At 34.8% G+C, this 72,089-nt stretch overlaps 1 protein-coding gene and 7 long non-coding RNA genes across 8 annotated transcripts; 3 read left to right on the top strand and 5 right to left on the bottom strand.

The window, feature by feature from the left end:
• Positions 1–30,349: 30,349 nt before the first annotated feature.
• LOC116169528 lies at positions 30,350–33,037 on the bottom strand. Its single transcript, XR_004144984.1, has 2 exons — positions 32,799–33,037; positions 30,350–30,481 (listed from the first exon to the last, which is right to left on the bottom strand). It is a non-coding gene; the product is annotated as an uncharacterized LOC116169528 (long non-coding RNA).
• Positions 33,038–33,145: 108 nt separating this feature from the next.
• Positions 33,146–37,334, top strand: LOC116169526. Its single transcript, XR_004144982.1, has 4 exons — positions 33,146–33,419; positions 33,478–33,775; positions 33,829–35,814; positions 35,864–37,334. It is a non-coding gene; the product is annotated as an uncharacterized LOC116169526 (long non-coding RNA).
• A 2,360-nt stretch (positions 37,335–39,694) lies between these two features.
• LOC116169527 lies at positions 39,695–41,384 on the bottom strand. Its single transcript, XR_004144983.1, has 2 exons — positions 39,923–41,384; positions 39,695–39,830 (listed from the first exon to the last, which is right to left on the bottom strand). It is a non-coding gene; the product is annotated as an uncharacterized LOC116169527 (long non-coding RNA).
• A 10,567-nt stretch (positions 41,385–51,951) lies between these two features.
• On the top strand, positions 51,952–52,408 carry LOC116169523. Its single transcript, XR_004144980.1, has 2 exons — positions 51,952–52,243; positions 52,292–52,408. It is a non-coding gene; the product is annotated as an uncharacterized LOC116169523 (long non-coding RNA).
• Positions 52,409–55,428: 3,020 nt separating this feature from the next.
• LOC116169525 lies at positions 55,429–60,442 on the bottom strand. The gene is made up of 2 exons (XR_004144981.1): positions 60,152–60,442; positions 55,429–55,706 (listed from the first exon to the last, which is right to left on the bottom strand). It is a non-coding gene; the product is annotated as an uncharacterized LOC116169525 (long non-coding RNA).
• A 947-nt stretch (positions 60,443–61,389) lies between these two features.
• Positions 61,390–63,476, bottom strand: LOC116169530. Its single transcript, XR_004144986.1, has 3 exons — positions 63,086–63,476; positions 62,716–63,029; positions 61,390–62,224 (listed from the first exon to the last, which is right to left on the bottom strand). It is a non-coding gene; the product is annotated as an uncharacterized LOC116169530 (long non-coding RNA).
• A 3,245-nt stretch (positions 63,477–66,721) lies between these two features.
• On the bottom strand, positions 66,722–67,733 carry LOC116169521 (velvet complex subunit B-like). Its single transcript, XM_031485634.1, has 2 exons — positions 67,011–67,733; positions 66,722–66,920 (listed from the first exon to the last, which is right to left on the bottom strand). The coding sequence occupies exons 1-2, from the start codon at positions 67,512–67,514 to the stop codon at positions 66,798–66,800; spliced, it is 627 nt and encodes a 208-aa protein (XP_031341494.1). The 5' UTR covers positions 67,515–67,733; the 3' UTR covers positions 66,722–66,797.
• A 1,818-nt stretch (positions 67,734–69,551) lies between these two features.
• Positions 69,552–70,244, top strand: LOC116169531. The gene is made up of 3 exons (XR_004144987.1): positions 69,552–69,629; positions 69,686–69,794; positions 69,901–70,244. It is a non-coding gene; the product is annotated as an uncharacterized LOC116169531 (long non-coding RNA).
• Positions 70,245–72,089: the final 1,845 nt, after the last annotated feature.

Below are 72,089 nucleotides of genomic sequence, written 5' to 3'. Positions count from 1 at the left end.
ATAACCTAAAATCCTCGCTAAAAGCATACTATTTACTGCGGTTTTGATTAAAATCTAGAAATGCAAAATGCGTGCGCATGTTATTTTGGCCGCATAAAATTATGCGTCTTTCAGAAGAGTTTTTGTCATTTAAAAGTAGACACGGGAAATCCCTATGTCTACTTCTAAATTAATAACACTGTATATTAATGGACAGTAACCTAAGCACACTTGCGCCCGGTCTAGGTCTATGCAATTTCTCAGAAAAGCATTGTTTACGGGGCTGTACGGTGTACCTTGAAAGAAATTGTAGGAACTTCTTTGTTGTTTTTAAAGCAAGTTAACTATACTTTGAATTCGCAAATATGGACAAAGAAAACCTACTATTACTAATTTCTTTTAGTTAAATTTGCAATTTGTAATTAAGTGTATATAACTAAGGCGCGAGCCTCGGGGGCCCCTACCTAAAGATACCACTGTGTTTACCAGGTTTTGCACGGCATTTCGACAAAAGCTCTCAGCGAGAAATCGAATTACCTGCAAGTAACCTGTAGCTTCATATGAGATATGGGGAAGGTGTCGTTGGTGATGGATATGTATAAACAAGTTGGAGAAGAAGCACAAAGTTACCTACAATTATTATTCTGCGTATCAGAAGTGCTACTTTATTGAATCGCATTATTCATGATAATCATGATTATTTATAAAGATAAAAACCACTTGTTGACTATTTGTTTGTGACAAAAATTACATTTTTCTTAAATTTACGTTCATTGTACGTCTCGTTTTTTTTCGGCTAGTCGCAAAACCATTACCTATCAGTTTAAATATGAATTTCATTGTTTAATAATGCATAATGAAGCAAATACTTGGATTTTTCACACATTAACACGATTTCAAAATCTATTAACTTCCGAAATTTACATAAATCACCATATTTCAATTAAATTACCATTGAAAAGTAAATATTTGACATTTAATTACATTTAGCTTTGTCCTTTTTTGCCTTTTATTAAACAGGAAATGTGTAGGTAAATGCCACTATTTACTTTTTCAGGACAGTACGATACATCAATTCGAATATTACCCTTGGACCAACATATCGCGGTTAATTGCAATAGGTGCAATAAAATAGTAGGCATAACGAATTGGTATGAAAGTTTCATATGTATGTACTGTTTAAAGTAAATTTGATGCTCTATTCAAACAGTCTTTGATATAGTCTATGAAACTGTTCTATGAAAGTGTTCCGACGCAGTTTTGACAAGGACGGCCAATAAGAACTTAGAGACCACCATTACAAAAAAAACTTAAATGGTTTTTGCGATTCGACCACCGCACTGTGGGGTATTTGAATTAATTAGCTGGCCAAAATTCAAAATATTGACTGATTTCAATAAAAGTCGCAGAATATCTTTTTCATACAATGAAAATAACAAAAAAAAATTTTAACTCCAAGATGGTGGCCGGAAATAGCAAAATTGTATATCTTGCTTGTATATGTACCAAATTCAGCCCGTGCTAAGGTATGAATGAGAAGTATGACAAAAAAATAAGATATGGGATAATAGGAAATTCATGGGGAAAATGTTGTAGGTTACGATCAGTGGTTCTCAACCAGTGGGTCGCAACGGGATCGCAGAATGTGTCCGAGGGGAAAAATTAAAAACAATTATTCTTTTTATAAAACAATTGACTGTAAAATTCACTGAATTTATTACTTGTCTTATCTAATGTGGTCTGTAATAAAGTTTATTAATAAGTTAAACTTTGCGATTTAAAAAATTACAAATCGGCAAAATACTCAACCTAAAAAGTCGTGGTGTCTAAAAGGTTGGGAACCACTGGACTACTTTGCTAAAATACATGCACTGTCTTAGACTACCATGATAATAATTATTCAGATGAATATTGTGATTCATATGAGGAACTGCTGCAGCTGCTACTGTGTTCCTCTACTTTAAGATCAAAAATACACATGTTAAGGCTTTTGTTGCTTTTTTGTTGATAAAAGGTCCTAAAGTTAGAAACTATTTTCACCTTTAGATATTGTTATGCGAAAATATAACATTTTTACCGAGTAAAATGTTCATTCTGATGTGCAAACCAGGGCTGAAGTATACCACATGCATTTAAAAGTATGACAATGTGAATAATCCACACCATTATCACATGAAAGTTTGGGTGCCGATTTCTTAAAAAGGCGCAAAAACGCGCAAAGTTTTTTTTTAAATACTAAAAGAGCATAGTGTTAGCTTGCTTAAAACATGTTTCAATCAACCGGATCGAGATCGGAACCTCCACTTTAGTTCCAACAATTCCCTTTTTTAAGAAACAATAGGCAACTTTGATTGATGACATAAGAAAAAAATATCGGAATTTTGATCGATGTAACTTCAGAAATGATGACGACTTACCTGGCACATTATTGCCCATAGCACACAACATCAGAAAACTTGTAATAAAATTAGTAATAAAAAATTGAAATTCTCTTGACGCGTGCTCTTGGAATGCTGAAAAAATGTTCATTCAAAGGCCAACTTTGGAATGGCACTGGCAAAAAACCGGTCGCACCCTTAGCGACAAAACTATATATTACAGTTCGTGGACACCTTGGCTTTGCATCGGAACTAATTTTGCGTGAATTTTTTAACTTTGGCAAATTGACATTTTGGCCAGCTAATTAATTCAAATACCCCACTGTGCACCGGAGCTTTACTTCTAAGACTCGTATTTATCAGTTTGCTGAGATATAGTGTTTCGGGGTTGTTTTAAAGCACTACCTCCCAGATTGCTATTCTGAGTACACTTTACCCTTCCGTTCTTCCATTACGTACTCGATCTAATTTCTACTGGAAAAGTGTAAAGTAATAGTAAGAGATACTCCGTACCACTATATCTCCTTCGCCTAGCTTTGACTGCAAGTATTTGGTAACGAATACTTTACGGTATTTTATTTATTTATTTATTGTCCCTCTCTTGTTCTGAGCCCTCAACAGGCCTGTGCCCAATTGCAGAGTGCCCTGCATAATGCTTTTTAGAGGTATCCCTGATGCAAAAGGTCTTAAGTTGTTTTAAACTACTCCGGTATTTATCTTACGAATTAGGAAAACTGCAGGAAAATCTAATCGGGAGTAGCGGGAAGAATGCTCGAAACTTAGCTAAGGAAATTCCCATCTCTGCCACAGATGAAAAATTCTTACCTCAGCCCAGGTTCGAACACCCGACCTTCCGGTTATGTAGCCCAACGCTCTACCACTGAGACATAGCCTTAGCCGGGTGTCTAAATCGGCAGGGTCAGATGGCATCACTATAAAAATGCTAAACTTGTGCTGTCCATATATTTTACCATACCTAACGTACTTAATAAATGTTTGCTTAAAGACTGGTACTTATCCTGATGACTGGAAACTTGCATATGTTACCCCACTACCAAAGATCAGTAAACCAAGCACCGTCAATGATTTGAGACCAATAAGTATTTTGCCGGTTTTGTCAAAAGTTTTGGAGAAAGTAATGTCTGAACAAATAAATGAGTTTTTAAAAGTTGAATCCATTTTACCAAATACCCAATCAGCTTTCAGGGTTGGATATAGTTGCACTACAGCATATATGTCACTAATGATATCATTTGTTCCGTCGATCAAGGCGCACTTTCAGCTTTAGTTTTGCTTGATGTTTCCAAAGCTTTCGACACGATAAACCACAAAATACTTATAAGCATCCTTAATATTACATTGGCTTCAATCCCAATGCGACTCGATTGGTCGAAAATTATCTCGAAGGTAGATTGCAACAGGTTGTACTAAGGGAGCATATCTAATCGGCTATTAGAATAACGTCGGGAGTACCTCAGGGATCAGTGTTGGAACCACTTTTGTTCTCTATATATACCAGTAATTTTCATCACAGTGGTCATCATGTCAAATTTCATCAATATACTGATGATGTTCAATTACAATTCAGTTTCTCTGCATCAGATTCTGTCAAGGCAATAAGCCATATAAACTCAGATATTAAACGTATAGTTCATACGTCTGAACTACATGGACTACGAATTAAACCCTTAAAATCGCCCTTCATTATTTTTGGTCCACGTAGAACCAGAACTGATCATATTAATAATTTAGCAATTAAAATAAAAGACATGGTTCTAGTACCAAAGCAGTGTGTAAAAAACTTGGGTTTGTGGATGGACTACGATTTACGCTTTAAACAGCACATAACCGCCATTAGTCCTAGGGCGTTTGGTAATTTAAAGTTAATTTTTAACAATCGGCAGTCTTTAAGCTATCATCTAAAGGTGCTATTGTGCGAGTCCTTTTTTATCTAATTTTAATTACTGCGACTCTGTGTATGGTCCTTGCCTTGACAGGAGTGATACTAATAGAATCCAAAAAATTCAAAATTCGTGCCTACGTTTAATTTTTGGTGTAAGAAAATATGAACGCATATCTCACAAGATAAACGAAGTCGGCTGGCTAAATATGGCAAACAGGAGATACCTGCACTCTGCCACTCTATTTCATAGTATCATTACCAATTGTACGCCTAGGTATCTGTACGAGAAGATTCAATTTAGCTCTAACATTAGATTACATAAACTAATTACTCCACCTCTCCATCGAACCAAGTTTTTCGAACGATCGTATGCTTATAACGTTGCAAAAATATACAATCATTTGCCTACTGATGTTAAAATGCTTGGAATGGTTTCATTTAAAACTAAATTATTTAAAATTACACTGGTTAGACAAAACATGAGTCTTTAATGCATTTTTTTTTATATTAATGTCATCCTCTTTGATATAAATTGTACGTCATCACATCTCCTGTTTGATTTCTCTTTGTACACATCCATCATTTATATCTGATTTCCTTATATTGATTTTTGGTTCATTTAGCGTAAGACATAATGTTTTTATTTTTTATTTCAATTTTAATTTTTTGTTTATTCGTCAACCTACTATAACTATAATTTTCCACTATCGTTATCTTTAAGTAATGTAATCTAAAGGGGTTAAGTGGAAGAGCAGATGCGCGGTTTCTTTGTACCAAAGCATCTGAACCTCGCCTCATTAGATTAACGAGTAAACTTGTTAATTACATGTTTATAATAATACCTAAATGCCACTCGTTATTCTAATAAAGACACATTATTATTATTATTATTAACTAGGTACTGGAAACAAATGTTTCCTTCCTCTCGTTTTTGAATACTGCTTACCTTTTCTTGTTGCGCTCGTAATGTTTCATGTAGGTCATTCTAATACTTTATTATTTATGACGAAAAAAAGACATAGACATACTCCACTTTGGGGGTTGCATACTGCCTATACAACCCGTCAAATGTATTGTCAACACTACAGTTAGGCTTCACTGTTTCGGTATTGTGTATCCAATCTAACATGTTGAGAGTTCAATGCTCACAGTAGAGGATCTTGGATTATAATTGAGTGTCTGATCTATTTCAACCTTTTATTGACGATTGTGACCGATTTGTGAATTTCCTCTAACGTTTTGTGCGTTATTATTTATGGAGATAAGTATTTTGGCCTTACAATTTAGCTAAGAATTAAGGATCATATCTCCACGCTGAATTTGTACAATATTTGTGCCCTTACGTTTTACCGTTTCGTACGTCAGTGTTAATGGAAACGTAATTTAAAACTTAAAAAATTGGCAATACCACCTAAGCAGATTCAAATTTCAATCTTAATTTCGTTTTATTTTTAAATTTGTCTCAGAGAACGACTGGGTTCTGACACTAACAAAAAATCCTAACTTAAATCCATCAAATTCCATAAATTCCAATGAAATCACTATACTCAAAGTTTCAATTCAAATTAACCTTCGGATAAAAATAAATTAGAAAAATCTGACACAGAAAATTACAAATTTACCTGGATATCAAATTCGGATTCAAATTAACACATAACTGATTAATAAAAAGAAATTTTAAGAATTTATTCTAACGCACATTTAAGAAAAAAAAACTTATACAATAACAAAAGCTGTAAGAAAAATTTTAAGGCTGACAGTGCCATTTTAAACAGTACACCACCCCATTTGCAAAACGGACAAATCGAAAAAACAATTCAAGAGATGTCAAGAAAAATAATTTCTGACCGTTCAGTTAAATAATATCCTATATCTCTAACGGTTTGAGCGTGAGAGCTTTGGCTCCATCTTTTATAGCGACCCAGTATAGTGAATAACAATAGCCCCGGATTGAAACAACTAGCGACGTTTTACGGAATAAAGTGGACTTAAGTGTAGCCCGGTTAGAACTTGAAACATACGATTTCAGGGGGGTAATCTGGCAAACACAACGTTGCTAAAGACGCTTGTTGGCGGGTCCGAGGATCGAACACGGAACCTTCGCGTTGTAGGCTAATGTTCTTACCACCCCGCTATCCTCTCTTCACGAACTTTCTATAATAAATGTCAGCATTTCTTCAAAATGTTCTTCAAATACATCCACGATTGTCCTCGTGGTAGTTACCCGTATTTTTTGTATTCAAAACGAGCAATCCTTCTTTAAGAAAGCCCTCAGATCTTCCTATGTGGTAAGCCTTCTGCATTTTGTAGACCCCCTTTAGTACCTCTAGACTACCCCTCTGTGCAATACCAAAATCTATGTGACTAATTTAGCTAGTAGCCTTAAGGCCTAATGCCCTCACCACCCAATAGGTTGAATATACAAAAATTGTTCATTTTTGCGTTTAACAACATGGGCACCCGCGACTTAGTAATGAACATTTCTGAAAACTTCTGAATTAGGCAACAACGTATCTTGTTTATTTCAGTGATTATTAGCCGACAAAAGGCCAGAAATGTTCGTATCACAAATCATGAATTTGGAATAGGTACTCGTCAAGGGGACAGTTTTGGTGGTCATCTCACCCGCTGTCTGTTTTTAAACAAAAACGTCTTCATTGGGCTCAATGTTATATGCAGTATAAAAGTAGCTTTTTTTTGTTATATATATACTAATCTGAAATTCGGGGCCTTACACTTTCTACATGTTTGAGCCATAAATTTAATTGCACAGTCACATCTCGACTTACCAACATACCCAATAAACATTGATCTCAGTCGCATCTGGTTCTAAGGATTAAATAGTATATAGTAGAGCTATAGATTCGTACATCACAAAAATATGTGCAATATTTAGTATCCGTGATATAATGCAAGGCTCATTATGACAGGGAAATTATTATGTTTCAAATCAAAACTATGATACAAAGCAATCTAAAGGTGACCTATGACAATTTTTGAAACAACTGAATTGTTTCTGACCTGCTACTTGTTTTAACAAACCGAAAGTAATTTTGCCGTTTTCATTTTATTTTCAGTTCATAATAATGAAATTCTTGAAAAAAAGTTTTCTACATTTTCCACGGATATTGCCACTTTAAAAGATTTCGATATCCCAAAGCACAGTAAACAAGCCAACCTATATGTTGATCTCATGTGGCGCTCCCATTGAAAACGACAATAGATGTTTATTTCCCACATGACGAAATTTCACTGACAAGCCTGAGTGTTAGTATTACATAGAAAGTAAGGTTTTTGCTGGTTTAATTGACGGATATGCCGATTTCAAGGATAACGGAATTAATAGGACAAAATTTCTAGTAGGTAAAGAAAGATATTCAAATTTTATTATCTCGAGTTACGAGATATAAACCGAAGTTTTTAAAAAGACAGCCGACACAGTGTATACGGATTATAAGGAAGATGTTCCGGACAAAAGCAATTATCTGGTACCAGATTTGTTATACTTCCCATAAATTTAATTGTGTGCTATGAAATTTACTGTGTAGTTGTGTTTCTGCTTATTAGTAAACTCGTATAAGTATTCGTCTTGAAACCAATATCAAAACAGATCGAAGGAAGGTTTCCTTTAGCAGTTCTATTATCTGCATAATGTACCTATCTCTTTGATTCCATTGTTCTCCGAAATCAGAAATGAGATTCTATAAATTTCTGATGAGAAATAGTTAATGCGTATATTACGGGTGAATGTCCCCCTTAAAATTATAAATACCTTTTTTCTCGTGACATTATTTCCTGTTCTTCAATTATTAAGGAATACAAACGATTTTGACTCGTTCAGTTGGTTCTAGATCGTAGCACAACCCTTTGATTTCCATTTCACAAATGGAAATAAGCGTAATACATTGTAATGAATTCCTTTTCGTAATGTTTAAACAAGTCGTTTTCGTCTTCGCATTTTTTTAGATTGAATATCAAGTAAAAAATAAATGACAAAGCAGCTTAAATGATACTTATAAATTCATGGCTTTCTCCCCAATTTGGGGAGAAAACAAAAATGGTCTGAAGCACAGCAATTAAATCTAACGAAAATTGCACCAACTGAAATCCATTGCACCGCATCCTTCATACCGTTAAAAGAAATCTTATTACTATTAATTAGGGCTAAATTCTTGACTCGCCTTTTTTGCTAAGAAAATGTGATAGAAAGCGCCTTATGCCAGCGTCTTCCATGTAATTATCAGTTTTTGTTTTAATTTAGCCCTACCCACCTACGTATCATATTACGCGTTAATTAAAATTAACTTTTACTCGCCCACGACCAACGTCAGACGCCATTCCAGAATTGACAAAGTTATTTTTTTAAAATATGCTAATCTCCAAATTATTATAATTAATATGTGAATCAAAGAGGTGTTAATGTAATATTTCCTTTTAAGCTAAAGCGTATCATTTCATCTGGCATGTATATTAACAATAAATTTAGTTATAAACTTTATTATGTCGTGGACCGGCCGATTAGACATTCTTATGCCGATTAAACTTCCTTGCGTCTTCTGCATTTAAGCTCATAAAGACTGAAATACAAGTACATATGTACCGTTCGTGATTTAAAAGACCGCCGTAATAAACTTGAGGATTACTTTCAACTACCACAAAGCTGTTTAGCTTGAAAGCTGCGTAGGTATCTCATTTTGGGTATCCTTGGTAATGTGTTCAAACTGTCAATGGAAATCTATTTGGTTCCCCTTTAATTTATTCTCTCTGATTGCCTGATAAACTTTTTTTACCTGCATTTATAACTAGCTGGCGCCATCATTAATATTATCTGTGATTTTTAATTGGATACAATTTCTACACAATCTCTACTTATATAATCTTTAGCACATTGCAATTAACACACGTTTAACTAATTATGTAGAACGTAGAAACCGATTACCTGATTAATGTCGCAACTCGCATTTAATACCTTCAAATCAAATTCACATTGCAATTAATACATTGGAGTAATTTAGATTAGATTTGAACGGTTTATGTGGCCTTACTTTGCTGATATGACTAAACATTACAATTTTGAATTTGTTCTATTAGAATTACTTCCAGAAGTTCGTCGAAATTTTCTTGTCAGACACGAATACAATGCCGGAGCAATGCGTTTCAGATGAATGAAGTAATTATAAACATAAAACAATGCTACATGATATTGCAATACGGGCAACTGATCTGGTCTGATTTCAGGGTACCTCAAAATTATGCTTATTTGTCGATTAGGTCAGTCGCTTTCATTTTGGAAATTCATTTTAGGTATAGATTTCGATCTACCTATTGTAATGGTACCAGTATATTTATAGAAACACTCTAACTTTCGTAATTATGAACCCATTTCGACCAAACTTTAAGGGTCAAGCCGGTCAAGTTCGTGAATCAGCCAATTCCGCCATATTGGAATAAAATGGCGGAAAGAAATCTACGTACACCTGATTGGCCGAGGCAAGAGGGACTTTTCTGCACGGAAACTTAGTTGAAATACTGGAGGTATGAGTGTTCTTGCAGTGCATTGGACAACTCAAATCAAATGAAATCAAAAAACATTTATTAGCTTTGGAGGAGGGTTGACAGTTAACTGGGACATACATGAAATGCAATGCATTTGGTAGAAAAAATACCACTAACTAAAATACGAGAATTAGTTCTAGTCTATAGCAATGTAGTAATTTAGCTCGTTATCATGGTTAAACCTATAGTTATCTCTAATACATCAATCACGTGGAATGGCTTGTTCTTTGAAGGTATGTTAATCACTATAATTGGAATAATGACCTGTATTTTAATATTCATCGTTTTTTTTTTCTAAAATAAATCAAGAATCGGTTTTTCCGTCATCATCTGTCTCATAAATGCACGTTTCTAAGTAGTGGCCGATCCCAAATTAGGTTTTCTACGAAGCTATTTACTTCCTGGCATGTGGCATAGAATGCAAATATGAGTATTTGTGGAAGAACAATATACCTATAATGATACGATCCCAATGGCGAGAAGACATTGGCCCGTATGAATAAAAGTAAGCAAATGCTTATACTTGCAAAATTCAAAGTAAATACTCGTAACTGCCCCTGCATACTGGTGTGTTTAGCATAGTTTAGCAGCGCTGCACTGCGTCCTGCCCTTCTGCTTAGAAGCGCTGCTAAGTCGCCCAGGGCGAAGGAGCACTTCCGAGTATTTAATTTTGCAAGTATAAGCATTTGCTTACTTTTATTCATACGGGCCAATGAGACGTTTTCTTCTTGTTATTGTCAAGACGTAATTTTTTTAGTGACGTGATCATTTTAGAAATAATTGTGTGTACCTACATGAAGTCTGTTAATTTTACTTACGATCAATTCCTTTAAGCAAACTTTCTATTCCTTTTTTTCTAGATTATCCATCGGTGTATTTGCTTCTCGAAATGAGGTAGACTAAATATGGTTGAATTAAAGTTGATTCGAAACCTTTCCCATGAAAACGTTATTAGGTAACTAAGGAACTAGTTGTAGTACCGAAGTGGTCAACTTTATTATGTTTCTTGTTTTTAAATATTTGTGGAGACCTATGGGAACCAAATATCAGATGGGATACCGACATTTCCAATATAGTTCGATTCTACATGGTGGATTGTGCTCAATTTGGTGCTGTTGTGCGTAAAAGTTAGTTGATTTTTAATATATCTTCTCCTTATGTTTTGGAAAAAAATCTTGGCCAACTCGATATCTTCCAAAAACTATTTATTATAATTGTTTATTCACTACTAGCATTACAACGTATAATTAGTAGGCTGGTATTCGATGCTAGATTTTATTTTTCTCTACCTCGTGGATTATTTCTCTCCTAGTAGGAGTCGGAGATAATGAATTTGACATTTGGGTTGCCATAGTTAGAGGCAATAAATAAATAACTCTATCGTTCTACGTTATGTTAACGAAGTAAACAAGGATTTTATTGAACTGAACAGAACTTACTTTTGAAAATTATAATTAATCACACAATTATTGTACGCGATATTCTTCGAAATACACCAACATAACATTTTCACTAACTTGTGAAACACATTTTGTTTGACAGCACTCTTTAAAATTTAAATAAATTTTATTGTAATAATGTTTTGATTTTTCATGCAAGAGGTCGTTAGCGGCCACGCTTTTTGCTGCCTCTCGTATGTCTGGAGGAGTGCACGAAAATTCACTATCCGTATATATTTAACAGAAATTAGCGAAACACGCAAAATGCAACTTACAAATAATGTAATGTCAAAGTCACAGCCTTCTTGTAAAAGTAGCTTCCTATTATAGGTACTTAACATTGCCAAAATCGTGTTTTCTAATGATATTTAAATATGTGTTAAAACAGTTCATCTGCTAGTAGTGAATAAAATAACATATAAACCACGGTAGAGAAGACTTTTCATTGCCTCGCTTCTTATTTCCCTCGACGCGAAGCGTCTCGGGACGCTCGGCTAAGAAAATCAACTTCTCTACCTTGGTGTATAATTACTATTTGTTCAGTATAATTTTTGAGTTGGAGCTTTTGTTTATTCTAATGGAAGGAAAACAAAGGAAATTTGTACATGCGAGTTATTCAGTGAGCCCATTTCAGATAAAATATTTTCGCTGTTAATACAGTTTCCGGTTACAACGGAAGTTTAATTCTTTTTTAATTTTCCATTTTCTATATTTTCGAATTTTTTAACCTGTGCAACATTTTGACTAAATTTTGTGTAGGTTGAAAATACCTGGGATTGACCCGAACGGTTTTTAAAATAATTAACCATTTTACAATTACTGCACCAATTTGCGTTTCGGTTCCGTTTTTACAAAAACTACTCATTTTTGATATAGGGATGATTGGTTTCCTTTAAAAAATAAGGTTTGCGCATTTTCAGAACGACCATATTTGTTGCGAACACTCTCTATAATAGTTAAAATATGACATAACCCTCCTTATTTTAAAGGGGTTAATATTTTATCTGGCGCACATTTAGTTTTAGTTTAATATTCAAAGGGTTTTATTGTTTTAATGTCGCCCAATATGATTCCCATAGCCCCCCCCCGTCTAGGAGTTGTGCTTATGTAGGGGGGGGGGGTGTACCTATTTTGAAGTTTTACGCTTATAATTCACAATATCAAAAAATAGTCCCATTCAAAGGGCATTCATTTCTGACCAAACACATATTTTTGACCACCCGGAGGTGACTATCAACTGGCCTAGGGCTTTTGCTTGAGAATTTACCTACAAATACAAATGTGATTAGGACAGTCTATGCTTCCAAGTTTGGTCTCGACTCCGATATCAACGTAAAACCGCAAAAAATGGCGTTTTTGTAGGTACATACAATAAATATTTAGTAAAATGGGGAACACGAAGTCAGAAAAAGTATTAATATCAAAACCCACTTTTGCAGAAAACAACAATCTATATAATTGTCAAATAAATTTCAAACAAAGGTAGTAAGTAATTACAATTCAATTTTATAGAAAACCAGTGTGTAATCAGTTATTTCAAGAAGTCGTCGAAAAATCTACCTTGTGAGCTCAAAAGGGCGCGTTCTGCCAATTTGTAAGATAAACAACACAAACAAACAAAGAAGAGGGACAGTGAATAGTATGGCACAATAAAATGATCGGATATTAAATCTAATTAATACTCAGCAAGAATCAAGAATTCAACGCATATTAACTAATCAAAAACAAAATTTGAACTCGACCACGGATTGCTCGTACAAACAGGTATAAAACCATAAACACGACGTTAAATTCATGAAAACTACTTTACGATGCACAAATAACTAAATCTCTATACAAACAGCAATGCCATCTAATTCATTAAACATGTATATAAGGTAGTATGAACAAATTCTCTCTTTTGGATTACCTAACAGTTTTTGTATCTGTAACAGTTTGAAAATTCGTAATGGTATATTCTCCGCTTCTTCTTTTTCATAACTTTGGTATCGACCTTTCAATCGGTGTTCTGCAGAAAATTGCAGGGCGGAAAGCTATTCTATAAAAGGGATGGATGTAAAAAAGTTATCAAAAAAGAGGTAAAATTTCAAGTTAGTCCATTTTCTCCTCGATTTTCTCTTAAGAATTTTATGGTACTCCACACTGTCCCCGCTTCAACCCCAAAATCGGCATAATCTTTGCCAATGTTTATTCGCCGCTCCTTGATAGAGTTCGAACCAGTTTATATACCCTAATCTAGTGTAGTTTCAGCCCATAATTTATAACAAGAGAGGGATAGTAAATAAAAAATAAATAAAAATAACCGTACCAAATCGGCTTTTTATGAATGTATAGATGCATTTTTTTATATATCTTTCATTCAAGAGAGTAGACAGTGGCCGTACTTTGCTTGATTGTTATTGTCGCGTACATGAAAATGTGTAGGTGTACAAGATCTATGCGATTGCTTTCTGGTAGCAGCAGAATATTCCGGGACTTCCTTTTGTTACTTATTTTAGCGTTACCTATATCTGACTTCATTATATGGCATGACAAAGCTTGCCGTGTGCCTTTTCTCCTATCTTGTCATTAATATTCATGTAGGATTTGGACAAAACGTTCACTGACAGTTCGTAATATTGCAATAAATAGAATCAAGATATTGTTATGTGTAACGCCGTTCTCGCGTATTTTGTGTAAAGTTGAAGGTAAGGAAAATGGATGGCCACAATTAGGGGTATCTTGTGGAAGGGTTAGACACTCAAGTAAAATTACTACGATGATGTTCAACTAACAAAGAGATTCACGATGTACGCAACATGCTGCATTATTCATTGTCATATTTTCTTTCAAATTTCCCATACAGGCGGCTGGGAGTTCGTGATTACCTATGGAAAAATCAATTTCTATACGTCTGATGTAATTTTATGAAAAATATATGTATTCTCCTTGATAACGTGGAGAGAATCTGGTTGTTCGCATGCAATTCCATTTGTAAACAAAGGTTGTACAGATGCAATTATTTCCAAAGATAAGTTGCATCATTTCTGTATAAATCATGTAGCATGCTGCATTCTCACCATGTACCTACTAATTACAATAGTAAATAGTAGAGAGATTCATGAGCTGCAACACATCTCAAAAAATCTCAACGCTAACGCTATAATTACATTATATCACGTAATACGACTATTCATTGCTCCAAATTAACACAGAACCAGTTCAATTTCTCAAAAAGCAGTTTGGAAAATCTTAATTACTAATTGTAAATAATTCATAAGGTCAATTCATATAGAGAAACTCATATAACTGTTTGATGTTACACCATATTTCTTATTCTAATATAAAAAGGAGCCTTTACCGTCAGATATTAATTTATACAGAAGGTTAATAGCTACTTGTTTATGAGAACCACCCATATTATACGCCATTATTTATTTACCTTGTAATTAAATGGGAAATAAACCAATCAATATTAATTAAAGAAACTGTACCGGAATAACGAGTTTAGAGAAGAGATTCTTACAGTTCACTCCTTTTCGGATTAAAAAACAAGAATTTGTACGGAAATGTTTATTAAAACAAGAGCCGCTGACAATTCCTAATATTTTTCTCTTCGTGCTTACTTTATTTAAATAATCATGTTATTTGCATTTTTGATAACTATCTTGCATGTTATTAGCGTCCAAAAGAATGTTTACTTCATTAATTTGAAAACGGTTATAAATTAAGCCGTTCTGCTTAATTAAGAGTTTCCAAATTCAAAGTTACTACTAAATAATCCAAATACCGTAAAACAGCATTATGAAAAGAAAGCAAGGCAGATTTTATTTTATCTGCCGTGAAATTATTAAATTGGCCTGAAAGTAGCGGGCAGTTGAGAGTAAACAAGTTTATCGCGTAAATGTTCTTTGTGACCGGGTTCAGGCCAGTCATGTATTAAGTTGGCTGCACTTTGCAGTTCAATATTGTATATCGGCGGGGATTAAAACGCGGATAACTAACATTTCCTATAACAGAATAATTGGAAAACGGTTATTATACATTATACAATTATATTTTGAATATTCGCGCATGGTCCGGAAAATATTTTGGAGATTTCTGATTAGGCAAAGAAATGTTATAATCTCACAAATCTTCCTCATAGTATACCTACGTGTATTTTTAAGACCGAAAACGTAATAGTAATTTCGTACCAAGTAGTGCTAAGGTGCCCTTTGCTGATCGAGAGTGCCTTTTTGGAGGCATCTGATATTTGTAAATGGCACCTCAGCTGGCATGGCGCACACAACATTTTATGTGAGGCTGGATGCCTCGTAAATAATGCTCCCTTAACTCTTCGCTTTAATGATGAAAATAAAAAAGTTATTTACGTTCCGTCTCAGATAATTTATTTTAATAAGGCGTGTTTGTATATCGGCATTTTCCAGAGCATTTTTTAAAAACGTTTTAATAGGAACAAATGTTTGGGTACACAATTTGTATTTGTTACCATTAAACGCTCAACACCGCCAGTAGCGTTTGGATTTATAGTGGTGTTTTCTGAACAAACAAAATTAGAAAAGAATCCTAAGGGGGAAAACTGTATCAATACAATAAGTTTAGAGAACATTCAATAGATGGCGCACAGTTTGTGTGCATAATGTCAGTGTGATTATAAAATTTAAATTTTGAATTTTGATTTATAAGATTAGCAATGTTATTAAGATGATTATATTATAATAATACAATTAATGTACATGTGTGACAAGATTAGTTATTACAATGTATACAATTAAGATGATTATATTATAATAATACAATTAATTACCAGCAAGCAAGGCCCAAACGTACATGTTGTGTGACAAATATTGTACGGACAAATTTGCAAAAAGGTACCGTTTCCCAAAAATGGAGCCTGAGGTTTTTAAGAATTGTTTGCAAGTAATTAAACTATCTGACTGAATTAATGATTCTGGAAGAGATTTACACAAATTTTTTGGTTTGTGAACGGCATTTATCTGACTGCTTTAGAAACAAAATCACGAAGAAGGAATCGGTAATTTTTAACTTTCACGGATTTTAGCTTTATAACTTAAATAGAAGTTGTCTTTCTTTTTTTGTTAATACTATACCTACATTTATTGAATTGCATAAACATGTAACTAACTTATGGGGAGGTATACTTTTCTAAAAAATATTGAATAACCTGTAAACTACTGGTTTGTACATTGTCATCCCTTATAAAAATTGACGAAAACACAACAAACTATCGAATAGCGAAATAAAATAGTTGTAGTTCCATTTGAAAAAAAAAGGGTCCGTTAACTTGGCCCCCCCACTGAGAGATTTCATAGTCGTATTATTTTGAAATGAATGCCCTCGTTATGCGCTCATATGCGCTACCCATAATAACTCTTGCGCCATTATCGTTTTTTAGAAATCCGAAAATAACATTGGGGGGGGGGGGGGGCAAGTGAACGTAGCCCCCCCCCAGTACGTATTTTGTCCCTTGTAACTAGGTCACCTGATACATTTGGTTATGCGCTCAATTGCGCCACTTGAATTAAAGCTAGCGCCATTACGGTTAAGCCGTGACAAATTTTCAAAAAGCGGGGGGGCCAACTTAACGTTTTTAAAAGTTACTTTTTTTAAACATCTTTTCATACGAAATTGTACTCTCAGGTATGCGCTGAAATGCGCCGTAAAAAGATATCTTTGCGCCATTATTGTTTTTTGGTTATCCTTAAATATATTTGGGAGGGGCCAAGTGAACGGAACCCCCATAACGCATTTTGCTACCGGTATTTGTGCCACTCAATACATCTGGTTATGCACTCAATTGCGCCGCTTGAATTAAATCTAGCGCCATTACGGTTAAGCCATAAAAAAATTTTAAAAAGTAGGGGGGGGGGGGCTAACTTAACGTTTTCAAAAGTTACGTTTTTTAACATATTTCTTCTAGTACAACGTACCTTTTATCATGCGCTAAAATGCGCCGTAAACAAAACTCTTTGCGCCATTATAGTGTTTCAGAAACACTATATAGTATACAGTGTCCAAGATAAGGATGTCTATCATGGGAATCTCGGAAACCATAAAAGATACGACGACGGTCAAATTAGCGAAAAGCTGTGCAATGAAAGAGTTATTATCACACTTTAAAGTAAACCAGAAAATGCCGATTACTTTCGAAGATATACCAGAAAAACCGAAATTTGCGCCGATTCCGTTTTAATTTTTTTCATGTTATTTGAGCAGGTATAAAAAATAAAAAAAACACTTTCTCGTGGCCACTTTTTGAGCTCTACAAGACACCGTGAAGAGATTTTCAATGCAACGTCTCGATTCAGAGAAATCATCATCAACTTACTTGAATTAAAGCTTGCGCTATTAAGGTTAAGCCGTGACAAATTTTCAAAAAGTGGGGGGGGGGCAACTTGACGTTTTTGATGATTTGCCAATCGTCATTATGGGTTATTAACCATTCTCATTTAGGTAATGACCAGGAAAATTATGCATGGAGTACAATGCGGTGTATTATATCCTAACCAAATAAGATACGTTTCAAAGAGACGTCAAAAAGTAATAGATATCATTACAAAACCAAGCTAAAGTTGCACAACTAAGCGCATAATTAGAACATAACTTCACCGCATAACCATACACACTGTTTTCAAAAAAACGAACACGGGGATCTCCGAAACCATAAAAGATATGACGATGGTCAAACTAGGAAAAAATTGCGCAATGAAGAGCTGTTATGATGCTTCAAGATAACCAGATTCTCATACTTCCGCACCCGCGCACAACGTCCTAATTGTGCGAAAATACCTATCGCAAACATTTTTCATTTTGCAGGAAATTTGTTTGTAAAGTTGATGATGATTTCTCTGAAACGAGACGTTGCATTGAAAATCTCTTCACGGCGTCTTCTAGAGCTCAAAAGGTGACCACGAGAAAGTGTTTTTTTTATTTTTTATACCTGTTCAAATATCAAAAAAATTAAAACGAAATCGGCGCAAATTTCGGTTTTTCTGGTATATCTTCGAAAGTAATCGGCATTTTCTGGTTTACTTTAAAGTGTGATAATAACTCTCTCATTGCACAGCTTTTCGCTAATTTGACCGTCGTCGTATCTTTTATGGTTTCCGAGATTCCCATGATAGACACCCTTATCTTGGACACTGTATGCTATATAGTGTTTCTGAAACACTATAATGGCGCAAAGATTTTTGTTTACGGGGCATTTTAGCGCATGATAAAAGGTACGTTGTAGTAGAAAAAATATGTTAAAAAACGTAACTTTTGAAAACGTTAAGTTAGCCCCCCCCCCTACTTTTTAAAATTTTTTTATGACTTAACCGTAATGGCGCTAGCTTTAATTCAAGTGGCGCAATTGAGCGCATAACCATATGTATCGAGTGGCACAAATACCGGTAGCAAAATGCGTTATGGGGGTTCCGTTCATTTGGCCCCTCCCAAATATATTTAAGGATAACCAAAAAACAAGAATGGCGCAAAGATATATTTTTACGGCGCATTTTAGCGCATACCTGGGAGTACAATTTCGTATGAACAGATGTTGAAAAAAAGTAACTTTAAAAAACGTTTAGTTGCCCCCCCCCCCACTTTTTGAAAATTTGTCACGCCTTAACCTTAATGGCGCAAGCTTTAATTGAAGTGGCGCAATTGAGCGCATAACCAAATGTATCAGGTGACCTAGTTACAAGCGACAAAATACGTACTGGGGGGCGGGGGGGGGCTACGTTCACTTGGCCCCCCCAAATGTTTTTTAGGATTTCTAAAAAACGATAATGGCGCAAGAGTTATTATCGGTGGCGCATATGAGCGCATAACGAGCGCATTCATTTTAAAATAATACGACTATCAAATCTCTCGGTGGGGGGGACCCATATATTTCTTATGTCGCATCTCGTACTATACATTTCGATCCAGCTGGAGTAACCTTCTACACAGCAAAGTTTTGGTATCATTCATATCAAGTGAGCATTTTGACATATTAGGGCCCAAAACACCAAAAATATTATTACTTTCATTATGTTGGCATTAATGATAATAAAGCTTGAAGAAAATAATATTTGAGACGCAACACGCTTTGATCAATGATAACGATAATTCCTTCATAAAACTATTGCTTAATTACAGCGACCTATTTGAACTGTAGTCTTAACTTACTTCTTATCTAAGCGGGTAAGACCACGTTTTGTAATTGGAAGGCGACTTACCTGTACGCCTTGCCGATTTTCCCACCGCTAACAATGAACCAATGACCAAGTGTTAAATTAGTCTCAATAATGATATTTTCATCGATTAGGTACAAAGAAATCCAATTAATCCAATCTAAACGCTTGCGTTCCCTAGTAATTCCTTGCGCTATACAAAAAGATAATTGTCACCAAATGGATAGGTAAACATAATCTTCACAAAACGCTTCAAGAAAACTACCCACTATTTCTACTTGATCAGACGAGAACTTACATGCTATGAAATAACCTTTCGGCACCTTTTTCTAACCATCCGAGTACCATCCGGGCAAGCAGGAACAATTAAATCGTCGGCCCTCATGATCTCGGTAGCATTTTGAACTTCATCAGTTCCGGTGGATTCGGAACTGCAAATGATCAACGAACTCGCAACGATAATACAAACTAGTAATAACGATTTCATTGTAACTATTGAAATGAGATTCGAAAGTTGCCTCTACAACAGATATTACTTATCAAGAAATAAAGTTAAGTAATTCGCATATTGAAATGTTTTCATTATTTTGGTGTAACGATATCTTCAAAAAACATTACTGTGGCCTATTTGAACTACATTTCAAACGTTCGGCTTGCTGATTTTGCCACCGCTAACCATGAACAATGGTGACCATGTTTTAATTTAGTCTCAGTGATGATGAACAGGTATTTCCTATGTATTCTGTTTTTTTTTAGATTTCAGTTACTATTGGCCGATAAATCGGTTACAAAAAAGTCCAATCATTCTGATCTAAACTTGTTTGGAGAAGCCAAACTGGACAGAATGGATGGAAAAGCGTAATCTCCAGAAAAAGCTTCAAGAAAACTACTCACTATTTTCACTTGATCAGACGAGGCCTTACATGCTATGAAATAATCTTTCGGCATTTTTTTTAACCATCCGCTGACCAGCCGGACAAGCAGGAGCAATTAAATCGTGGTCGAAGTCAATAACCCCAATGCCCTCGGTAGCATTTAATTTCATCAGTTCCTGTAGGTATATTCGGAATTGCAAAAGATCAACAAACTCGCAGCGATAATACAAACGGTTAACGGTTTCATTGTAAGTACTGAAGTGAGGTTCAAATGTTGTGCATACTTATCAAGAAATATAGATAATAATTCTCAATCATTAGTCCATTTCAGTAGTCAATATCTAATCATTATAGTTATTCCAAAAAAAAAATTGGTCATACAAGGGAATCGGTACATATATTCAAGATAAAAAGTCGTGCTCAAGCCGACATTTTGGAAAATGGCGGCCAAAATACCGTTTTTTTGGTTTTATTACTATGCTTTTTTCTTTTCATTATTGTCAATTATTACAATTATATATTCAAATATCTCTTCCATAACTTACTTCAAGAGCAAATAATTATTTGAGACAAACTACTGGTTTTAGAAGGTCTGTACAGTGTACCAAGTCAACCAAGTGTTATAAGGAAATGTTTAATATGAATGTTACAAGTAGGTAATTAAAAATCCATCTAAAACAAAATTGCTTTGAAATCTGCGGAAAGGAAATTGGTGATGGTCAGGCGCATTTCATACATAAAATGTTCTCAAATAACAACAATCAAGAATATAAAATATAATATATTAACAATGTCGTCTTCGTTTTCCTCGATATTTTTATTGCTATATGCCCAAATTTTTGAATTTTGAATAATTCAATAACGATCAACCAACAAACGTCAAAATGTAACTAACAAACACCAACAAACGATCAACAAACGATTGCAATAAAAATATTTGAAAATTCAAAAAGTGGGATGCTAACTATACCACCAAATTTTTAATTTTGAATAATTCAATAACGATCAACCAACAAACATGAAAATGTAACTAACAAACGCTAACAAACGACCAATAAACGATTGCAATAAACATATTTTGAAAATTCAAAAAGTGGGGGACTAACTATATACGCCCAAATTTTGAATTTTGAATAATTCATCAACGAACAACCAAAAAACGTCAAAATGTAGCTAACAAACACTAACAAACGACCAACAACAAATGATTGCAATAAAAATATTTTGAAAATTCAAAAAGTGGGGGGCTAACTTGACACCGGTCATAGATTTACATCACAAAAAAGAAATTAGTGCAACTGTAATTTAAACAAACCTGCAGTAGCATGTTTTTTTTAATAGGTAGAGAGTGGTCAATAATCACTCACCCAACCTCCTGTCAGAATTTAATTTTCCTACATTTTGATCCAGCTTGTCGGTAACCTTCAACACAGAGAGGTTGAATGATCGACTGCCTTACGGACGTATTCCTTATTTCTATTGGAGTTGCGGTATCGTTCACAACGGATGAGCATTTTGACATATTACGGGCCAAAACAAACAACAAAATAATTACTATTACTTTCATTCTGTACGCATCAGTGAGGACGTGGAATTAATTAAATCTGACTTGAAGAAAACAATTTTTGAAGCGCAACACGCTTGGATATGTGGAAATAACAGTGATAACGATAATTCCTTCATAAACAAGTGCTAATTACTGCGACCTATTTGAACTGCAGTTCCAATGTGATCTAAACGAACAACACCACATTATTAAATTCAAAGGCTCGCTGGTGTTTCACTCCAGAATTGAACCAAAGCACCGGCAATGGTGACCAAGTTTCAAAACTAGTCCCAATAATGAGGAATATTTGCTAAGATTTTTGTATTTTTTTACATTCCAGATGCCATTGACAACGCGAAAAACTATACTCACTATTTTCACTTGATCAGACGAGAACTTACATGTTATGTCTTAATCGTTCGGCATTTCTTTCTAACCATCCGCTTACCATCCGGGCAAACAGGAGTAATTAAAATTTCGGAGAAGTCAGGAGTTCCAACACTCTCGGTAGCATTTTTAATTCCATTAGATCCGGTAGAGTCAGAATTGCAAAAGATCAACAAGCTCGCAGCGATAATGCAAACCAGTAATAACCGTTTCATTGTAAGTACTGGAATTAGGTTCGAAAGTTGTCTCTAACAAAATATTACTTATCAAGAAATAAGATAATTACTCGACGCTAGGGAATGCAATACCGGGATTGCGGGATTTCGAAATACCGAGATCCCGCAGCATTTTTGCGAGATTAATCCCGCACATAAATGGAGCGGGATCCCGCGGGATTTGCGGGATTGAGGAATTTGTCGACCTAGGGGACGACTCTGTTTACTTTGTTAATTAAACTGATAACGGCGAATTATTTTTTAAATAATTGTTAAACTTTTTTCGTTAAAAATGTACTATGATTTTTGAGGCACTTTAGAAGACTTTTTGTGCTTTACAGGTAAGGTTTTTTTTGAGTTCTAAGTTAGGCCGAAGGTACTTTTTTGTTAAATATTGTGATAATTAGCGATTTATTTTAATACAGAAGTTAACCGCACAGAATTGCTTATTTGCCAATTTATTTAAAGTTTTGCGAGATCCCGCAAATACCGGGATCCCGCGGGATTAACATCTAACAATCCCGCAAATACCGGGATTGAGATTTTGCTGCGGGATTGCATTCCCTACTCGACGCTGATATTGGGCCTTCTAAATACGGTCTACCACAACTGCTCGTTTTCGTGAAGAAGACGATTAAATGAAAATGTTATCCCTTGAGAACAACCTCTGTCCCCAAAAATAAAGATTAAGTCGGGAAGATGCATGTTAAAGATCATAAAGTGAAGGAAAATGAGCTGGTTGGACATATACTAAAAAAGAACTATTTGTTGAAGGAAGTAATCGCGAGAATTATTCAGGGAGAAAAGAAAAGAGGAAGAAGAAAAAGGGAATTTGTGAACGAAGGGAGAAGCAGGATATGAACGAGAGAGTATAATGAGAGAGCAATCATGGACCTGCATTAACAGTTATGGTGATGATGACTTACAAGAAAGTTTCTCCATTCCTATTAATAGATCTCTGTTAAATTTAAATTTAACCAAGTTCAGTACTTACTATTGGTGAATCTTCCGGCAGCGTTTATTAACCTTTTGATATCCTTCTGGACAAGCGGGATCGATAATCCCATACGCGACAGAGGTCATCTGTGTATTGTTGTAATCGGAAATCTTATTATCATCACCTTCAGAATGTTCCGCGACGCAAAAAATAATTAAGCACACTGTAACACAAACTATGAACGTTTTCATCTTGGGTTCGGCAGGTGATACTAACTCTCATGGCCTCGTGCATTAAACAACAACTCGAATCGATGTACAATGACGCAATATGGTTTTTACGTGTAATAACATTGCTTAATTCGTTTACCTTGATACCTTTATCGTTATAGAAGCAGAAATTGATATATTATTTTGGATTTTCGTTCTTACGTTTAATCATTCTGCTAACCTTTATTCTTGAAATTGTATCTTCGGTAAGGTTACTTTTGAAGGTGGTTTACTGTTTATACTGATTTTACTGATTTGACCCTATTAATTGGTTCCTCGAATTGAAGTTACAGATTCAACAGTTTATGTTAATGGGAATTGTTAAGGCTAAGTACAAAAGTGGAGCTAATGTTCTATTCCCTTTTGGACATGAAGCGGTTACTGAAGAACAACTATGTCAGATCTACGTAAAAAACACCGAAGGGGCAGTTACTTCAAGGAATCAGGAAACGGAAGGGGTTGATGAATATGTTTTATGCGCAATTGAAACTCCTTGCTCTTTAAATTAAGATTTGGGGAGCCAGTGACCAATTTTAGGTAGCCATCTCAAAAGTCATGAAAATTCACACAGTAAATCCCCTAGGGACCTACTGAATATTAAAAGGCTGTGAAGGAGCCGAGGCTAGAGAATGACCCTCTGAAGTCGAAAGAGTTAAGGCTAAAAGGTGGAGATAAGAGAAACACAAAATAAAAGGAAAGTGATGTTTATCCGAGACTGATTACGTGCGTGGGTTGATAGAACACAAAAACATCCTGAGGGCGAGGACATATTAATAAGAAAACACACAAAAATAGTATTTACACGGTGGTAGAGGTAATGACGTACGATCGATCGAAGATGAATCAATAATTGATACCGCCCTCATTAATTAAACTGCAAATTCATGAAATAAAGTATCACGAAAATTTGAATTGAACTAGAGAATATGAACAACACCTTTTAAAAACTTCCTTCCTTCCGAATTCTTTGCTTTTGAAATCTATTATTTTAGTTAAACCTTTAGGAAGTAATTAGTCTTCATCAGTGACAACCCTGATGACCTAAAATGTAACATTTTTTGCCAAAAACTTTCTTTACGAGTTATTTACCCTGTTTTGTCTTTGTGCTTGTTACAGTTAACAAAAAACACAAACTTTTTATTAATTTAAAAGTTAAATTTTTATACAAGGAGGGATCTGTAAATTTTGTTAGGTTGCGATTGGTGTTGATGATAATCGGTTTGTGGATATACTTGTACGAAAAAGTTGAAAAAATTAACTTGTTTTTTACAAAAGGAATTTTTAATAAGAATCGCAGTAAAAACAGTACCTATCCTATTAAATTGTATAGGTACGTAATTCAGATACCTGACTTATTTTGTAATTTTTATCTCATTGCATTGCAATAATAGTTATTTTTTATTATACAAGACGATAACGGGATATTTTAACCATATAGTGAAAGATGTTAATTTACGAGTGACGCAGCCACGAGTGAATTAACTTTCACGAGATGGTTAGTTTCCCTCTATCGTCGTGTATAATACAAAACTTTATTTTATAGCAGAAGCCATACAAATCATTGTAAAGCTTCTGTAAATTTTGAATTTAATTTAGAGACGTCAAAAATAGCAAGCTTAGGTTCTGCCGTCTCGATCGTTTCCATAGAAACAGAATTGTCATTAGTTTATATCGTGCATTTGAAATAAGAATGACAGATCATATTAGAATGCACAGTCATCTGTTTCACTTTACCTACCCTTACGGTTAAGGTGATCACTTTATCTATCCTTACGGTTAAAGAACGGCTTAGCCTACTCATTCACATCTATTAAAATATAAATTTAACATATGCTATACAATAAATTAATTTAAGTAGGTACCTAATTACTTACGTCTCATAGATAAACCTTCCTACAGTATTTGTTGACTTTAATTTGCCCTTCTGGACATTTGGGATCAATAAGAACATTCATAGGTAATCCTTCGTGGTTGTTCTGCAGATAACTCTCGTTGCCATCATGACAACAGCCCCAATTGTACAACAAAATCAAGCATGCAATTACGAACATTAGGCAGGGCTTCATGTTGAATACTGACAATGCGTCTGTTATTGCGCAACTGTGACCTTGTTCATCATTTATCGGTCCGGTGAAAAGTTGCTAGTGAAGTTTTTTTATAAGGGAAGGGGAAATTTTTGAAAAAATTGAATCAATTGCGTACTCAGTAGTATTACTTACGGTTTAAGTCATGATTTTCAAACATCTTGCATTAACCTTACGCTCCCCCGGTTGACAGGCCGGATTGACAAGTGATTTGGGTGATGGTTCTCCTACTAGGTCACGCAATTGCTTAATGCGTTCGAGAATATCCTCATCATTTTCTTCACAGGAAGCCGAATTGTAAAGCAATATAAGGCAGGCCATAACAAAAAGTAGGAACAGTTTCATAGCGAATTCGAGAAGAAAATACTCATAAATTGAGCGCCGTCTGCACTGAATATAAACACAGGTCAAAAGTACAATGACGCTAGTGAATTTTTTGAAATTATTTTGAACTATGATTTTAATACATTTATATGCTGCGTAGAAGGGGGTTATATTTATCATTAAAAAAGAAAGACGTATTTGGTCATGTTTATCTGCACATTTGCCAATCAAGCCGAGTTCATTAAAAGGGGTCCAGTACTTTTTGCAATGTCAAACATCAAGCAGCAGCAGGAAGTCAAAAACAGTTAAACAACCGATGTCTATTAACTTTTTTAAAATTTGTATCAGAAAGCTTGCCCCTTTTCAGAAGTACACCTCCATTTTCTCTTCGTTTTATGATTTTTGAGCTACGATAGCGTGAAAGCGGAAATTTTGACTGCGCTGCTTAATTTGAAGGTTGCAAAGTTGTGCAAAAAGATCCAACTGGTGCTTTATTTGTTTACAATTAATTAAGAATAAGCTGTCATCTGGCACTAAAATAAATTATCCTGTTAGGTCGATTTCTACAAATGCAAAAGATTTCTTTGGCTGGCACCTGTCTTTTGTTTGAAGCTCTTACAAATGCGTATAATTTAGGGTATGCTGCCATATCTGTTCCATTTTTAATCGCAGTATTGTCGGAGGTTTTGAATAAATGCACCAAAGCATAGAAGATTTAAATAACTTTGACATTTCCTTCATAAATTCCAGCATACTCGACCCATTTAGGACTTTGTAAGATGCTTTCTATCCACGAAAACAAGTGTACATATTCTTTATAATAGGCTTTACTGGATTTGAATTTTGCACCTACCAACTTTTCTTCTGCTTCTGCTTTTGCAACAAGCCACAGATAATATAGAGACACGAAGGTGGTTAATATTTGGGTTTTACACGTGTTTTGTGATGCAAGTAAATCAGCTTACGCTGCAGTAATATTTTTACGATATCCTGTCAGTGAAAATAAATTTGTTATTCAATTTGTGCAAGCGAAGACAAAAGTGTGTCCTCTCAAACCGGCATCAATACCTAGATTAGAGTTGATGGCTCGTTTGATTGGTGTTAGATTGGTTAAATATCAGTAAAAGCTATTTTTATTTGTGCAAAATAGAGTTAATGAGATTTTAAAAACTAGTTCACTTAGCAAATGGAATTATTATATTCCAAGTAGTAAAAACGCAGCGGATTTGCCTTCACGTGGATGCACTCCTGAAAAATTGTTAGAGATAATGTCGTTAAATTAAACACAAAACACAAAACCTTCCCTATACTAATTTCAGTTAATTAAATTAGTATGGGGAAGGTTTTGTGTTTAATTTAGCGACTTCATTCTACACAACCCCATTAAGAGTTTCATCACATCATGGATACATCTCATTCATCAAAATCAAGTTTGATGGACGATTAGACTCCGACAGTCTTCTTCTGATATGTTTTGCCTATGACCTTCGTTCCCGTCCTGAATTTCTTCACAGGAAACCGAATTGTAAAATAATAAGAGGCAGGTAATTACGAGTAGTAGAGGTGATTTCATGGGGAATTAGAAACACAATAGCTAGGTACTTTGCGGATTTGCGTTTCTGATGCAATAAATATCAAGAAAGGTCAGAAGTATCAATGACGCAAATGAATTTTTTGAAACTATTATTACAATTTTTATTTTGATATGTGTGAGTTATATTTGTTATTAAAAAACGGAGTTTTCACCTAGCAAGGTTACAATCATCCTGACCTATAGTAGATGAGAAGCGCAGTTTGCATTTTTTCACGTTCCATTCTTTGTTTTCTAAGAAGTGGCAAATTGAAGTGATATAGTTAGAAGCAAAGTTATTGATGAAATCAATTGATGATTGTAATCCAATAAATTCAAATTGAGGCAACGGTTGGGTAACCAGTATTTGGGAACTATTGTGGTTCTAATACAGCAACCTTTAAGTACCAAGCTAGGAATTTCTGTGGATAGTAAACCTAGAAAATTGCTGTCATAAATTGTCAAAGGTAACAATTCTAGTATCGAGTAATATGGACTTTGGATCTGTGCAGGAATTGAAAGTTTGCTATTCCAATCTTCTTATTAGATAGAAATTTCTTATGATACCTACAAAGGAACCTGTGCGCACTTCAGCTTCTTCGTATGTATAGGGAAAATATAACTGAAGCAGCAGACAACATACAATGGCATCCAAGGACTTATAATTATATAGTTCGAACTATTTCATAATTTATTGACAGACAGCCAGGGCCGGTGAAAGGCTATTTGGCGCCCTAGGCGAGATGTTCTCAGCGCGCCCTTCCGGAGGTTATTCCTAGGTACCAGTACCAGGCAAAAAATAGAAAGTGGCGTTCATAAATACTTTATTGTGTTTTCTTCAAATACATAATGACATAACGACATAACGTGTAGGCGGTGTAGGTATACAAAAACGCATATCCAAAGATATTAGGGTAGGGATATACACATAAAAAATCAAAAATTCATCTTCCTTGCCTTATTTCTCGCGAACTGCTGGACTATCTGTTCTAAATTTACATTCCATTCCTCCTTCGATTCAATTGAGATCATTGCCAAGTCCACGAGCCTATTCTGAGACATTGTTGACCGCAAAAATGTCTTTATCAGCTTTAGCTTGGAGAAACTGCGTTCTCCGCTCGCCACCGACACTGGAAGCGTCATTAAAAAGTACCGGGAAGTTTTTTGGAGCCGCCGACGCGCTGTCGCTGAAAGATGTTGCTTAATTTTGGCGCCCTCTGAAGCTTGGCGCCCCAGGCAGCCGCCTATGTTCGCCTTGTGGTTTAACCGGCCCTGCAGACAGCAATCGTTGATAGGGAATAGCTTCTTTCAGTATTGCATAACTGTTGATTTTTTTTGTTTTAATTTTAGTATACGCTTTATATAAGTATTGCTTATTTATGTAAGGTATGCTTAACTTTTATTCTTACCAGTAAACGCTAATATAGCCGTCTCTTACTCAGCCATTAATTTTCTTACTGGTTATACGGCCTAACGGCCTAACTGCTCTCTTAAGTATCTCGAAAGTTTTTACCTTACCTTACGAAAAATGACCACAGAGAAGAAAAAGATTTTAAAAAACTGGTAGAAAGTGTTTTAAGGCGCTCGTGAGCGTTTTTTCCGCCCCCGAGCATTTTTTTCTGCTCCCGAGCGCTTTTTCCGCTCACGAGCACTTTTCCCGAGCGCTCGCGATAAACCGCTCGATCACGTTTAGGAGTGCTCGGAACTCGCGAGCGACTTCGCTTTGGAAAACAGCTGGATGCTCGCGCGCATTTTTGAGCCAATTAGAGCGCTCGTCGATTTCTTTCAGTTACTGCGCTTGGTTTTAAAAACGTTACTGCAGCATTAATTTCTAAGGTAATTATAACATATTAGATATCATTGTAAAGGGAATTTCAAGCTCTTTAAGAATATTACAGAAAAAAGTAGGTAACCGTTCTATCTTCTATTTAACAAAATAGTAATTTGTTTTATGCTGCTCCTTTGTTTTTGTATCACTTGCTTTTTTGAATATGTAGCTTTATCAGAAATTGAAAGTAGAGTATTTTTGCTTCTTGCACTTTTTTGCTATCTCCAATAATAAAAGAAATATACGCTTGGACCAATCGCACTGTATGCAGGGTGAGTTTTTTCCTATGTTTAGTATGGAGATCTTGTACACCGTAAGAGATACAAAACCGCTTAAATAGGCAAAGACTTGCAGAATTTTATGTAGATTAAGTTTCCCTTTAGAGCATCTTCTAACTGTACAAATAACGAAGTTATGGTCAAAAAACCGAAAAATTTTCGAAAATGCGCTGCCGTTTAAGCTCAGCTTTCTAGTGCTAAGCAAATACTAAACATTGGAAAAAGTTCACTCTGTATAATATTTAAGCCAACAGAAGAGAATTTAAAATAATTTGAGGAAGACAGAGATTCTTATTTACGCCTCGAGTTACGCTTATACTCGTACTAAGATATTTCGTCGATTAAGCCTGTTACATTTTTTCTAACTCACGTTCCATACATTCATATAAAAAATGCTAATATCTGGCAATAGAAACGCCTCCTTTAGTTGTACCTTGCGCTAATGTTTTGTGCGATCAATGATGTATATCAATCCATGACTAAACTTTCCTCTAAAAATAATGCAAGAATGAAACTCATTCCACCATCAGAATCGTTCCCAGAAGTTCGGCTGTATGCGAAAGTCCATTACCATACAAATAAACGCCATCTACCTCTTTGGAAATAAAAATGTATCTTCTAACAGTTAACAAATATAATTGAACCCATACATAGGACCAATTAAATAATTTTACAGATCAAAGTTTTACTTTCGTAATGCTCATTTCTTAATGTAGTTAATGTTGGAAGATTTCCACTTCTACCTATTTACCTGCAACAACGAAAATTTTTCAGATAGTTCAATTGAATTTATGGGAATTGTAATTAATTTTACCTGAAACCGTCAAGAAAATCTAAATTTCAGGGCAATTTTGACAACAGAAAGTTGATCTTTACCTGACTAGTACTGTAATATTTTTATTTCATACTATCTAGTAATCGCCGCTTTCCCAGACCCATTTGAGTCTGGTAAATCGTATTTTACCAGACTGAAAACTTTTACCAGACTGGAAATGTTGCCTAGCAACATCAACTGACATCCATATAAACCTAATATATTAATGTGTCAAACTACTGTCAGATCAAACAAATCAAGTGATCGCCTTTGCTTTCATTTGAATGCGTACAACATTCTAATCAAAAATTGTATGGCATTTTAATAGAAAAAAGAGCAGTATGAAATAAAATGTTTTACATTATTTGTATGTTAAATCAGTTAACGTTACTCGTTTCGAAATTCCTGCCTCAGCTACGCTTCGGCAATAAACATCTCACTCGTTAACGTAAAACTTGATTTACCATACTCATATGTAAATAACTATGCCTGACTCCCATTACAGTCCTAGTACATGCAAAATAACAATTAGATCGGTCATTGAATAAGTTATTCAATCAACGATTGGATAATTATAATGCAGACTATGTGGATATTTTTAAATATTAATATACCTACACAAAGGATAATGGTTTTTTATTACTAACAATTAATGGAATATGTGTGGAAGTAATTATTCCTTTAGTTTTGCGCCAGTCATTACAAGGTTTGCACGCCTTTTCGTATCTTTTTCTTGACTTTGTGGAGAGCGAATATTGCACTACGGCAGCCGCAGCTTCGGCTACATTATAACAACGTCTTGCGTAGGTACTCTTCTTCACTGATACCTGCTTTTGAGCCTAGTTGGCTGTACAGTTGAAAAGTACAAAGCATAAAATGCAAACTGCATTAAAAATGACACTGACTGTTTTAATTATTTTGAAATCTCTATGGAAACAAGTGATTTTAGCATGCGTGATTAGGTATCAAAATTTCTACATATGAATAATTTAATTTGGAAAAGTTATCTACATGTTGCGGTTTCAGGTAAAATTTTATACATAATACGTCATGAAAGTGAGTCCACCTGACTTGGAGGCATTAAAGAGATACTCGGACGCTGCGCGTCCTCGTACTTTTCAATAAACCTCCGCGTCATGTAAACGGCCACTTTCATGACTTATTATGTAAATAACTATTTATATATCGATACGCGTAGGAGGTGTAATTTTGATTAACTATAATAGTATATTAAGATACAAGTGTATAATCAAGTCTTTAAAGCACGCGCAACGAGTTTAAGGGCACGACGCAAAGCGGAGTGCCTTTAACGTTGCAAGTGCTTTAAAGACCAATTATACACGTGTATCTTATAGTATTTTTTATTATACCTGCAGTATAATTTAAAAATAGGAAATACAATGAAATCATATTGACGTTATACTCGAATACATGTCTAATTAAGTGGGCTGGGTGTTCGTAATTTCACGATTGCCATGGAAATGTCACTTGACGTTTGCTTATAAAAATCATCGTCTTTGTGAATTAAACAATTTCCGTTGAAAAAGATAATACACCGTCCATTAAATCGATTGTTGTAAAATCTAAACACACGTTGGTAGGTGTAAAATCCAAATCCAGTAAACCCTATTATAAAGAATATGAAAAGTTGTTTCCATGGATGGAATAGGAAGTTACGAATAAAGTCTTAAATGCATCCATAATGCTGGCATATATGAAGGAAATGTCAAAGGTATTTAAATCTTCTATATTTTGGTGCATTCATTCAAAACTTTAAAGCAATGATGCGATTAAAAAGTGGAACAGATTTGGAAGCATGCCCTAAATTACGCGCGTTTGTGAAAGCTTCAACCAAAGGATAGGTACAAAAGCCAAAGAAATGTTCTGCATTTACAGAAAGCGACCTAAGAGGATTTTTTATTTCATCCAGATGACAGTTTCAAAAGTCATACTTGAAGTATCGTTACTTAGCAACTTTAAAGCACGTGTGTTTTAAAGGCCCTTTTTCGCACGCATTTGAGTGTTTAAAACGGAGATTGTGATTCAGGTATAATAAAAAATAAAGTGTCAGTGATATCTAAATGCAAATAGATAACAATCTCTCGGTCTTGATTACTATAATCATGTAACTTTGACCTGCATATGTAAAACTTTTATAAAGAAAATGGAAATTTGGCCCAAATTGAAATAATTAATCAATTAATAATTCAATCAATGACTAATTGTTTTATGATTTTCAATACAGCATACTTACGTTTCATGAAAAACCTTTCTACATCTTTTATTGGCTCTTTGTTCTCCCTTCAGCCCCAAGCAGCTTGGACGATTAGACTGCGAGCGTCTTCTTCTGATATGTTTTGCGTATGATCTTCGTTCCCGTCCCGAATTTCTTCACAGGAAACCGAATTGTAAAATATCAAGAGGCAGGCAATTACGATTAGTAGTGAAGGTTTCATGGTGAATTAGAAACGCAATACTTCCTTCGCGCCAATTGTGTTTCATATACAAAGAACATCAACAGAGGTCAGAAGTGTCAATGACGCAAATGGATTTTTTGAAACTATTTATTATAATTTTTATTTTGGTATATTTATACACGGCGTCTGTGAGAGTTATATTTATTACTAATAAACGGAGTTTTTCAGCTAGCAAGGTTACATTCATCCCGACCTATAATAGATGAGAAGCGCAGTTTACATTTTTGCACGTTCCATTTTTTATTTTTTAAGAAGTTTTAGGATACAGTACGATGGATGAAATCTATTGATGGCTATAATTCAATAAATTCAAATTGAGGCAAAGGTTGAGTAACTAGTATTTGGAAACTATTGATGGAATGCAACAACCTTTAAGTACCTAGGAATTCGTCTGGATGGTACCTAAACCTGGCAAATTGATGTAATAAATTGTCAACGGTAACATTTCTATTATAGTATGGAGTAATATGAACTTTGGATCTATTAGATCTATGCAGGAATTGAAAGTTTGCTTTTCCGATCTTCTTATTAGATACAAGTTTCTTATGATACCTAAGACACCAGCTATGCGCATTTCAGCTTCTTCGTATGCATAGGGAAAATCCACTGCAATATTTTTATGCAACTGAAGCAGCAGACAAGATACAATGTCATCCAAGAAATTACTATAATTAGTTCCAACTGTTTCATAATTTTTCGACAGACAGCAATCGTTGATCGAGGATAGTTTCTTTGAATTGCTTATTTACATAAGGTAGGTATACTAACTTTTACCAGAAAGTGCTAATATAACCGTCTGCTGTTCAGCAATTTTCTTACAGTTTACAAGGCCTAACGACAACTACACCTGTCCATTTTAACTCTCTTAAATACATAGAAAATTATTACCTCATCTTACGACAAGTCACCACGGAGAAGAAAAAGGTAAGCGTTAGCAAATTTATTTAAAAGCGTACATCGAAACGAAACGAACAATTCTACAAATCAAAAATTTTACTTTCGCAATGCTGCATTTATATTATGCTTGATGTTGGGCGGACCTCCATCCTCTTCTCATTTACCTGCAACAAACAAAATTATTGAAACAAATTTTCCTTTTACAGCGGTTCACACAACTACTAAAGCTGGATTTACATTTGGAGCTTACCCCCCAACTTTCGGCATACCCCACCAACCCTTTGGTACCCTTTAAAGCACTTTGCGCCAACCGCAGTTGCATCATTCTGAGATATTCCACTTATTCTGCGATTTCGCGCAAATTCGTTAGACTCCGATGCCGATACAAAACTTACGCACAACAGGTACGCGGTAAGCAAAATTGCTAACGTAAAGATCTTCATGTTGACCTGTTGGACGTAACAGCGAAACTATGCGCTGTTCGAAGTCAATCAATTATTTATGCATCTAATTAACGCGTGGGGTTCGCTAATATTATCGGTCTGATAAAACTTAGGTATAGAGAGCTTACCGTGCCCAACTTTTCTGCACCTTGAAAGTATTCTTTCATATCCTGGATTGCAATTGACTTTAATCAAGTTCTGGTCATCTTTATGAAGGACGTTCATTCGCTTACGTCTGTATACCACTACTGGGGCTCCTCCAATTACATACGCAATCATAGTGAATGCACAAACAAAAAAGAAGAGAAAATTGCGAAAGTGCATGTTTCGGAGTGGACAGTGCTACTATGTACTAAGAATAAAAAATTGGAAGTACCTACGCGAATTCTAAAGGAAGCCGCAAGGTATGATATTCTATCAACAAGGCGATCGCTAAATAAGAGGAAATGTATTTATCTTTCTAATTAAGTGTTTTTCTAAAAAATTTGTAGTTTTCGGGTTTAGTCGAATGTTGTTAGAGATACACCTCCTGCCCTTTGGTCTAGGGGTATTTTTCCTTTAATTACAATTCCCAAGTATAAATTACGCAGTTACAATACCTATTAATCCAACTAATTAACCTTACAACGGTAAAAAGGATGTGGATTCCATAACCTCCAGACTGAGATAAACGGCAAACAAACCGCAAAACAAACTTTTAAAAACTAATTGATTGAGGTATTGACCTTCTTATTTTAGCAATAAATGGTTGTTGTACGTACCCAAATGTTTTTCGACACTTTCCGTTAACTCTATCGAATCCTTTTTGGCAGTTTACTTTAATAACAGCAAATTTTTTTAGATGCACTTTCGCACCTGCTATTATATCAAGTGCTAATACATAGACAAGCAGAAGTAGGTAATAGGAAATCCGCATGTTGCAGGCTACAGTTGGCATTCAAGGGTTAAATTGTCTGCCGAAATTAAATCAACTAAACGTCACCGCAAACATTAATCTAAATACATGGTTAATTTGATATGAACCAACTTCATGTGAATTTTCTGATTTAATTTACACACTTCCGCGCACTTGTTTTGATCCATACATGATCTATATGCACGATTGTACTTATGTGTAAATTATCGTAGGTAAAAGAGAAAAAGTTGATGGATCAACACCGATAGATTACATCGTGACTTCTTTCATTGTGCCACGACCGCCCTTATCTTTCGGAGTATATGCAGTACATGCGCAATTTCATTCGTGGAATTTTATTTTGGAGGGCTACGTGAATCGTGAATGTTAATTGAACCACTAACTTTTTCAGACGTGAATGTAATTAGTGTATACCCTAGCTTTGGGCCCATACACATATCTTGTGAGCTTTTGGTTTAGGCAAAAATCAAAAGTCCTGTGGGGTAACACCGGCTGATACTAGTTTGTACCTATTTTGTGCGCTCTATACCAAAATAGGTATGTGCAAGAAGGCTGGAAAGTACCTATATCAAAAGATTATTCACAGGTGCTAGATGAACAACAATGGCTAATGGCAAACCATAATACTAAGTTGGTGGCATGATGATTTTCATTTTTTAGTCATTTGGAATTAACGAATTTAAAATAAAATATGTGTGCCAGATGCTTTTTAATTTTAATTAAAGAATTTGAGGATCATTTTTGAGGTATTCGAAATGCTAAATCACCTCCATTTAGTTTTTTATTATAGACCCAAGTACAATGAAAAGTTAATTCATTTAACCCCAGTTAACCAATTATAAAGCAAGGATTTGCTCCATAATGCTCCATCTGCATTGTTTTTCTTGGTTGTGAGATTGCTTATGAAATTAGGAAAACTATTTTTGTGGAAAATGTTTTACTGACTCATAAACTTTCGCGAGCATACCATACCCCGAAGTTTTGTCGCAATCGGATGAGCGGTTTAGACAGGCATAATCACACTGTGCACATTTTAAATCCTTTGAAAATCTGTGTGTTAAGAGATCTCGTTTCAGAAAATTTGTTGCTACATTACAATGTGTACACTTTAAATCTATTGAAGAGTTGCATATTTTTAAGCGGTAAGAGTTTCTCTTATTCAGCTTTATAAAAATTACTAACTACGGGTAAACATGTTTTTGAAATTAGTCTGGGATTTACATATCGTAGAAGTATCAAAATTTAGTGGATTGAATTGGTTTTCCAAATAAATGGCATGCTTGGTGGAAATTCAAGGAATAAATTAAAAGGACGAAGGAAAATGAAATTGATTGACGACTTGAAGGAGGCAGAAGAAGGATATGAAGGATTATGGAGGAAAGCAAAGGAGTCGGTTTTGATTTCCTTCTGGACAAGCGGGGTCGATAATCCCCTACAATCTGTGTATTGTTGTAATCGGAAATCAGTAAAGGTTGGAAGCTTTTGAAAGGTGGATATGGAGATGAGTCATGAACTCAAATGAATTGATGAGATAAGGATTGTAGAAGTATTAAGTAGAATTGGAAAGGAAAGATGTATGTTAAAGATCATAAAGCCAAAGAAAATAAACTAGATTGGATATGTATTAAGAAAGAACTGTTTGGTGTAGGAAGTAATCGAGGGAACTGCTCAGGGAGGAAGGAAACGATGAGGAGGAATGAGGAAATTAGTTAACGACCTGAATGGGGGAGGATATGAAGGAGTAAAGAGACAATCTTTAATAGTTCCCTTTTAATAACAGCCGAGAATAGTTAATAATTTAGTTTTGGCACGTCACTGTGAATGTGATTATAGGGTGATGTAGTCTGGTCCTTCAACTTCCGTCTTGATGAGTCGATTCTTAGATAATAGAAGGTGTTATATCATTATTCCAAGTGGCATGGTGGTGTAGAGCGGATGTAGAGTTTTATAAAGTAAACTATATCTCTGGAATTATTAATCCAATTTCATTAATCTTTTTTTTAATGAAAGCTCTGTACATGTGCTATAAATATTGTTATTAGTACTTTTTCGATAAAATCAACTGTTAATAAGTAATTTAAAAAAATGTTTTTTTTTAATTGTTTCCCGAATGTTCTTTACTGCCTGTATTAATACACAATGAATGGTAAAATTATGCGCATATTATGCAGAATATTAGTGAAAAATATGCACAGTTTTGATATATATGCACACGTATACAAAATTATATATGTTGCATAATTTCTAATAAAAAAGGAATTACGATAAACACTAGAAATAAGATGTTTCTCTAAGTTTTCTGCACGAAATGATTGTCTCCTGTCGCTAAGAATTAATTTATAAGCACTAAGCAGAGAAACTATACTCTACATCAACTAAAGTAATAGGTGCATTAGAAATGGACAAACTATTGGGAGCAATTTCCAAACCTTCCACAATATCACCCATCATCACCGTAGAGAAAGAGAAAGATAAAATAGTTTGGAAATGATGAAATTAAACATCAATTAAATCAATAAATCTTCCTTTCGGCTTTTGCAGTATGTTTCATTATCGCGTCCCTTATAAAAATCCGACAAAATGTATTAAAAATTGAAATTAAAATCGATTAAATCTAACAACAATTTAAATACATCTTAAAATATGCAATTCTATCATGTAAATGCAAAGGATATCAAAATATACAAGATACGCAAGAATAAATTCGGTTTAATAAATATTGCAAACCGAAGATACACAAAATCTCATAAGACAACCAAAAGTAATCGATTATTCACAGCTTTAGCTGATCAAACAATTGAATTAAAATTAAAATAATTACTAAATACAAAAATCATTGTAGTTACGTCTATAGATATATTGTAGCCATGATCAAATAACAAATGATGATGAAATTGGTATGTGCGGATTATGTTTCTAAACCTTCACTTCTCTACTTTAATTGAACTTGTATCTCAATTTGGACGTCACTGGGTTCGTTGTAATTACAGATGTAAAATTGGCTCTTTAATGGTGAAAAAACTCCCTTTAACGAGTACTGGGAAAACCTTAAAGAAGGCTTCAGATAAGCGACGATAAGTACGTCAAAATCACAGAGATGCCATTCCGGAAGCAGCAAAAATATGAAAGATAACCCTAAGTTTGGCTTCCATATCACCTCACGTAGAATTACCAAGCTGGCTCTTGACAACTACCATTACGTAATGCTAATAACTTAAAGTGTACAAGCGCATGCAAACTGCCAACTTGTGGATACGTCACTGAAGAAAAGGAAGAAGGAGCAAATTTTAGTGTATATGAAACTTTTGAAAGTAACGATGGGGTTAATTTAGTTTTCATTAAATGTTAAGAGTTAAAAAAAATTCCGTTCGTTTACTTTATGCATTAGTTACTAATTGTTGATTTTATCGGAAATGTAGTTATGACAATATTGTAGCACACACAAAAGCTTTCATTTAAGAAAATGATGAAGTCGGACCAATAGTTCTAAAGATAGGTATAGTGAAACTCAACATCCGCCATCTTGGATTGGCCGCCATTTCTATTAGCTACCATTTTGAGATGGCAATTATCGTTTTTTTACATCCTAATGCATGTATCTAACCGTGGTAAAAAGGAAAATTGGTACCCCCAAATTATACCATTTCCTTAAATTTAGCCAGTTGGCCCATAGACTAACCATACCGTTTCAATTTCAGTTTATTAATTCACGGTTTCAGATCGTAGAAAACCTCGGACAATCGTGCGAGCCTCATGGAAAGATATGATGTTAGAATTGCCAGTGATTTTGATCGATGACAGGAATATACAATCAATAATAGGTATCAGATTGACAAATTGTACATATTCACCATATGTAATAATACCTAATTAAGGGTATATTATTAATTTTAATTTGTAAAGTAAACTCAGTCTACTTTAATAAACGATCATTATGTTGCAATTAAAATTATAAGATGAATACCTGTTTTCCTGAATTTGACAAACTGAAATCTAATGGAACTGGCCAGTTTTATATAAATAATTAAACAGAAAAAGTCAGCATTGAAAGTGTGTGTTTTTATCTGTGATATGAGTAGGTATTCTAAAACAGTAAATATCGCAAGCCACGTAATATACACAACTCGCTTTAATGCATTGTACAGTAGAACATTCAACTTGCGCTTATACACACTTCGATCATTCATTGGGAATCTAGAGGGTGGGTCCAAAGGCGCGCATAATTACCAGATTTATACCTATCTTTATTCATAGCACAGCGATATTGAGATGAACAATAAACACAGTGGAAAGTTATTCTACTTTCCCCCGATTACTATTTACAAGGCCTAACGACAACTACTGCCCATTATAACTTTTAAACACATGGAAAATTATTACCTTCCCTTACGAAAAGTTACCAGAGAGAACAACAAACTAAAGCGTTAGCGATTTTATTTAAAAGCGTACATCGAAACCAAACGAACAATTCTACAAATCAATAATTTTACTTTCGCAATTTTCCATTTATACTATTCTTGATGTTGTCGGACCTCCATCCTCTTCTCATTTACCTGCAACAAACAAGATTATTTAAACAAATTTTCTCTTTTGCTTGGTTCATACTACTATACTAAAGCTGCATCTACAATAAATTGGTGCTTACCCTCCAATTTTCGGCATACCCCACCAACTTTTTGGTACCCTTTAAAGCATTTTGTGCCAACCGCATTTTGATCATTTTGGCGTAGCCCACTTATTGCTGATACAACATTTAAGCACAACAGGTAAACGGTAAGCAAAATTGCTAACGTAGATATCTTCATGTTAATCTGTTGAACGTAACAGGGAAACTATGCTCTGTTCGAAGTCAATCAAATATTTATGCAACTAATTAACGCGTGTGGTTCGCTATTATCGATCTGATAAAGGTAGGTACAGGAACCACCAGCTCAGAAGGTCAAAGATGATACATCCCCACTATTCATATTCTATTAATTGCACCTATTGGGGCGCCACTGAGCCACATTGGTTCCTCCTGCAAATACTCTTTCGTATCCTACATTACAATTTACCTTAATTATGTTATTTTATTGTCATGGTTTCGCTTCCATTACATACGCTATCATAGTGAAAGTGCCAATTCTAGAGGAAATCGTAAGGTTTCAGTATGATGCTCAAAACGAGTTATCTAAATAAGAGGAAATGTATTTATCTTTCTAATTAAATGTTTCTTAAAATCTTGTGCTTTTAATCGAATGTTATTAAATGCACCCCCTGCCCTTTGGTCAAATGACAGTTTGCCTTTAATTACAATTCCCCCCTATAAGTTACATAACTACAGAATTATTAACTAATTAACCTTAGAGCGGTAAAAAGGATGTGGATTGCATGACTTCCAGACTAAGATAAACGGCAAACAAACCACAAAGCAAACTTAAAAATTAATTGATTGGGGTATTGACCTCCTAATTTTAGCAATAAGATTGTAGTTTTGCAGTTATCAATTTACCGGACTTTTTTTGTCAAAAATTCCTATGGAAAGTGGTACTTTTTTTACGATTTTTACTGTGCGTTTCCATGGCTCAATTTTTGAGTGACAGTAAATCGCTAGTGTCAATAATATTATTCAATTATGGGTTATCTATATGCAAACAAATTTCGTTTACAACACGTGTTGAAAGTGTTTTTTTTTTCATGAATTTGCCTATTTCACTCGGGCAATTATCACTTTCAAAACTCGTGCAAATAAATTCAGTTTAGGAGATGTTCAACACTACGCAAGTTGAAAAAAACACCTGTCTTCTGCATTATTTTCATTAAAAAAATGAATATAATAACGAATATAAGGGTAGTAACTAATGTGGTATCCTTTTGTGTACATTCCTAGTATTCTTCCACAACGTAAGATTGCAGAAGACAATTTTTTAGGTATGGCAAAATGAAAACTTTTTTGCCCTTGGGCTACTCAAAACAATGTTTTAGTTTTTCTGTTATAAATTCGTATAGCATTTTCTTAAGAGAGTTGTGAACGTGTTTGAAATTGGGTTGAAAAGCCCTAGTCGCGTTGAAGACACCCAAAAGAAATTTGACCGTTAAGCAATAACATCCAGAAAGCATTGTGTGTAACATACGTGTACATTTTTCTGCATTTATTTTTCACCCTTTCTTGACCTTCTGGACAAGCGGGAATAATCAATCTATGCTGATGTATTACGTCTGGTCGCATTGTGTTGTCAAGGTCGCCACTAGTTGGAATTTCATCTTTGGCAATTGCTACTGAATGGCAATACAACAATAGGAAGGTAACCGTTACACAACAAATCACTCGGTGTTTACATTTTAAAGCTCTTATCGACATCTACACGCTATTAAAGATGAAATGGAAGCTGTCACGCTGAACCCGTTTGAGACATGAAAATTAAAAAAACTTTCATTTGAAATTATTTCAAATATTCTGATCTGAGGTTAATAAAAATTTGTTTATACAGGGTGTTTGTGTGCTACCGTCACCTTAAATTTTTTTAAATGACAACCTAGGTCAAAGTTTACTGCATTATTTTCTAATGTAATGTAATGATTAAGGTATACTTAGTAAGAAAGAAAAAGAACCTTCTGTGACGTATCACATGACTTATTTTAGAGGTCGCACTCACTTGCTGTATGAAAAAAAATTGTTTTAAGTCTCAGACGATGTGTAATAATTTCAAATGGAAGCGTTTTAATTTTCATGTCTATATCTTAAACGGTTTGAGCGTGAGAGCTTCCGTTCCATCTTTAACCTCGGCGCTATAGCCAAGAAATATGTGAAAATTTGTCAAATTGCCGTGGGCTCTATTTTTCGAAGGATCACGATGCCTTCTTGCCTAGCGTAAAATTTCAGATATTTTCAAATGTTCACAACTTTGGGATACACTATCTTGGGGTAGAAATTCTGGAAAGCTGTAAATTTTTTTTGGTGTGGTTCCAAAAACGACACATTCTCTGCTCTTGGATTATTTGAAAAAAAAATGTTTTTGTTCCTTCTATCATTAATTTGTATAGAACTTTCCTAAGAGAAAGTTGTGACTTCACCTTTGTCTGTATCCGGAAAATTCTGATGAAAATTACAAAAATTTCAAAGTAGCTGAAGGCCTACTCATTGAGGGCACCCGAAAGAAACTTAACTGCTAAATAATAAAGTTACGTCTATTAAGCATTTAAAACGTACAACTTACGTAAAAAATTTTCTGCATCTATTCTTGACCCTTTCTTGACCTTCTGGGCACGCGGGTTTAATCAAACTACCCAGACTTGGTAGCGTATCGTTGTCAGGATCGCTACTAGTTACGTTTTCATCTTCGGCAATTGCTACTGAATTGCAATAGAACAATAAGGTAACGGATACCAAACAAATCACCAGGAACGATTTCATTTTTAATACTTCTTGCTACGAAGCAAACTAATAACGGAGACATTCGCTTTCGTCGTTGCTCACCGCGAAATCAGGCCATGGTCTATTAAAATTTACAAGCGATACCGATTTCTACATTTGATCCGTGCACAAAAACTAGAAAATAACTCTCCAAGACTCGGAAAGTAACAATATTTTACATTATTAGCCAGGTAAGTGGGTTTTTACTGGCGATAGGAGACGATCCTAAGAAAGAAAATGGTTGTAGCAGGTCCAAAATTAGTGGTAGAGGGGACCAGAACAAGCACTTTTTCCTCGACTTTTTCTAACTAAGCTGTGGGCACAAATAGTTATTTGTACAACTAGTTTTGAAAGTGATACTTTTTCATGAATTTGCAGTTTGATTAATGAGGGCGAAGGTGCAATTCTTTACCAGACAAAAAAGATGATCCGAAGTTTATGAAATCTGTATTCTTTCTAAGTTCATAAACAAAAATGTTTAAACAACATTTCATCTCTAAATTGCAGTAGCTAGAGACATATGGTGTTCGATTAATTTCATCATTTATTTGCGTGTATAGGTCTCGAAGCAATTGTCACAGTTTGCAACATACATTTTAACCAAATTTATTTTATGAAACTGCATACACAGTATGTCAGTGGTGGTAATATTTTGACTAAGCAAGTTAAGTTACTTTTATGACAGTGATCATAAAGAATTAATTTGAATCCCATAAGTTTCTGTTAAGATAATTAACTTTTTTAGAAGCGCTGTAAATTTAATTAAAAAAAAAACTGTACAAAATGGTTAAGTACATTACAATAATAAAGTAATAAATCCACATCCACAGCCACGTACCTGTGCTGACGAAAACGCAGTAAAATGGATGTAAGATAATCCTATACGGCAGGGCCAACAAGACAATTGCGTGAATGTTTCACAAATAAAGAGAAAATGATTATGTTTACACAATGGACACCTAAAGATTTAATTTGTTATTCATTTCAAACTTTAATGGTTTGAATAAAATATCTCTGAAATAATATAAATTATCAAACCTTAAATTTATGTTGTCTCAAAAATTGTGTAATTTTTTCACAAATTAAAAATTCATTATATTTAGAGATCCACGGATACTACCCTGTTCAACGCTGCGCCATCTTGGAGTAGCAATTTTGAGAAAATTCTTACAAAATTGGAAAGAACACACCTGTAAACATACGTAAAGTCGTTAATTTTATACCCTTAGACGTGCCTCCAAGAGCGAAACACCACGGATCTTCGGTTTATTGATAAAAATGTTTGTTTGGTGACCTCGACCACCCATTTTTAGAAAAGAGAATTGAATGATAATAGCTATTTATACAGGGTGTTTTTTTGGGAGCTTTAGTTAAAAGTTTCTGAGAAAGTAAAACAGGTAGGTTTTTGAAAATTTGTACTTAGGAGTTACTCTGAAGGCCGAATCGATGTAAAATATTTTCAAAATGGCCGCACTTCCGGAAACACCGGAAATAGATAGTAACTTCGTTATTTTAAATGGCAACCCCTATTTTTTATTGCATTTTTGGATTCTACGTGAAATTTCACTTCTTTTGATACCCATATGTCGATATCTACCATTTATGGTTTTTAAGTTATTTTGACTTTAAGAAAAAAAATGGCGGATGCAGATGGTACCTTGATAATTGATTACTTGCAAACGGTTGTAGTCATGGCAACCTATTTTTATCAGTGCATAGAGAATGAATAGGGCTTTCTTTTAGTGCACTTAAAAAAAAGTTAAGTTGCGTACGACCGCCCCTATGGATATCCAAATTTATGAAACTTCAAAGACTAAAAACTCAGTTTTTTTAAGTAGAATGACCATGTTCTTACTATTCCATGAGATAGAGAATCGAAATGGGCATATTTTGACAATACATGTTCCTATAGCTATCTTTAACAGTTTCTGACTTATTCCCATTTTATTGAATTGACACTATTTTTTTAGGATTTTCTTTTTAGTAGTCGGCCATGATTCTATAACAATTGAATTTTAAACAAATCTAGTGACACTAATCCATCACCCACTGTTATAGGTTAACATAAGTATTTCAAAAATCGAAAAATGACTCGCAGTGGTTTCATCTATTTTGAAATTTAATTGTTATTTATGGTGAAATGGGCAGAATCGCGGCGCGTGCTTTCCGTACATTCATTCGAAAACTAGAACGAAATTGTATGAATTTTGGAAATTTTGTACCCCTAAAAAAAAACAAACCGTTGAAACACAAGTGATACAAAGCTCTACAAGAGAATATTTAAGAAAATTAATTGAATTGAAAATGCAAGATTAACAAAATAAATTCAATGCAAAATATAAAAAACTTCGTTGAAACATTTTTGGTATGGAATTGTTGCTAGAACAGATATCGCATTACCTCTCTTAATTTCCAGACTTATACGTTGTTTAAGAAATTCAGTTGAACGACTCTGTTTAGATTTTTCAAAAATTTTCTGTCCTATATCCTTAATAAATGATTTATTTATTAATGAATGATTTAGACTAGAACTAGAATCAGTGGTATTAAAGAATCCATTCCTTGATTTGTTTAAAATTCGATTGTTATAAAATCATGGCCAACTACTAAAAAGAAAATGCGAAAAAAAATGGCATCAATTCCTAAATCAATTCAATGAAATGGGAATAAATCAGAAACTGTTAAAGATAGCTATAGGAACATGTAATATCAAAATATGCCAATTTCGATTCTCTATCTCATGCAATATTAAGAACATGGTCATTCCATTTAAAAAAACTGAGTTTATAGACTTTGAAGTTTCTTAAATTTGGATCTCCATAGGTGCGGTTGTGCGCAACTTAACTTTTTTTTAAGTACACTAAAAGAAAGCCCTATTCATTCTCTATGCACTGATAAAAATGGGTTGCCATGACTATAACCTTTTTCAAGTAATCCATTATCAAGGTACCATCTGCATCCGCCATTTTTTTTCTTAAAGTCAAAATAACTTAAAAACCATAAATGGCAGATATCGACACATGGGTATCAAAAGAACTGAAATTTCACGTAGAATCCAAAAATGCAATAAAAAATAGGGGTTGCCATTTAAAATAACGAAGTTACTATCTACTTCCGATGTTTCCGGAAGTGCGGCCATTTTGAAAATATTTTACATCGATTCGGCCTTCAGAGTAACTCCTAAGTACAAATTTTCAAAAACCTACGTATTTTACTTTCCCAGAAACGTTTAACTAAAGCTCCCAAAAAAACACCCTGTATATCAAGTACATAAACTGTGTCTCTATGGACGAGTCGTTTATTTAGCCGAGCGAGTTTACGAGCGAGGCGTAAATAAAGATGGCGAGTCCATAAAGACGGTTTATGTACGCGGTATATACAAAGCTTTATGTACGATTGCAACAATTACTCTTTAAAGAAGAAAATTTAAGAAAATTTAATAATCGACATAAAATCCATTTACCATTGACACGAGATGTCAAATATTTCGAAACTTAGTATCTAGTATTTTATGAAATGTATGAAACGTTGAAAATGGTGATGGTATCAAAGGTTGCTGTTCTTGTTGCTAGGGTAACAACAGTTAAAAAGTAAAGTTAAAAATTTGTGCGTTTGTGAAAATTTTTGTAGTTGTGCAAAAATGGAAGAAATATCGCAAATTGCATCCGCAGCGAAGGAAACTCTTCTTCCCTGCAAATCGAGAACGGTATATGAAGAAGCTTACAATGCATACAAGAAATGGTGCGTAAAGAGAAACGTAAACAAAACCGTTGAAGATACAATTCTGGTTTACTTTACTACCGATCTCGCGTCGTATAAAGCATCAAGCTTATGGAGTAAATTCCATGCTACGCACTACGATTCATTTGAACGAAGGAGTAGATATTACCAAGTTTCCCAGTGTTATTCAGTTTCTTAAAAGAAAAGGAGCAGGATATACGCCAAAAAAATCACTGATTCTAACGGATGAAAATGTGGATTCCTTTTTATTAAGCGCTCAGGATCAACACCATTTGCTAAATAAGGTATGTCCGTATTTTTAGTAGCATAATTTTTGAAGATATGTTTTATGGTAATCTTTGGAGTGGCGGGTGCCTGTAGACGTCAGGAATTGGCTTTTTTGCAGACGACAAATGTTGAAGATCAGGAAAAACATTTTCTAGCCAAGATCATCGATACGAAAACCAAGAAAGATAGATCGTTTGTCATATTACCAGGAAAACACAATTTACTGCACATAATTAGAAAATACATAGCCATTCGTCCTAAAGTAACGTCACACAACAGATTTTTTATCAATTATCGGAATGGAAAGTGCACGGTTCAACCTGTAGGGGTTCACAAAGTTGGTGGTGTTCCCAGTGTGGTGGCTAAATTCTTGAATTTAACAAATGCTTCTTCCTACACGGGCCATTCTTTTCGAAGAACTTCTGCAAGTCTTCTGGCAAATGCAGGTGGAAGTATGACTGACATCATGCGCCATGGAGGATGGCGCTCGGCTAGTGTCGCGGAAGGCTACGTCGAAGAGTCGGAAATGACAAAAGTCAACGTAGCGACGAAAATCCTAGGTGGAGCGGGTCCTTCATCTCATCATAAAGAAATCGAAGAAAGACATCAAATGAGTGGACAACTCTTTATAAAGAACAATGTGGATTGCGTGATTAATATTAACAATTACTACTCGAATAAGCACTCCCCGAAGTAGGTGTTTCTTCAGGTGTTTCGCATTTATAGGTATTTATTTTGTTATGTATAAAATTTTGACAACCGACCACGTGACATTTGTTTATGGCCGCCGTCCATAAAGAGCCACTTTATGGCCGCAAAAAGATATTATAAAGTATTGATTATTATACAATCGGACTTTTCGAGAAATTCTATTGAAGAGTGTTCTAATGTGAACGTTCTCCGGCTTTAGCGTGAGCGAACAATAAGCTGTAGACCGCAGACAACACTCCAAAACAGAGCGTACGATAAAAAAAGTATTGTACCATTTAGGCACAAACTGATTTTGATTCAGAATCGGACATTTTAAAGAAAGAAACATCGACCAAGAGAGATTCATTTTGGCACATCTTACTTTACAGTAAGTACAGATTATTGACATCAATCTTAATGGTACTAGTGCCATGTTGTATTGATATTTAAGTTAATTACATAACCCGCAACTCTCATTGTTATTTGTTATCATACACTTTATCATATCTGCAATTTATTAACGCGTATTTCCGTAGATATCGTTTTACCACTTCCATCCAGATTGATTGATTACGCCATTTTACCTTTACGATAGAGGCGAAGGTTCTCAATAATAGCGCACTTCCTAGTCAGTTAGCTATCGTCTTTTCAACCCTAGCAGTACTTTTGGTAATACGTTCAAAAATAAAGAACAAAACTGTTAGTTACGGTCTTACGGAATGTACGCATACCTACCTTTTCTTCTACATTTTCCCAGAACCCGCACATACCCTTTCAGGCATGCATTCTTTACTATATTGGTATTTGTATTATGGACGAAGTTTGCCATTCGAACTCTTCTAACGAAACTTTCACTAGTTGAGAATTGTAGAGCAACTATTGCACAGAAAAGTAACAGTAAACACTTTGCTATGTACATACTCGACAGTAAATGGTGCTAATTAATTTAAAATAACTACGGATATGTAAGTGCAGATAAACTTTTTTTGCACAGTATGGAGGGAGGGAACGTATAATTCTAGGAATGTTATCCCTAAAATATGCGGACCACAATGGGTGTACTTGACCGCATGTTGCCTTGATTATAAAATGCATTTTAGTTTATCATAAGTATTTAATTAAGTAGTGAAGAAGCACTAGGTAAAAAGCCATTCCAAAAAATAGCAGTTTTTTTTTCAAAACTCAGCGTCCACCTGCAACAAACAAGGTATCACAAATACATACTTGCCAATTGAGAAATGCGAGCAAAGGACACCATCTGCCAAATTCTTGACAGAATAGCTTCCTAGCTCAAACCAGAAATTTTAAAAAAAAACTTTTTGACAGACATGTACACTGGCAACATTTTACCTAAATCCAAAATTTGAACCAAATCGGTCGGAAAAACTTTTTATTATTTAAAAATTGCTCACCAAATTTCTTTCTGCAACTTCCATTAACTCTATCATATCCTTTCTGGCAATCCACTCTAATAACTGCATTGTGTTTATTATCACTCGCATGGGGATTGGTATACTTATTGTCAACTTTTGGGGCGCTTTTTGGGGTGACTTTTGGGGCGGCTTTTGCAATGGTAATTGCAATCAGCGTTAGAAAGAACAGCACAAGTATGTGAAGTTTCATTTCTGTTTTCGGAGCCGATCTCGTTAGATGAATGACTATGGGAAACACACTGGAACACTTTTAATAATAAGTTTACGTAACGTGGGCATCATAATCGGTGTTTTAATTAGTAGCCGAAATCATTTATCACTGGGGAAATAGCAAGTAACAGGATTATGCTCTCCTGTCATGAAAAGATAACTGTGCTATTTCCTTACCTAACTTCCTGAACAAGGCGCGTGAAATGCTTTCCTCTCGATACCTAATTTACTTCTCTGGTTTACCATTAATTTTTTCTCTGGATCTGTAAGGTTGGTTCTTGTAACTCGATCTCATTGAAGCCATTCTTATCTTCTTATCTTGCACACTGCACTCACTGCAATGTACTCTTGTTTCGTTGGAGGACCTCGAACAGGCAAACAAATTGTGCTAGAAAATTTGTCGTCTATACAGTTTTTGCTTGGAACTGAGCACCTTGGGAGTTCAAATCTTCATGTAGAGTTCTGAAACCCCTCCTTTCCGAGATTCCCATTTCTTTAACGACAATCGCAATTTTTCCTCGGTCATGAATCAACACCAAATCTTCCACTTTCTTAATGATTTCGTCAGTTCGTGCTTGCAGACGTCTTCATCATGAATAGATTTCCTGTGCTATTTCAACTGCTTGCATCAACATTTTAGTAGAAAATAAGATCCGCTATTTTTTCCATGCACTGCCACCGTTCTTTCGTGGATTTTCTTCAGGTCACTGCCTTCTTTTGATAAAAATTTCATGACGATTCTTTGTTTAAGTTTCTAATCTCATACGTTTGCCTTTTTCAGCTTGAAAATAAAAATGACAAATGTTACGTGATTGCAACCTAACAGATATGGAGCTAAACATCCAACAATTTAACCTGACTGTGTTATACGCCAAAAATAAGAACTTTCGCCCGCGAAATTGTACTGTAATTGTTTATTTATACCCAAATCTCTGAAATTCGTGCCCACATACTAAATAAATGAGCTTCCTTCAAATTGTTCCCAAGATACCCATAAATTATGCTTCTGAGTCGCCTTTAAAGTAAAAATGCAAATTTCTGTAGAACCTAAAAGTTATAGAAAAAGTAGAGTTTTAAACTAAGCGCATTTCTACCTGCTACCGTTAAATTGCCAATTACTTTGGTCCTACAAAGGAATGTAGTAAGAGGCTTATAAAACGGTGAGCATCAACACCTATTATTCTAACACTATTGCAATTAGTAGCTAATGGTAGGATCTCCTAACTGATGCAAAAACGAATCCAGAAAAAGGGCCGTGTAATATCCTCAACATCTTGTCTTTCGAAAATAAATCTCTCTTCCAATAAATAAGATGCATTACTACTTTTTAATAGGTATAGATGTTTTAGGTTTACTCTTCATAAACAAAAAATAAAGCTGAACAATTCAAAATAAAAGATACCTTTTGCTATATCTAATCAAGGTAGGCCCATGCTTTTTAAAAATAATACAATGATAATAAGATACGTTCCTAAGCAATATGTAACAACTTTTCAAAAAGTGCATACAGGATGCTCAGAAAAACAAATTTCAATATTGAGAAATTAAAATTGTATAATGGAAACCATCTCTTTTGCCTTCACGGACAAATTATGCGTTTGTAATTACATCCATATATCTAAAATGGTCTTCGAATAAAAATCAAATATTCTTAAATAAAAAAAATTATTAACGAATTTGGTTAAATGAAAGAAAAATTGCATAATGAAAGGTTTAAAAAGGTAGCGTTTGGAAAGCCCGGAAAAATTTGTTGGATTTTGAAATATTTTGAAAAAATCGGATTTTTCTACTTTACGAATTATTTTTTTCTGGCGCTAGAGAAAAACCAATGTCACTTCTGCGACTTTTAATGCGCTTTAAGGTGAAGTTGTTAATTTTTCTATCCGACGGTTTGTCTTTGCGGAACCATCATCAACTTCATTTTTTTAAATAGGTCCCTGATATTCCGAAATCATATTCCTTAATCACTTTTACTCTGAATTCAATGCTGATTGTTTTACTACGTCCTTGATGTTCCAAATTGTATCTTAAATTCATTCAATGCTGTGTAACACTTTATGGTTTAATTTTATATATAATTGTATTTTTTGGGCTTATTAAGACCAATTCCTATTACAGAAGGGTTGGATGCAATGAAACATCCCACCATGTAAAACTTTTTTTCACTAGAAAACATAATAGACAGAGTTATTGATTTTATTAAACAGTTACTTCTTCAACAAAAGTTACTGGTACTGGCACTGGTTAAAAATATCGTATAGGGTTTGTTTCTAAAATAATAAATTTTTAGTCTCAAAACTAAAAGTATTCCTACGATCAAACCATACCGCATGGAATGTAAGGAAACAAAGCTTGCCAACAATCTCCAGCACTTCTACTATTTATGCATCACTTGTGAACTCAACTTTTTTGAGCTGTAGACATGTCTGTAGTTGTGTTTTGCTTCAGGATGAATTTGGAAGGTTTTCCAGTAAGCTACTGTGAAAATTAGCATTGTCCATCTTAATCAGCGATGGTTCCTCTAAATTTGGTAGTACTTTTTCTTAGTAAACCCGATGGCATGTTTGGTTTATACAACTTTCGACGCAGTGAGCTTCTAAACTTGTTCGATATGAAACTAACGGATTTGTTATCGGATAATGCAGCAAAACGCATTTATGGTTAATAGGAACCTTATTAGCCAGTAGTCATTTATGACAAATTCTAATCAAGGGTAAATAGAGAAAAATTATTCTTTTTTTGAATTTTAAAGGTAAACCTACGTATCCAAATAAACTTTACATACTCCGCTTAGAAAATTTGTTTTATATCATAGACGCCTTAAGATAAATAGACTAATGAAATAGTAAATACAACAAGAGCAAAGTTTGGATATTTAAAGTTTCACATTCTGTTGACCGCTTATCAAGTGTTAATATTATTGCAGATATTGCGGTTTTTCCCGCTACCATGTGTGTTAACATCTCGGTACTAAAGCATTATATAAACCTAAAAGGCGCATTTAGCTCCAGTACACTTTGATCCTCATCAGTTTTCAATTAAAAATGCTTCTCAGTCTAGTGTGTTGTACTGTTTTGTTAATCACTGCGGTCCAGAGTGACTCTTTATCGCCAATAAATCGGACACTGTCTGATTTAAATCATATTCAAATGAGCAATAGCATAATACAAGTACCATGTAATGGTGGTAGACGGACTCATAGGGGATGTAGGGAAAACTTCATAATTCACCGGTAGGATATTTTGATTTAGTATCGTAGTGACTAACCTCCTTTTTTCAGTTGACAAAGGAATTACTTATTGGTCGTGTGCATATAACGGTTTTATTTACTTGCTTTACAGATAAATAAATTTATCTTCTCATTGCTTACCTATTATATGGATGACATTTGTTAATCTTCCCGTAGTTTCATTTCTATATTCGTAGTATTAAGTTCAATATTTTGTGCACAATCTTGATTTTAACTTTCTTTGCGCACTAATGTTCCTCAGGGGTCCTTTGTGGAGTATATTTTTTTCACTTCTTACAAATATGGGCGACAGGTATCCTTTAAACGGATTATAAAAACTCTAGGGCAGTGTTCGGGCATTGTTGCCACAATGTTATTTTTATTTTATTTGATAGGTATGTTTTTAACCAACAGGCTCTTATACAAATCCATACGCGAACCTGTATTTAAACCGGGTAATGGTTGCATGATATTTGTGTAACACAATTTGCTGGACAAAAACTTCTTTGCTGGTTAATTTAAATGATTAAACGTACCTTAGTGAAGTTTAATCATAATTGTATGATAACGCGCCATACATTTAAAATTTAAAAAAAAAAGTCGGTAAGACAGGTTTCTCCACGATCTTCGCTGATGCCATTGATTTGAAAGCAACTATACCGCAACACAGGGTAGGTGAGGAGAAGATTTTTGTCACAATAAAAAGGAAGATGTGAAAACAGTTGTCTCTTGTTTCTTCCTGGCGTTTTGATTAATGTTAAAAAGGACAAAATCTAAGTTGTAACCTACAGGAAGCGATATCTCAAATATTAGATCGTGAGGGAATATATAAAGCGTTAATCCATAGTCCTCTAGCTTCGCTCCATTGCCAGATTCCTTTAGCTAGTCTCGCCATTCTTACTTTGGGTACCGCCCATCCTATTGACCTAGTGACCCCAGAAAGGCAGCAAGCAACTCCAGTTGCCAAAGAAAATTTTGGTAGTTTAATATAATTGAAGGAAGCACATAAAACATGTTTCTACCAAATAAGGTGTTCCCTTACATTGTACGGGAGAACCATGATTTTATCATAGCTACCCAAACGTGCCAAGGCTCTCTCCACTTTCAAAACTTTACTATAAACCCAGTCATACCTCATGCTAATGCAACTAGAGAGAAGCTTGAGAACCTAGATTTTGCATTTCTCTCTTAGGTATTGTGTTAATTCCAAGATTATTTTTGCTTTTTTACCAGAAGGAAGTTCGAAAGACATTACCAGACTTAATAATAGAACTAAAAATCTACAAATTGCAATTCACTATTTTCAAAGTTAATAATAAATCCAGGTTTTTCTAAAAATTGTATTGTAGACGAATGATAAAAAACATTTTGCCCTCAAATGAAAAACAACAGGTTTGATTAATTTCCTAAACACATATGGGGCAGAAGTAAGACAAAAAGGAAGGCAGTTAAAGTGGTAAAGGATCCCCTCAAAGGGAAACTTCGACGTGAACAGGTACCAAGGTGTCAGGCCTCTTTTAAATCCAGAGAGGCCATGAAAAATCATCTTATAATAAATTTAAAGCAACCTTGATGTCTTCGATTTTGAGATGCATTGCTTTTTGTACTCGTTTTACGGCGATAACAAATAAATTTAATTTCCTTAAATTTGATACAACGTGTTGACTGTTGAACAACCTTTTTTGGAACTAAGAAAATTCTTGAAACGAATTGTCCGTTGCAAGGGGTGCTTCTGGATACAGCACCTTCCGCAAGTAACAAAGCATCAATATGCTTCCTAATGGCCAACTTTTCCCCATGCCACCATCGAGGTTCCGAAGGAATTTTCCGTTGAAATTGTATTTGAACACCAGGAGTTTTAGAGCCCTTTATCCAAGATAAAACAGTTTCATCTATACAAGTCGAGATTGGGTTAAGTAATTCCTGCGACGGGGCCTCTGTATCTCCGTTGGATGATTCTTGAACTAATGTCTGCCTCGATGCTGCTGCTGAGACTTGTAAATCTAGGGTCTTCTTCAACACAAATTGTATGTGAGGTTTTTTGTACCTTTGGAGGGTTTATTGTCACTTTTCTTCTTCTTGAGATCTTATCTAGACCGTTCCATGACCTTTGCGTTTTGAAGGCGTTTCTCCAAATCAGATCCAAACAAGTAGGTGTCAATATTACCCTCAGCCACTGCCTCCTTAAAGGATTCGTTCACGTAATTTATAATTAAACTTCTGCGGAGTAAGGATTCGTAGTGTTGCAAGTTACATAAGATCCTTGCGACATCGCTAAAAATCTCTATGAATTTTTCAGGCGTCGAGGAAGGATTGACACAAATGTGTGCAAAGCAGACGCCAGCTGGTGGCCCTGGGAGGGGCAAATTGACATCTAAAGGATAACAAAAATTATTAAATGTAGGTATAGTGCAGACCCATAAAGTTTTACTCTTGTACTGTCTTACCTCGATAACCAGAACAATTGTAATAAGAAGTTATCGACCAATAAAGTCAATTGACCTTTGACTTTGGTTACTTTGTATTTTACAACATTTTTTAATTTCTAGAAGGGGGCAGCTGTCCTTTCCTCCCTTTCTCTGGCAACGCTCTTGAAGGCAGTGGACAGATTAGTTAAAATTGGAGGGCAGATCTCACAACAATTTTGGGGCGCGTGGTACTGGTTTAGCAATTCTTCACGGTCTTTGTCGATAAGACGCAAGATTTCCATCCACCTAGTCACTCAATCGGTGTGAATGCTGCCTCCTTTGAGATTTTGATCCGCCTTTTTATTTCCCAAAATATTCATTACATCTAATTGCGGTTGTTCTGCCTGATCCTCATAACAGGAAACCGAAGGCTCAGGGGTCGAACCGGTAAAAACAGATGTTACGGATCTGGCCCTCTGTGCAGCAATTGCCCAACGTGTCCGACCCTCGAAGGCTGAGATAAATTCATATAATGAAAAATATCAATGTAATTTGAATGCACCCGTCCAAAACAAACCATGGTTTTTTTCTGATTAGACATTTGATCACATGTTACCCATCCACAATCAAATTTTTTTTATTTTGTTAAAGATGAGCACTGGAAATGGCAAAACTATGTATTTTTTTCAAATTTTGAATGTATGCCTATTAATTTGCCTAATGTTTCTAATGCTTCATTCCACTCTTTCTCTCCACTTTACCGTTATAAACATAACGCGCTATGGTACAATACAAAATATATAATTTACCTTATATTTTCAAACATTAAGTATATTTAATTCCAGCTATTACTGTCATTGGTTATGCCTGTTCTACAATTATAATAATGTAATACTGATAGTCGAATTGAGAAGGATACAGAAACTAACAATTATAGTTACTGTCAGATCTCAAATCGACCATTATTTCTACAACTTCTACGTCACTATTAACTAAAATGCTACATTCTGACTTATGGATATCGCGGATTCCACATCGGCATCCATGGATTTCAAGATCTGCAACAAAAGGAAAAATTAGTAAGTGGCTTAGATTAACAATTATTTAGACAGTTGTCAAAGAGACGCAACCTTTCTTGAACAATGAAAGCCTCCCTACATCGTACACCATTACGTCTACCATTTACGCAGGGTGCCTTTATGATGTGTGGTAGCACGATCTCTTCGTGGTTTTCTGCTAGTCGAAAATCAGGGTAAGGCTGATGGTAGTAGTCATGTTGGGCACTTACGTTCGAAAACCATAGGCCAATTAAAACGTACACTAACATATTGGGTATACCAGATATGGAAACGTCCATAATTATAGACACTGGCGCGTTGATAGTAACAAACTGAAACGTTGCTCTATAATTATTTAATTATTGAGAAAAGATTACACAAACGGTGACCCGCTGGCGGTTTCCTCTTTGTTAGTTGAGATAGGGATAAGCTACAAGGATGTTGAAAAGATTCTTGGAATGTTATCTCTTGAATGTTAGTAAACAATGAGGGAGAGCAATCACGCTCTTCATTCGCCACGACAGGTCATGCCCTAGTAACTATAATTGTGGTACTAAGAAAACCCTAAACAAAAAAAATTAGAATGGCCTCCAATGAATACAATTTGTTATGGTCTACGATTTTTTAAGTGACGAAGTTGAACAAATCGCTGGTTTTTCATTTTTAGGAGCGAACCTCCCTCTAGGTATTTTATTTTACCATCGATGCTGACCAAACGAGTTCATTATTATGCGTTAAAGAAAAACTTTGCTTTGTATTTCGTGACGTATTAAAAAAAACCGACAAGTAAATGAAAGTGCCGAAATTATAACTAAAAATCTGTCAATATTTCTTAGTGAAATCGATTCCATTTTTGGAGACATCAATATAATCGTATTTTTTGTGCAACTGCTTACAGAGGATTTTTTCTAACTAAACAGTCTAACTAAACAGTAATCGTTTCAGTCTGAGTCAACATGTCAGAACTATACTGTGTGAGGCATTGGTTCTATCACATTTCAATTACTGCGACGCTCTTTACGGTCCTTGTTTAGATTTGGCCGACGTAAATAGAATTCAAAAAATCCAAAACTCTCGCTTGAGATTAATTTATGGTATAAGAAAATATGAACACATATCCCACAAATTAAAAGACTTAAATTGGTTGAATATGGGAAATCGGCGATATGTACATTCTGTTGTTTTATATCATAAAATTGTCACGTCCAGAACACCACTTTATCTATACAATAAAATTGAATTTAGCAGTAATTCTAAATTTGTTTCGTTAATTAAACCACCTTGCCATAAAACATCGTTCTATGAAAGATCCTTTAATTACTGTATAGCGAATAACGCAATTGATAACTTACTTAAAAAACTAAATACCTCTAAATTTAAAAAATTAATTCGCCAGACCATGTTTGACAGGCAATGTAACTATTTGCATTAATTAGTACCATCATAGGAAGTATATTAACGCTTCAACACATTTTTTTTTTATTTTATTGTTTTTATTTTTTTTTTTAGTATTATTATTATTTGAGTCATAAATTGTGCCATTGTGTATTGTGTTAACTCTTTTCTGTAATAATTTATTAAATGATTGGGTTAAGTGGAAGAGCAGAATTGGAGGCAGTCGCCTACACTAACTGAACTTCGCCCCTTAAATTGCATTACTTTAATTTTGAAATATGTCATTTAGTTTATTTTTTACTTAATTGTGTGTATGTAACTTAATAAAAGACATTATTATTATTATGAAAGTTCAGTAAACTGAGCGGTGTACACTGTACACATATCATGTTCTCAGAAAGTAATTTCCATTTACCAGTAACACACAAAAACTGAAGTCGATCCCATTGTAACCAAGTCAAGTCAAGAGTATTATCTATAACCAGAAATATAATATAATATTATATAGTATATAATACCGATGGGTTTCCAAATACATTTTCCTGAAAAAAACATCTAATAGCATCTGTATTATAACTATGCGGCTATAGCTAGATGCTAAAGGCTTCAACCCATTCCATGGACGAGAAAATTTTTAGTTCAAGGTTTTATTTATTTCCGTTTAAGTATTCAATCATTATTGAAAAAGGAATTTGCATAAACTCTAACGTAAAGCTTTAATTGGTTAGTCTTAAAGATTCAACCAAATCAATAGGTTCGGATTTAGAATTAACATTTGTTTTAAGGAGTTTTTTTCCACGCTTTCAGTACTACACCAATTTGTCAAATTCAAGGTTCATTTTCTTGCTGAGTTTATTTGGTAAAAAATGTTAAATGAAAAATTTGATTGTAAAAAAAAGTTCATGTGCAAATAAAGGTGCATGTGGAAGTATTTCATTTTTGAATTAATTTCAATGCACAGTTATATGGCCATTTGGCGTTCTTTGTTTGCTAACAAGTTCAGAAGAGAAAAATGTTTCAGAATATTAAGGGAAGAAGTCTGCAGTAACCAAACCATAAAAAAGTAAAATTTGGGATAGCAGACGGCAGATAAAAATCCGTTTAATTGTTGTATAGGGATTACAGTTTTACACACTACACTAAAGCAATCTAGAAAGCTTTTGGAAACCCACAAACGTATTTGGAGGTTCTTTGACATTATCGGCGATTCTCACAGGCCCTTAAAGTTCTCATAATACTCTTTAAAAGCTCAGTTCTTATACGTTCTTAAATGTTTTTAAAGGTCTTTTGAACAAAACTTACTTATTAAAAATTTGAAAAGGTCATAAGAGCTTTCAACGGCACAAAAAGCTAATTGAACTCTCTGTATGCCTCTAAAAGATGCATGGAGTTTCTAGGTTTCTTTAGAAACTGTTGGCGATACTTAAAGACTCTCACAGACCTTTAAAAACCCGTAAATGCGGTTCCCTAAAACTGGAGAAAAGTAAAGGCGTTTTAGCTTCGGATTTTAAATATAAGACTATCAAAAACTAAAAAGGTACGTTAAAGGCTTGTTGAAGAATCTAAAGGGCACTAATGCGAATATGTGTCCTTAGCAGCTGCTAAACTCTAATAAAGCCTTTTAAGTTCAAATAGGTACCCTTAAAGGTTTTTGAAGAGCCTAAAATCTCAAGAAAGCAAGAGATTTCTCTTGATGAGTCTTAAAACGCTCTCAAATAAGCTTTGTTTGAGATTTATTGAAGAAAAACTCGAAGTTTCATGAAGGCTTGTAAAGCCTCAAATCCTCTACAAAAGGTTTTTAGCTTACACTACAACCATGAACCACTTTCTCTATTGGTCTGTGTGTGCATGCCGTAACTTCCTCTACAATTTTCAAGATTTAGTGTGTGCTTTTTCCATTCGAGCGTCTGAGCGAAGAAAATCTTGTCTTCAGTCTTATTACCTGAACCATAAGGATCATTGCACGTACGCAGGATTTTTCTGGGTAGTCCAAAAATGAATTCTACTACATTTTGAGATTTTGAAATCGATATTTATGCAATAATTTCGTTGAGTTTTCTTTTAATTTGAGGATATGCCAGAAAAACCGAAATTTGCCGATTTTCTTTTTATTTGTTTCTGATTCTATTTGAACATATACAAAAAAACACTTTCTCATTGCCACTTTTTGAGCTCTACAAGAAAGCTTTGAGAGATTTTTAATACAACGTTTCGTTTCGGAGAAATCTTCATCAACTTTATTTTTTTATATGGCCTGTAACAAAAGTACATACTGTTATTGAATAGCATTTATGATGACCAACACAACGATGTACGGCAGCCAAAAAAAGTTGGAAACTGTTGGTTTCAACAGGATGTGTAGGACACGAGTAGCATAAGTTGTTTTTGTTGTTGATTTATGGTAATAAAATATGGCCTTTTTACATTTTTCTTTCTACAAATATATAATATATAATTAAAATATATAATTAGATGAAACTGAAAGCCTAGCATTTTGACATGCATGCTTTTGTTTCATGGACACCTTATTTTCGTTTGGGTGGTAGAGCAAAGTTAATATAATATTTTCAGATGACGAGCCCTTTATAAATATCAAATAAACAATGCGAGTACGTATTTCAAAAAATAAACTTGAAGATGGCCCTAAAAAAACGAAACATAGGTCCCATATTACTATAGCTCGTAGAGAAAACGTTACAATAACAAAAATGTCTTTAAACAAAATGAAACTCCGCCAATTGCTATGTGTTATCCTTGAATAATAGCAAAAGAAACAGAATTACCCTTAAGTTACGCGTAAATGGAAATAAGAAGTGAATGGTGGAATTTTTTCCTATTTTGAGACTAATATCGTTAAAAGTGGATTAAACAAAACAAAATTACAATATCCACAATTTTCTTGTCAACTGCAACGCCCCCTCTGGAAACCATTTTCTCTAATACTAATCCTTACAACATTTTCGCAAGAGCTTTAATCACTGGCGGATTTTATGACTAGCAGCGTTTAAAATTCAAATCTTCATCAATCTATGGCCTACAATTTTACCTACCAGTTTAAAATCCGTTAAACGCAGGACGGCACTTTCCATTCACCCTCACTTTTCGGCCATTGCACGGAACACTTATAATATTAGCCGTATTCACTTCAGTAGTCGATTCAGGGCCTTTCTTTTTCATAAATTCTTTAAACTGTACCGGTTTGAGATCGGCCTTTACTACAAGCATACTTAAAACTAATGCCAATAACAATGAGAGTACTTTGATGTCCATGATTTTAAAGGGAAATGCGATCGTTACCACTGTAATGAGCAGTTCACAAAAAGATAAGGGTCAAACGGACAAGGATTGGTCGCAGTTTTATATCAAATTGTCGTTGCGGTCAATTCACATGATAACTTAGTAAAAATACATTCATATAGCAACTATTAATCAAACTGTATTGAGTGCGCAGTACGTTTTATGGAAGATGTTCCTAAATATGATGTAAATACGGAAGGGGCTTTGGTTTATTTTATGACTCATATAAAGGTAGGTCTGCAAACGTTTCGTTTCCGATCTACAAGGTGTTAAAATTTCAAGATTTTTGCAGTTTCTTTATATCTCCTCTGTAGTTTTTGAGATGTTTCGCTCAAATTTGAAATATATGTTACGCTGAAGGGCTTAGGTACATCACTGGCCATGCCCATGGTAGTAAGAATCTACAGGGTGTTGTTGGGCTCAATTTTTTTTTCGTATCTGCGACCGTTATAGAAAAAAAAATAACAATAGTATTTTTAAAATGGTCCAGTAGATCCTGGCTTAATTTGGATAATCTTTTGTTTTGATTATAGTTTTGACAGTTGGCATTGAACAAACAACAACAAAAATTTCCTGAAAGCCTGTTCAGCAGCCTTATTGAATTTCTTAGAAGTCTGGAAGCAAAACATTGACCACTCTTTTGGAAACATTATATAGGTGATAGGATCCTTATAAATAGTTTGAAAACTTTTTTGGCCTTTAGCCTTTTTTTAAGAAGTATTCTCAAAAATCTTCTATAGTCGCCTTGGAAACCTTTTTGACACTGTTATAAAAAATGGTTACAAATCTTATAAGTATTTCTATGAATTTACCAGAAGCTATTAATTCCGTTTACGCGACTTGTAATAAAGATTTTTCAAAATCTCCTTGGTAATCTCCAAAATTCTGAGAAACCTTTTCAAAAATCGCCGTCTTCTTAACTTTAATAAATTGAGAAGTTTTCCACAAATGCCAAAGAACAGCTCGAGTCCCCTTCTCATCTCTTAGCTGGTATCTTATGCCCCAAATCTACGGCTTACAACCCGAAAGGACTTAGTTCTTTAAAATAAATTCAATTGAATCTGTTTAGTAATTAATAGCAATGTTTGACGCAACACACGAACACATTTTCGGTTTCGGTAACTGCGCCGCCTAACCTTACAAACTTTTGAAGCTGACTTTTTTTTCAATAATAAAAATCATCATCACAAGTATTTACGTATTTATGGCATCATTTGATTTCGCTACCTTTAAAACTGCTGAAGATTTCTTATACTTTCCTTGCAACGATAAAAAAGGCACAAAATCCTGCTTTAAATGTGTATATTGGTTCATTTAACAACATCGACGATTTTAATACATTTCCGGTCAAATGCGCTTTAAAAATATCACCAGGCCGCATAGCATCTCGTGGTGGATGAGATGAATTTAGTACCGTGCAAGTCATACCAAGCGATAAGAAGTAATACTGAATGTATCCCAGGTAATTTTATAGAAACATTAATATAAAGTAAGTCGAAAACTGAACTACAGCTCGTAAAAAGACGTAGAATTCCAAAGTAGTTTCATGAATTCTATAAAAATTTCATAAATCCCAAAATAATTCCACTAATTCCATAAGAATTCCATGAATTCCAAGATGTTGAACACCAGAATTCCACAGTGGTTTGTCTCTCCTGATAAATTCAATTGCTTTTCAGTATTACTAGGAACAGGTAACGACCAACAACTCCATAAGGCTACTTTTTTTTAATAAACACTGGTTGTTATCATAGAGAAGCATTTTGACTCTTTGAACTTCAACCATATTTTCACATTTTTATACTTTTTTTTGAAACGGTAGCTGTCTGAAAAGTATAAACGGAACCATGTTAGAACTAGCAAAAACGTTTTTTCTCTAAAAGTAAATAAAAAAAAAGTGTTTCCCATTATACAACCATTCCGGGGACATACCGTATCGCTCGATTTAAAACATTGATAATAAAATAATCGTTCAACAGATTCGAATAGGCTCGATAGCAAACCAAGTCCAATTGAAATTTGCACAGAAGCCACAGGATTATGGCCTATAAATTGGTGACGGTGATTTAGGCAAGTCTTAGATCGAAGATGTGTAAGTAGTAGTTGTAGAGTAAAAACAAAAAAAAACAGGCATTTTAAGGTTTTAATTTGATACAAAGTCCATGTAAATCTGACCTTTATCTGCTATTAGGCCTTGAAATCAAGGTCTACATGTTTTTTTTGGCCGAGAGTTATTTTATTGTAACCGGGCATTCTTGTAGTAGAAGCTAGTACCCCCTGCCATCCAGAGAACATGGGGTAATATTTTTGTGCTCACCTTTCTACAATAATGGGAACGTAATCCACAAATGTAGAAGCCTATTGCGACTGCTAATCACATAGTAACACCTCCCCTTACCATACCCTCATGCCGGAGAAGTGATGCTTACTAGAAGAAAATGATTTGGGTAAAAGATGACAACACCCCAAATTCAAGTGCCATAAAACCAAATTAAGCGGCAAGTGTGAATCGCTGTTTCCATTCTGTTATACAAGATGAGATGAGATACTCTGCAAGATGAAGAATGCAATTTTTAATTACTCTTGGGCACCAGTGGGTACTGATACGGAAAATTTCACTAGGCTTTTGCCCTATTCAAAACGTAAAGGTGTAAACTGAAGTGCAAATAATTTTCTTTACCACTTACATTACTAGTAAACAGTTCTGCAAATACCAGCCTCGTCCTTTTTCTTCTTTCTATTACTACACTCGGCGCCAATAATTTCGGCCAGTTCCGGTTTTTGAATTAAAAATCGGCTGAAATATTCCCCGAACGTCACCCATTCGCATTTCACTTGTTTCACGTTATACAAAATACACAAACACGACAGGCACAGGAATAGGGAGAGGAATCCCGTTTTCATTTCGGAACGAGCGTAAAAACAAACCTTTCTATTTACTTTCAATGCATTATTCGAACGGTGAACCAACAGTGATAAGAGAGAATAAACAATATATTTTCATCACACAAAATTTACGTTATCTTGACAGGTAGTACTATCAGTAATGTAAAGGTGGGTCCGAGTAAAGCGAAATTAGTCACGCATGTAGCTATGTCGACAGGGAATGTTTAAATTGGTCTTTAATGGACAAAAGTGAAAGGATCTAAATAGAAATTACATGATACTACATAATTGGTAGAAATTTGTATTGAAAAACTGCTAGCACTTATTGTCGTAAAACCCATCTTTTGTGCGTAATTGTTTCATAATACTTGAGAGATGACCTTCTTACCGCAAAAAAACAAGCAACCTCGTGTTTTTCTGGAGAAGTAAAGATGAAGTAGTCAACGCTCCATTGTAAAAGGGGCGTAATAAATTTATTTCAGCTCTCGTTATAATAAAGCACATTGCAAAATCGGGTTGATTCTTCTTTAATAATGATCAATTTCTACTGCAGAAAATCTGAAAGTGAAAGTGAAATCGTGTGAGTTACTACGGAATCATAACGGAGAACACTCGCCAGAAATTTCTGCTTAGTTTCAGCAACCATATTCAAATCAATTAATGTAAGAGTAAGATCTTTATTTGTTTTAAGAAGTTATTTTGGTTGCATAAACTTAGGCGCCCCTCAGAAAAGATTTTATCATTTAAAAGTAGACATAGGGAAAACCAGTACACGTAACATTCCTTAATAAATATAATTATATATCATAAAAGCTCGTAAAGTGTCTTCACGTATCGTTTATTAATATTAATCTTGAAAATTGTTAAAAGCTCGTAAATATTCTTAAGGATTTTCAAAGCTCTGTTACAAGCTCTAAGGGCCATTAAAAGTCTGTGCTAATCAACCGATAAAACCTATTAAACACTTTGAAATACTTTTAAAAATTCGCAAAACGTGCTTTTAATGTTTCGTTAAGGCTATTAAAGACTAAAAAAAGCTCTTAGTCTTTACAATTCTTCAAAGTTTCAAGAGTCACCAAGAAGACCGTTTTGGTCGACACTAAGGTACACTTGAAAACTTTTGAAGGCTCTTGAATACCTTTAAGAGGTCTTAAATGCCTAAATACTTTAAATGAACAGATTAAGTACTTAGTATTTAAGCTTCTTAAAGACTGATGAACGCGTATGTTTTAAAATCTTCTAGAAAGTGTCTTCTAAGTGGTTTTATAGACTCTAGAACCGTTAAACGGTACTTGAAAGTTTTCACACGCTTGTAAAAGAGTTAAACATTTAAAGACTCTGATTCCCTTAATACACGTAGATGGTCTTTTCTGCTGATTGTATTTTAAAATCTCTTAAGGACTTATACAAGTACCATTGCTTGTAATTTTCTTGGCTTAGGCCAAAGCATAAACGTAAATAATGTAAATATTCCAAATACTGTAGAAACAGTTAGGTAACTATAGATCAATGTACAGATAACTGGTCGTATGTTGATCGAAAAAAGGTGTTAAAAGCACTTACGGCGCAGTCTTTCATTTAAGCGTGCTGTGATTTGTAAAAATTTGAATTTATATTACTTGAATATCCCCACCGATCCTACAACTCTCATTTAATACCGCTCAATAAGGGAAACAGACCGAAACTTTGGTTTTTTGAATCTAAAAAAAAATGTAGTTGCTAAAACAAATTGTGTGCCTTGAAGGCGTTCTTTTTTAAACATCCTATATTTTGGAACCCTACGTCTCATATTTTTAATTTGCGCCACTCTGTCTGTCAGTCAGTCTATCAGTGCCGTAAAGTGTTACAGTAGGTAGGTAACACCGGTCATTCGATTCGACGGAAGCAGCACAAGTTGGTTGAGCGGTTTTTGGGTTGAGCGATGGAAACAGGTTGGTTGAGCAGAAATGAGTTTGTATCAGAAAGAGATCAGTTAAACGGAAACGTATGCTTAGTAAAATGAAATCTGAATAATAATGAACATTCTTTCCTTTTATCATCATTTTGGGATATTCTTTTTGTGGGGCGTTGGTATACCGTTGCAATTTTTAATTATTAATGAGTTATCATCGAAGGAAAGATCAGGTGAATTCTTTCCTATTCTTAACCCCTTTTCATCTTAGCTAGCCTACGAAGTAAAAGTAAGGAAGGTAGGACCAAACGTAATAGAAACGAAGGGAGAAAAAGAAGAAGGTGGCTAGAAGAATGTTATAGGCCTTATATGAGACAACGGACGACCTGCCACTTTGATTCCGAATAAAAATTTTGTTTGCTTGGCTTTTCTTCTAGTCAAAAAAGAAATCACTGCTGTCTAAATTGGCGAGGATCTCGAAGAAGCCAATAAACAAAATATGTCTTTGACCAAGAACAAGTCCCGTGTCAGGGTATGTGCCTAACCAAGTTGGTTTGCAATTTCGTGAATTTATTATCATGACCAATAAAGCGAGCAGATATTGCGTACATTAAGATGCAAATATTATATCTACTTATTATCATAACCTTGCAATTCGTGTTAACTGATGCGGTCACCCTAACTAAATTTGCTTTTACCTGAACATATTTAACAAGCAATGCTGTAAAGTACTATAAACGCTTATTGGCCGCATGTTAGTACTAATATAAGAAAAAAGCGCCGCAAAGGCATCAAACGTAATTGAAAAATAGCTAAACACACCTCATCAATACTCCTTCACACATCGTAAACCAACACGAACATATCCAGCAATACAGGGCACTCTAACGATATGCCGGTTATCAAAGGAGCCACTTTTCTTTTTGCTCCCAGGCTGTTTGGGCACAACAGCCGTGCTTAAATTTTGACCGAGGCACATTTCGGTCAATACTACTGAAATGCACAAGATGCACAAAAGACAACGTACTTGGAAGTATTTCATAATTACAATAGAGCAAAGAACATAATAACAGCCTCCAGTACCTTCTTACATTCTTATCATTACAACCTGCAAATATTTGCTCCCCATTTCGAAACCCCGTCGCAAAAAAACGTGCGTAATCGTAGGCAATCAAGTTATAAACTTACCTAAGGAATTTCGCTAATATTTATTCGAAGGGTGGCACGCACTCGTTCTTCGCATTTGCTTGCTGACCATTCGGACACTTACTCGGTACTGTGATGACATTCTTCCTGACCGAGAAACACGTTCCGTTAGGTAGTCGAAAGAACAGGGGCGGACAAGGCTGTTCTGTACTTTCGCTCGAAACGCAGTAAATAATTAGCGCCACACCGTACAGTACCAACCAGAATGGTTTCATTTCGGCAACAAAACTAAATATGAACAGCGTGTGTATAGGAGAATATATTGAGTTATCTCACGTTATCGCCATAATTTGGTTTGCTTTAAGACTTACCTTTTCAATTGCTTCAGTGCAAAACGAGCTGCCAGTTTGAAAGCTTTATTTATATTCCTCTACAACAATTATTAAATAGTAAGGTAATTATTATACGCGCCGAATTTATCCAAAGAGATTGAAGATGCTTTTATCTTCGTTCTTCTTTTCTATTTCTTCTGATTTATTTCCAGATTCTTTGACGGTTTCGTCAGTCGACTTCACCTCAACTTTGGTGGCGGATTCCTCCTGTAAATTCGACTGTTGTATATTGACGACGGGTTTGGAATTTTTGTTAAATGTTCTAGTAATGAGAGTTTGAAGAGGTTTGGTAGTTACCACTTGTGATGTCTTAATGGGTTGTTGCAGGGAGTCCGGTAACTCGACGTGCTGCGATGATTCCACTTCGACCTTGGGTTTGTGGTTTTCAATCGTGAAGTCCGAGTCAACATCTATGATTTCTGCGGGAATATGCGCGAAAGGATCTGGGTAAGTTGGGAATTGGTGTTGATAGGGGTATGGCTGGACGTATGGGTTCGGAAAATAAGCTGGGTAGGGTTGATACATCGGCATGTAGGGATTGTATTGCATGTTCATGTAGTACGGGTTGGGATAGGGCGCGTACACTGGCGGCATTTGCATGGGCTGATACCCATAAGGGGATGAAAATGGTGGTGGATAAAATTGCGATGGATATCCTGGTAGTGCTTGGTAGGGATTCTTACTAGGATCATTGGCATGATGTGAGCTTCTGGCGTGTCTTTTATGGTGAGGTTTTGACAACCCACAGTTAAGTAATCCGAAAACGATCACAAAAAACAAAATTTTACTTGTGACACCCATTATGTGTCTGTATTAATCTGTACTTACGAGAAAACTAATAAATGAAGTCACACACTCGCCTTATCTGTTGACCCTTGATATACGTTATTTGGATTACTTTTAATATGTTACCGTCGGGTACCTATTCTATCAAACGCGATTGGCTGGGACAACGCACTGGAACGTTAAAATTTACATTAGATAACGACGGAAATTCTGTGTGTAAAGTAGTTCCAAATGTGTGAGTATGAAATTTCTCACTTTAAATCTTCTAGTTAGTACGTGTACGTATCGCGTATCTTTCGTTGGAAACATATGATAAGTACAATAAAGTCACAGTTGTGCCTTATCGTGATTAGATTTGAAAGTACAGTTACAAAGACAGGTAATCGCATGTCACTTTATATAAATGAAGCTTGTAATTAAATTAAATCTCAATTTACGTTTCAATAAAAGCCATAAATGCTGAATACTAGAACTAATTATTTACTTTTGTTGTGTACAAAAGATCGATGTTCATCATACCCGTACGTTAGGTAAATGGAGAGTTCTCATTTTCAGTCATGCCTTAGCCTAGTTTCAAAGGAATATCCTGTTTTTGATCCTTTTAACCTTCATACAGCTCTAGATTTCACATTTCAACCTTGAAAAATTTGTAATATAAATTTATATTATACGAGCACGAATTTCACTAATAGTCACTTAGGTATCCATGTTGGAACTGCCATTAACACGCCTCAATTGGCTAATCAATTCAGGAAACGAAGCTTAAAATAGTACAAAACCTAGCATTTTTTTCAAAATACATCGAGTTACATTAAGATTTGGGATCAAGATCATCTTACCCTCGTTTTCAAAATTTATATCATGCCGATGGGCGCTGTTCACTTTTTTATGGGTAAAAACTACCCAAAACCTATAAAACTATACGGGAGATTAGAGAGATTTGATACGTGGGCAGGCTTGATACACCTTCAAATTTCAATCCTGGAACATCACGTGTTGTTTGAAAGTTTTTAAGGTTATAGTGTGTTTCTTACCTATTCGAGGTAAGTTTTCTCATACCAAACGTAAGGATTTATCTGTTTAATAGCGAAATTGAGGAAATGCCTTCATATTGTGCAAGCGCATTTCATTTACAACATTGATTGATGGAAAAGTGTGTTTTTAGGAGGCATGTGAGAGCCTCGCCCGCGGTAGACGTATATCTGCCGCATGGAGCCCTCTGCATCTCCACTTTTTAACCCAGGTCTTTCAAAAGGATGTTACGAGGTTTTGAACTTCACATGTTACCACAGAAGGTCTTCACGATCCTCGTTTAGAGCTTCGAAGATCATCTTTATACCTGCACTGAGCGATCATGAGATCTTTCCAGTCTTCAGGCGGCGTAAGTTCGCATGGTCCTATTAAAGAGGCTGCGAACCTACTTATAAACCTTTTCAAGATCTGAGATTCACCAAGTTGTTCTCTTCGTCCCTCCCTGATTTAAAACATTCAAATTTGTTGTTGGCAAGTACTCCAGAAGGTGGTCTGCCCCACGCAACACGGTGTGCGTTAGCATTACAGCCAACCACAAGAAGGAACTCGCCATTTGGACAGTATTTCTATCACCTCCCTGATAAGTGGAACCTTTTCAGAGTCGTAGGGAAGAAAGGCTGAGCAGAGCACCAGGTGCCTGCTCCGTCCTCTGAATTCTTTCAGCTGAAGTCTTAGAGCTACGAGATCCCTGAAACAGAAATCAGACTTGATTCGTCTACCGGCATAAATGCAAGTTCTAGGGTTCAGTTGGCTGTCTCTCTTATAATAATGAGGGTCCTCCACATGCCCCAGGCCTCTTACGCGTTCTCTGTAAACCTAAGGTGCTTGTATGTATATCAATGTACTTTATCCGTTTCCCCAGTTTGGAATTTCTTTCTTTTCTATACTCCTTCGGTTCCAACAAGACTTCCTCAATTTTGTACAATGCCTCAACTTCATTGAGTCTTTCGGCTTTTCAAAAATTTTTTGTGCTTTTTCAGCTATTGCGGATCCTTGGGTGGTGGATAAAGGATCGCCGGCCCCGACCAACCCGTCAGGGTAGATAGGAAATACAATACCACTCTTGAAAACCAGATGAGAAGGTTTCCACAAAAGTCTGTGAGTTTATGAAATTATATAATTTATAACTATAGGCGCCACTCGCCACTCCGTAGGGTGCCGTACCTTTGATGAACGAAGAAGCCAAAGCTAAGAGAAGGACACAAAATAAAGACAAGGAGGTTATTTTAGTTCGCTTCGGGGCTTTAAATAATTAAATATTTGGTAAGTCAATAAATAAAGTAAAAATGGGTAGGCAAATTACATGGAGATAGCGATAGATGCTATTAAGATCTCACTCACAAAAATATACTACTGTCGTTTTTTTCAGATAATTTCAGGAGATGGATAATGAAAGGGTATATGGGTCAAGCAATTTACAATATATTATTAATTGATGGTTGAGTGACAATGAACTTTTTTCTGTACTTTTTTGGAGAGTAAAAAATAAAAAAAGAATTGGAAGAGATTCATAGGAACACGCAATATAGGGGAAGTAACGTGTAAAAGGAAAACGTTGAAGGGGAACGGTAAGATGAAGACGCAAGTAAATGAAAATTTTGATTGACAAACAGGGGTAGCTCTCAAAATCATTTTGGAAAAATCAAGAAAATGTTCTACATTTCACCCACGCCGTCGAATATTTGGGAATAAATCAAAAAGAAAGGGAAGAAACACACAATGGCGTAAAAATAATACTGAAGAAAAAAGCTAGAGTTCGGTACAAAGAACACAAACTGTGAACGCAAAAGGTGCCAAATTGTAACAAAAAAAAATAGATCGGGTATTTTGATGCCTTTTATTACTTCGGCAGGCAAGAGGAGCCAACCTTTTCAAATAATGAATATTAACTACCGGTGCATTTTATATGCATTTGAGGAATTTCTTGATGCTGATGAATAAGGTCACGAACGATCGTAACAAATTACCTCGCAACGTAGTAAGGCTACCATCCAAAACTTTCAAAACTAAAATTAAGACATTTTTAAAAAAACAAAGTTTTTACGACATTAACGAATTCTTGAATTGCCAATGGTCCTCATCCGATTTCAATGTAAGTTAGTCATTAAATGTTTTTGTCCCTTGTTTTTTATCCTTTTCATCAGAATTGACGTTTGTAAACAAAAAATTTTTGTGTTAACAACAATAAAGATTATTATTATACGCACAATTTTCAAAATGTAATGAAAATGCACCGCATGTGAATTAGCAACCTAATTTGAGAGTAATTCTGCCTGTCCCCTTTTGTTCATTTGATCGTGTAAGATTTGTATTCTCTAGTTACCAATTGAACATGTTACATGAACTACCAGGCGATAACAATAACAGCAAACGTTCACCTGACGTTTCCAAAATTTTGCACAAGAAGTAGGCGTTAGACTTATAATCTCAGCGCACAAAACCGGCAATATCCGATTTGTAATGGTTCTTCGACGTGGTGGAGTATGCAAATTCTAATCCTCCTAACTTTATAATCACAGTTCTCGGATTTTTCTTTTATGAGATAATTAGGGAAACTTTGCAACTTGTAGCCGATCTTAATATAAATGAGATTTGAACATTTTTATTCGGGATAAAAGTTAATCTAAACCCAATTAATATGATAAACGTAGCTTCTTTTTAAATGTTATGGTAACTGAAGTAACAGTACAAAAATATGGCCGGTTCTGTACTTCTGTAAGTTTGCCTGAATTTTTGTCAAAATACTTTGCCGGTTTCCAAATATGACTACAATACGACGAACAAAAACGACATTACATATCTACATGAGAATGGGCAGTTGCAGACAAAATTAATGGTCATATCAGGTGGGTCATACATAATAATACAGAAACAGTATTAAAGAACCTTAGGGTTGCTAATTTTGTCCCTGAATTTAGCTTTCTATTCCAAATTCCGTTTAGGTTGTAAAGAGTGCTTTAGACTCGGTCTCGGATTCGGTTTAATTTTTTCAATTTTTTTTAGAAATAAGTAAATAAGAAATGTTTTTACTAAATTATTTGGCGAATTTTAGTGTGCAGTTTGTGGGAAAACCAAAATGCCGTTTGGGATTGGTAAGATTCAAAAGCGCCAACCAACGAATGTAAATAATTGTGAATTTTCATTAAGCCGAGATAATTTTAGACATTTATACAAAATTTCGATTATTGATAGACAATCCATTATATGCCAAAGGAGGTGGGTTAAAAACTTTTTAATGAAATAGAAAAGCCCATTTCAGGGTTTTCTTTTTTTGCTATTAAGATCGGTCAAATACTAGGTACCTACATACCGGATATGTATGCAATTTAAAATGCCAAAATATGCATCCACATAATATGGTGTGCACTCGTTGTACCTTAAATGTGTAATTTTATGAAACTACTCGAAAATAATCGATAGTAAATAATAATTCTCGTATATACAGTTAACAAGATTTGCAAGAACAATTATGAAGGATTGTTAAGAAATATGGCTAGGGGGTTAAACTTTGGATAATTAAGTTTTTACTTTTCTATAAAAGGACTCGACATGGAAACG

The sequence above is a fragment of the Photinus pyralis genome, unplaced genomic scaffold (genome assembly GCF_008802855.1).
Source record: "Photinus pyralis isolate 1611_PpyrPB1 unplaced genomic scaffold, Ppyr1.3 Ppyr1.4_LG4, whole genome shotgun sequence".
NCBI lineage: Eukaryota > Metazoa > Arthropoda > Insecta > Coleoptera > Lampyridae > Photinus > Photinus pyralis.
Note: the sequence above shows the minus strand (reverse complement) of the source record. Positions and strands in the feature narration are given on the sequence as shown.

Coding starts and splice junctions, on each gene's coding strand:
- LOC116169521 (XM_031485634.1), bottom strand. CDS start 67,514: ATGGGTGTCACAAGTAAAATTTTGTTTTTTGTGATCGTTTTCGGATTA. Junction 66,921..67,010: donor CCATTAAGACATCACAAGTG/GTAACTACCAAA, acceptor TCGAATTTACAG/GAGGAATCCGCCACCAAAGT.